General features: G+C 38.2%; 2 long non-coding RNA genes across 4 annotated transcripts; both read left to right on the forward strand.

Annotated features, from left to right (window-relative positions):
• Nucleotides 1-4954: 4954 nt before the first annotated feature.
• On the forward strand, nucleotides 4955-32294 carry LOC134425839 (uncharacterized). 3 transcript variants are annotated; one of them, XR_010029776.1, is made up of 4 exons: nucleotides 4955-5132; nucleotides 17030-17100; nucleotides 24411-25775; nucleotides 28282-32294. It is a non-coding gene; the product is annotated as an uncharacterized LOC134425839 (long non-coding RNA). The 3 variants fall into 3 exon arrangements; XR_010029775.1 differs by having other exon boundaries at nucleotides 28309-32294; XR_010029774.1 differs by lacking the exon at nucleotides 28282-32294 and having other exon boundaries at nucleotides 24411-27238.
• A 2026-nt stretch (nucleotides 32295-34320) lies between these two features.
• Nucleotides 34321-45043, forward strand: LOC134425840 (uncharacterized). The gene is made up of 3 exons (XR_010029777.1): nucleotides 34321-36341; nucleotides 43862-44042; nucleotides 44896-45043. It is a non-coding gene; the product is annotated as an uncharacterized LOC134425840 (long non-coding RNA).
• Nucleotides 45044-72089: the final 27046 nt, after the last annotated feature.

The raw sequence follows: 72089 nt of genomic DNA on the forward strand, positions 1-72089 counted from the left end.
CCGCTGGGTCATAAGCATACAAAGGATTTGAAGTTTAAAACATTCTCCCTTTCAATAATCTTGGTGCAATCTATTCAAATAACTCTGGTTTTGGGGTACATGATGCAATAAAAGAACCATCAACTGAATATCCCCTCATGATTTTTTTTTTTTTTTAATGTATTCAGGAAAATGATGCTAAAATCAGAATTTACATAAGTTTCCAGTTAGAGAATATGAGGGTTATTGTCAATTAATTGTAATTTCCAAATGAATTTTGAGGCAGAATTATAGAACCTGGAAGAGATGCACATTTAAAAATGGACTGTGAACAAGATATTAATATATATATTAATTCTGGATTTCATATTTATACTGCTTCCTTCCACCAGGGTCATATATAAGTACTGGTAAAAAAAGTTAGAGACACCTCCCAATTTGCAATATCAACATTTACTCTCTGTTATTTTTATATCTAATCTTTTGCCTCTATAATCTTTCCTAAAGCATCTAAAAATCCTTACACAACAGTGTAGTAAAAATTGCCTGATTTATTTACAAATTATTCTAATTTAGTTATTCAGAAGCAGTACATTTTTATCCTGTTTATCTGATAGATATTCTGATGTAGTAGTTTAATAGACAAATGTAATTTTACAAAACACTATTAGATTGCATGCTTGTTTTAAAGATTAAAGTGGGTGACAGATTGATTGCTCCTAAATTGTTCATTCAGGGTAACTGTGCACATTTAAAACCACATTTATTTCATCTTCTGTGTACATAAATCCAATGAAACATTAATTTTTCTATTTAAAAACCCTGTGTTATTGGAGGGCAAGAATTATTGTCCACGCTCATGAAATTAGATTAGATTACTTTGGTTTTGATAACTTATATTAGAACAATCAGGTCTTAATTTTGTTATCAAGATCTAAACTGTGGATATACCTTATTTCAAGGGTGATGATATATAAAGATTACTTTTAGGGTCATTTTTTTTCCTAAAGCATTATTCCTAAAATAAGCTATAAAACAAATTACTCCTATATTGAATAAAATATATTTAAATTAATGATTTGCACACTTTATGAGCATACATTGAGAACAGAAGAAACATTAAAAATCATTATAGATTTGTAAGTATTTTATTAGGAAAAAAATGATCAACTCACTCTCCAGTCTGGCTGGCCAATTAGAGTGATTTGTTTCTAAAAGAAAGATAGTTTTGTTTTGGTAAAAAAAGAGGAACCATTTAATGCTGTCATTTATTCCAAGTCAGATTTTGCAAAGGGTTTGATCCCAACAGTTAATTTGTAATTTACCTCTGCATTCAGTTTTGGTCCAACCAAGGTTTCTGTGCGATCAGTACAAGCACAGCCGGGGAAAATGCTCCTTGGAGCAGTGAAAACCTTCAGAGAAGGTGGATGAAATTAAGGAAAAGTTTAAAGACAAAGGGGAAAATGTAAATATAGACCCACTTGAGTTCAGCTCCTGGAATCTGCACTGGGTCCATTTGCAGGACATTTAGGTGGCACCAATAAAACAAATAAATATCAACCTGGGTTTATTTTCAGAATGAATAATTTCAAACCCATTGACTGTTCAACTCTAGTTTTTTTTTGTTTTGTTTTTTAGTGTAGTGACAAGTCTTGGGGATAAGAGAAAACCAGACTATTAGAATTCATCATGACCTCAGTGTTTTACAGCAGCACACAATACTCTCCTGAGTAAACATGAAATAGATTGTTTGGATTAAATTTTCCCCTTGTGGGATGATTATTAATCACAGTCAGTTTGAATGGATGAATAAAATGCAGTTCAGGTATGACTTTGCCAGGAATGACAACTCACTGTTTTGTAATATTGTCATGGATGAGGAAAGGAAAATATTCCAACTTAATTGTCAGCTAATTCAGCTGTGGGGGTAGCACAATTGCAAAGCAAAACCAGAAGTTACTGTGATCCTGGCCAAGAATAATAAATTAATACAGAACCATTGTGAACGAACTTCAGTGATGCAGACTTTGGGAAGACGTGCTAAAGTCAATGTCTTACCTTTGTTTTTTTAATCTCTTCCTTCAGAAAATATCCACAGGGATGAGGAAGTTACTTCTTGTCCTTGCAAGTCCTCTGTAATCTTTGTTTTCAGACACAAGATCAGGCTCATTGCATCTGGTAACGACCCTTCTGCTCTGATCAGATCTGTCAGCTCACACTGGCCAATTATTTTGAAGTGTGCAATCCTGTGACTTGATCTTTCTCAAGAAATATGAAGTCAAAAGAAGAAATATTACTACTTTAACCTTTATGTGGCATAAACTGACAATACTGCACTCTTGTGTCCTTTTCTTACCCATGTTTTCAGCAGACAGTCTAGTACTACTCCATATAATGTAGGAAGTCTAAAATGTGCAAGGATGACTGGATGAGCATGTCTTGAAAAATTTTTTTAAATATTTTTGTCACCCAGTTGAGATTTGGGTGTATTGGCATCTCTGGAATGACCAGGTGAGGTTTGGGTGGCATTGACACCTCTGGAATCAATGTGAGCTGGGACAGCTCAGCCCACAAGGCTGTGCATGAATTGAGCAAAGGGATAACTCAAACTCCAGTGAAGCCACAACTGTATTTTTTTTTCTCCTGAGCTTAGTTTATACTTCCAAAATATCATGAAGAGATTTTTGAATTCATTCTAATCTTTGACTTAGAAGGCTTTCAGCAAACAGATCAGAAAACTTCTTCTATTCCTGTCTAATTCTTAGCACAGAGCAGTTATGCCTCCTTCACCATGAATGCATCTCCTCAGGTTCTCAAGGAACTGGTGTTACTTTGGCTTTTCCCAACATTTCCTGATTCCTTGGTGCTGTTGGACATCATTCTGCAAATCCTGCTCCAAACCCCACCCTGGAGTGCTGCTGGATTAGTGATTATCTATGGAAGAGCACACAGCAGCACAGCGCTCCCTTTTCCCCCCTGCCCAGGGGTTGGTATCAGAATGACTCTCACCCTTCCTTCCTGATGCTGCTGCAGAGCCTCTTCCATCATTTCAGTGCTCATCTCTGAGTAATTCACCTCTGCCACGAGGAGCAGGGAAGGAAAATGACATTTTGCAAATGTGGAGTTAAACACATACTTGAGAACCAACCCAGTGCAGCTGAACTGTAAATTTCCATCACCTTAAATGATGCCAACCTTAGCACAGCAGGTTAAGGTGTTGACACAGCAATGTAATTAACAGTTCTTTATACAAGAAAGTGACAAAAGTTCTGATTTTTGAAGACCACAGGAAAAAAAAAGAATGCCTGATCTTGAAAAACTTGCAAGACATAGGTGGTAAGCACATACAGCAGCAATTAAAATGTTTTGTTTGTTTGGTTTTTTTAAAGAACTAAATTAAATTTTCAAATTCGTTCAAATCTTGAAGAGCAGTATAACTTTTATTACTTATTTCTGTTTTAAGGGAAGCTGAGTGCTTAATTTGCTTTGAGATTCTAGCAAGCATATTCTCAGCTGCTGAAGGAATGAGGACATGCTTGTTAAAACCTGTTCAGCTAATTTGACACGTATTTGCTAGAAGAAAATATATTACCTTACAAGTTGTCTACTTCTATATGATGCCAAAATACATTTGCAATATTTTTCTCTAGTGAACTGAGCTATTAATTTACACAACAGAATTGCAAATCTGAGAAGATTTTCCAGGAACTAAAGTGACTGATGTTAACACATTTCATAATTTACAGAAACAAGAAAAAAGACATTTGCTGGCATGCAAGTAATCGAGTTATAGGATTACAAAGATAAACCTCATCTACATCAGTGTAACACAAACAATCTTGCTTTTAAATTGTTTTCTTACAGCCGGCAAGGATTACAGGAGCACATCAGTAAACTGATCTGTGAGCTCTCCCAGTCCCAGCATCCCTGTTCCACCCAGGGGTAAACACAATAAACTGGAATTCACTGAGACCTGAAGTGCAGGATGTGCCCCACACACTCAGCACCACATTCCAATCTGAACTAAATCCTGTACCTGCTAAAAGATGACTTTTTTACATATGTAACATAGAAAGCCAAACAATTTCGCTTTTAAAGGCACTAATGAGTTTCTGCCTCTTTATTCCGACTCCATTTTTACCATTAGATGTCTGTGGAGCAGCAGTGGTGACTGGATCCTGAGCCTGACCCAGATTAAAAGAGAAGCATTATAAAAATTTGCTATTTATTCTATTTATTTTTGTCTGGCTCTGGCTGACAGCTGGCAGGAGGCAGGCTGCAGCAGGTCAGCACATGCCCCGAGCCCAGGCTGCCACTGAACCCATGGAACTGGAGGCTAACTTGGCTCTCTGTGGTTTACAGCACTGCAGTGAGCCACAGCCTCCCTCCCCCCAAAATGGGTCAGGCATGAGAATGCTCTTATTTAATTACTCAAGGGAAATATTGACACTTTTAATTCATTTTCATTTCCTTTCTTGTCAATATTTCTCCTTTCTTTACTATCCCTTTAGTGTGTGCTTGCAAATCTTCCTTTCAGGAAAAGCACTGCAGAGACTGGAATTTCTCCCCCAATATATATTTAATTCCTTTTTCCTCATTGCCCTTGAACACAAACCTGAGTCTGCTGCTTAAACAAACAATCCTTATGGTAACTGTTGAAAACAACCAGTCTGTAAGAGCCTCCCCTTGCTCAGATGGAAAGTTAAAATTTGGAGATGAAAGAAAAATCTTCTTGTGATCATATCCCTCCCTCCAGAGTTGTCCGGCTAACTGAGAAAAAATATTAGATAAAGTTTTCTTATTTGCTTATGCTAAATATTGACTTTCTATCTAATCCTTCAGCTGTGTGACACTCTACTAATGAGGCATCATGGACAGAGCATCCCTTTGTTTATTTGTACAGCCATGATTACTGGAATGGGCAGTGCCCTGAGGAAACACAAAGCTCAGCTTTGCACTCGTCCAGGACAGAAATTTCTGGCTGCACACACAGAAGGGGGCCCTACATCACAATGCTGCTGACCAGAGATCTGACCTTATCCGTGGATCCAGCTTCTCCTCAGTCAAGTGATAAAAATGGCATCAGATCTGTAAAGAGAAGTATTTTAATTGGCATTGCTGTCTGGAAATGACATTTTGAAAAGGAATGCCAGGTGAGTCTTCAAACTTTTTTCTAGCAGCTGTCACAGTAGTTCTAGCTTTATTTCCTGGTTTATTTTCTTTACTTGTTCAAATGAGAGGGCCAGCTTAGGTAAATATTGTAAATTTTGTCAGGAAAAACAAACACTGTCACACTGCCTCTGCTTCTCCCTCATGGCTGGGATGTGATTTTTACTTGTTACAAGCCAGGTAAGTTCAGTATATTTCAAAGTTGTGTAATTATAAATATGTGAGGTTGTTGAAAGACAATGCCAGGTTTACAGAAGTGCTTTAAATTTGCAATACTCTGCTCTGAATACTCCTGCATCCACTGCAGGAGTGTGTGCTGGCCATCAAAAGAGAATTAGAGGCTGTCCAGGCAGCTGGCAAAGAGATATTACAAGATTATTAAAAGAGTATTCACCTTTTACAGTGGGGAAGGGGAAGCCAGGCCAGGAGGAAAGAATTACATTACAATTCAGTTACAAATATTTACATTGCATTTTGGAATACTGCTCCAGACCCCATGAATCAACAGAAAGCAGGAAGCCTCACCCAAAGTGTGACACAGCCACAGCCACAATGATATCTGTGTGCAACAGCAGCTTTGGCCTCAAATCCACACAAACCGTGATTCTGCGAAGCAAATGAGAATCCATGTAGGTGAACTCTGCCGTTATATGCCACCCTAAAAACAGGCTAAAATTCAATTTCTGTCATTTTTAGACGATTATTATAGCATCAAATATCTGCCTTGGCTTTATTGGATAACAGAGATAAGGATGGTGTGTCTCACAATTGTTTATGGGACTGGATAGACCTATCTTCATGCAGGTGATGACATGTCATGCTGGAAGCATGTACTGTGTGAAATGTGAACAGGCAATTCTCTCATGCAGTTTTTTAGACAGCATTTAAGCTGTAAATTCTGAATTACACATGAAGGGAATGGTTAAATTATATCTATTTATGGAAACCTGGTAACTGGACCAGGAAAAAGACCTTTACAACTGCTGAAGCCACACCAAAGCATTTTGTTGAGCATAGAACAAAATATTTCACTTAACCTTCTGGGCTTTATTGAACCATATCATACCTCTTGCTTTAGTGGAGTTCAATTTTAAGACTAGAACGATCTTTAAATGATTTCACATGTATGTCTATGAAATATGAAAATGGCTCTTAAGGTTCCCGCTAGAATCTTTTCATTTCTTCCAAATTATTTGCACCAAAAAACAAGGAGTTCCTCTGGCCTATCATTAACCTCATGAACAGATAATTTATGCTTCAATACAATTCTACATATTAAAATAAAAATTATTTAAATTTTTGTGTGTATTAAGGTATAAAGTACAATATTAAGAGGAACTTTTCTTGAATTCAGATTCTGAATGCTTCAAAGTGAATATGCCAAGAGAAAGTCCCCACGTTGAAAATCATGGCATTGGAACTCATGCGTGATATATGGAACAATTACCAGGCAGAGAATCCAACAAAAATAAATCTCTCAAATGAACAATATCAAAGTGTCTTAAAAGTGAAATTGGAGGCGCTGCTTGGCAAGCTGCAGCCCAGTAAAGCTGAGCTTTGGAGGGTGTTGTGGCACTGACAATGCAGCCTGTTCTGTAGGGTCTGTGAGACACGGCCGTGGAGGCAGCAGGGGCACTCGCTGAGCTCTGCTTTACCGTGTCAGACACCCAGAAAGCCTGGCTTGGCTTTCCAGCCCAGTAAAGCTGAGCTTTGGAGGGTGGTGTGGCACTGACAATGCAGCCTGTTCTGCAGGGTCTGTGTGACACAGGCTGAGCTCTGCTTTAATCAGCCCCACGACAGCAAGACATGGCTCTGTTCAAGAACAACCAAGACCAAACACTTCAAAGCACTTCTCCTTTCTTTTTCATACCCATTCCCCCTCTCTGATAACTAATCCAACTTAACATATATGGCTTGCAAATACAAACCTGATTTGTGACCTACCCGGATTAAAGCAGAGCCTTTGTTCTTCTCTCAGGATGTCTCACGCACCAAAGGAGAATTATGAGAGGTGCAACCCCTATAATCATCTCTGTGACAAAGCACCTGACTGCAATGGAAAGATTCCAACAGAAATGAAAATAGTGAATGCAGAGAACACAGTCAAAACACTGCCCTCAGGTTTATTTCAATTGCCTTGTTGATGGAAATATAATTTTAATAACCAAAAATATTTCCATGTTATGATATCCTAGTAAACAAAACCATCTTGAAGAGGCAGACAGGGGAATGTTTCTAGATTTCCTTATATATGAAGGAAGTCTATATAAATTTAAGGAAATTATCATATGTCTTTGCAATTTAACAAATTAAATCGAAGACTCTAAGTGGTTATCGAATTTTGAGCTGAAGAAGCCATAAGAAGAAGGAATGGAGGGAAGGAGAAGTTCAAACTACAGAATGGTGCAAGACCACTCAGACCTACTCATCCTGTCACGTTTCTGAAATCACAGCTCTCCTATCTCACCCAGGGTCTCATTTATCACTCATGTTCGCTTTTAAAGGTGAATGTTGAATAAGATCAAACAGGGCAAGAAGGGACCCAAACAAATACCTTGGTGTCACACACTGCAAACACAACACCGTGGAATCACAGCTTCTTTGAGAATCCCATGGCCCTGGATCTCACACAGGACAAGTGAAACCAAGGGAAATACAGTAGGGGGCCATGAGAACTCTGCTGCACAGATGAAAGAATAGAAAGATGAACCCTGAGGGAAACTTGGTTCAGCCAGGAAATTTGGCTAAAAAGCTCCAGCCTGCCAGGCCTGCCCGAGTCAATTAGAGCTGCTCAGTGCCCTGCAGGCCAAGCTGGCCCAGGCTGTGCTTTCTGTGGCTGCACTTTAATCTGCCCAGAGCCAGACCCCCAGAATCTGAGTCCCCTCTTGGAGCTGAGAGAATTGTTCATTAAATCTGTGGCAGTTCCCATACACCTCCAGCTCCTCAAGAGCTGTTAACTGGCTTAAACATTCCTAAAAGTGCATGTAGAGTAAGTTGAATTAAGCTATGTGTGTCACTAATTAAAATCATTGAGATTTGAGTGGGCCTTAAGGGCAAAAATCTGTTCCTTTTAAAAGGAACACACACAAATACTCTGGGAACATTTAAGTATAATTATTATAGCCTTCAGGACTCTGGCCTAAAAGTATCAGAGTGACTGCATTCCTGATGGCAAAGTTTATTAGCACTGTTTATTTTTATTTTCATACAGTTATTACATGAATGCCTGGAAGTGGCACTAGCACGCAAGAACTGTTAATAACACACACGACACTACATAAACACTTCGATTACTTTTGTGCATCTAATTTTTTTCAAGGCAAATTAAAAATCTGAAAACATGACAGTTGAAGAAATTTTAGTTCCTTATTCATAGAAGAGGCAAGAATTGCATTTTTTTGTCAGCAGTTAGGAACCAGCCCAAAGGTACCTGTGTGGGCAAAGCTCTTTAACACTTCACAAAACTGTAAAAAACAAAGAGAAAACAACCTGGACCTCTTGATTTTTCCATCAAGATGCTTCTGGGAAACAATTGTTTGCTCCCTCTTGTTACAAATCTGGCATAAACCTGGATTTAAGTCAACATCTAAGTCTAAACCCAGATCAAGACACTTGACCTGCTCTGTGCTCTGCTCCCAGCAGTAACCAGTATTTTTCTGTGCTGCTGCTGTCAGGCAGTTTTGGTGGCACGTTGATGATCCTGCTGTAACTAATAGATATTAAAAACACACAGTTAGCACACATTTATGGCCATACACATAAATGCATGTTTTAATGGCCTATTACTTTGTGTAGAGAACTATTTAACGACCCCAGGATAAGGATGTATGCATGGCTAGGCTATTTAAAAAGGCTTTATGTTCTTGGCAAGCCAGATCTCAAAAGCTACATAAGGAATTCAGAAGATGTAGAAGAGGTTTCCAAAGAATCCAGCAAAAAATGAGAGGAACAGAGGCTTGAGGGGGGCAAGCACAGATTGCTACCAGAAACCCAGATAATAAACACAGATCACAGCGATTGATGATGATCAATCACTGATCAATAAATAAAGCAGGGTAGAACCACTACAGAGCATAAGTGGAACATGTCCAGAGCTCTGAAATACATTCTGCAGCTTCTGGGGACTGAGAGAATGGACAGAACCATCTTTAACATGGGCAGGGACAACTTTCACCATCCCAGGTTCCTCCAAGCCCTGTCCAGCCTGGCCTGGGTCTTCAGCTGAGTTTATTCCAGATTTTCTCTCTTAAGAAAAAGATGAGAATGTTGAGAATTTTCTCTTACACTGATGTCATTCCATCAAATTAACTATTAATGTGCCTTACTGCAGAACAGGGTAAGAAAGACTGATTATTTTGATAGCCTGTAATATTACAAAGAATTTATTGCCACAAAAATGAAAGCAAAGTCTTGGACTGAGTTATGATAATCCTCTATCGTTGAAGCTGGGAAATCACACAAGAATATATTTATTTCCTTGTCATGTTTCCAAAGCATACTTTACAAAAGTGCCAAACCATTAGGAGAAATGAATTATTATTCTTCTGACCTTTTGAAAGTAGATTACAGGACTGTGATCAAATCTCATTAGAATTATGTATCCACAAAGGCAACTTCAGCACATCCAAAAATCAGAGTAAAGCGCGCTTAAACTATTTTGGTTTTGCTCTGCAAAGAGGTTTAACCATGACTAAGAGGAATTTTGTAGCGATCCTCTCATTAGCTTTGAGACTTGCCATTCATGTGCAGAAGCTTTTAAGGATCAACATATATTTTTAAAGATAAGACAGAGATGAAGCCTTTTATCTTTAAAGACTGGGTAAAGAGGCTAAAGACTGAGGAAAAGGCACAAAAGTGACTCACTCAGAAATGAACTTCCATTTTAAATTAATGGAATCATTAAAAATCACTAATGAAGGAGCTGCTGATCAGACAAGAGCTGGCTGTGTGTTGGGGTCTGTGCAGCCATCCCAGGTGAGCGGAGAGCATTAACAGGCAGAGCTATCGGGGTATTGATGAGCCCAGACTGTGCACACCTGCCCAAAGGATGGGATGGACTCTGCAGGACCCAGGAAAGGAAAGGGATGTGTTAAACATCCACATGCTCAGGATGCAGGGTGAATTTGCTGCTTGTCTCTTCTCCCTGGTGGGGCTGTGCATGCAGCCCCATCTCCTGCACCCCTGGGCTCTGTCCCAGCCCCCCTGGCCCTGCTCTGACAGGAGTGCATCTCCCACCCTGCTGCTGCTCCTCACTAATCAATTTTAGTTTCCCCTACAAACCTTTAAAAAATTGTCTTTATTTTACATTTGTGGTATAAAAATGATGCCTGATGTGAAATTTTCCTTGAGGAATAATTGCTGGAGTTGGACATCTGCCTGTTTGCAGATCTTTAAACTCCCAGCAATGATTACTGCAGCTCCCCTGTCCTACAGGCAGCTCATATTTAATCTGTATGTCCTTTAAATGCAAAGCATGCTATATTTAGTGCTCCAACTGCAGCATTAGTAAACTGAGCCCTCGCTTATGTGTGCATGTGGGTGAATTGGGTGTCTCACAAAGGATTCAAACAGATGCTTTAGCTTTAATGATATTTCTAATCATCTCACTTATGCCCCAAGGATATTTTCTTATGCTTTATTCTCCTGTCATGATTTCTACTCATTACAGTAAAGTGTTATTTTAAATCTACTTTTTATATTTGAATTTGCTTCAGCATCATCTCCTTAACAACTTTTTTTTTTTTTTTAACACACACTTTCCTTGTGCTCTCTAATTATAGGTACTGTCCTCAAAGGCATAGACAGAGCAGACAAGAAAAATCACACAATTCAGTGGTGGCTTGTAATCTTCAGTGGTGACATCAGTGGTGATTCTTATGCTCTTTCCCAAAATGTGGCAGTTCCAGCCTTGGGACTCTCCTTTTTGGGGGGGACAGGGAGAAGTGAAAGTTTTACCAGCCAAGATGACCTTTGGGAGAGGAAAAGTCTCCCAAGATGAATTTTTTTGCCCTTGGGACACACAATGTGCAATGCACACACCAGGCCCAGTACCTGTAAATATTAACTCTGATGCTTTGAAAGCCTCCTGCAGATATCTGATAAATTTCCAGTTCCATACTTTTTGTAAAATTGTCATTTATGAAGTTGATTTATTTTAATTAAGAACATAAGTGATCCTGTGTCTCTCGAGATTTGCTGGAATGACTCATGCACTGATATTTGTCTTATTACCTGGGGATTTAATACAATACTGAATCAAATTTTTCTTCCTACTGAAAGTTTCTGCATCAGAGATCAACTGATTTAATGATTAGAGTACTTAAAGAAAGGATAATACTTTATTTTCTATTTTAACCAGCTGTGAAGACTTGCAGAAGGTGTTCACATTTATTATGTTATGATTTATAGAATCTGTACTTTTTCCCCCTCATAACTGAGCACAAATGGATGAACATCTTGATTTCAGACTTTATTTGAAAATTACTCCAAGCATCCTAAAACTTATTCAGCCAAATTAATCTCTTTATATAATGGATAATTTGTCACTATTCATGAAAGCCCTAAAGAGAAATACTCTTTAATTTGTACAGTAGAAGTTTCTGGTTGTCTATATCAGCAAGAGAGTGAATTCTCAACATTGATAAGAGACTAAAAATTCCAGGGTTTTTAGGAGGAAATAATTATGTATCACTCAAAATTGCACTTAAATTTTTGGGAGAACAAGGCCTGCACCTTATAAGGAGAAGCCATAATATTAAAAATACCTTGTGCAAAAAACTTGTTATGATTAAGGCTCTGTACTTCTAATATCTCAACATTCTAATTAGCTAATTGCATAATTCTAAAGAATAAAATTTTCCACCTGCTAGAAATGGAAGGCCAATTAGAAAAGTTTAAAAAAATACATTCTCTAACAATTCTGTTTTATGGAAATTCTAGCAGAAATATCTTTTATATTTCTTTATACTCACTTTTCCCACTGTGGTAGCCCATTATGTACATGAAGCAGCATCCTAGAATTTGCTAAAATATCATTAAAATTTATATTATTTATTCCATTCTAAAGGGGCAAGAGTTTCCCTGTGGAGCCCTCTGAGTTGTTTGTTATAATAATGCATTTGTGTATATAATAGTGTATTTGCAGATATTCAACAAGGAAATCTCTTATAGGGAAAAAGATTAAAGAAGGAATTACCAGAACATTTTAGAGGTTACCCTCAAAGCTGAAGTTCTTGTGTGACCACGGCTTCTCATTTAACTGGGGAGATCTTCTACAGGCAATGGTTTTCTTTGAGAAAAAACACAAAATTTTGGTTTTTCTCTGTTAAAAACCACCCCAAACACCCCTGAATGGATGAGAAGGGACAACAACCTCCCAGAAAACTCTGCACGAAGGGTTCAGCTTTCCTTGCACGAAGAAATGTCAGCCCATTTTGGCATGGAATCAACTTGAGTTTTTATCATAAGGCATTTTAGGTATTTTCCTGCTAATTGTACATCTGCTGTCTGCAGAAGATAAATAGGCTGTCTCAAGTAAGCATTTAACCAGCCAATTAATATAATTGTTAGACAATGAAGATCAAATTATTGGCAAAAATTAGCTTGTTATGTTCCAATAAGGGAAAAAAGCAAAAATGTTATAGTCTAGTAAGGCAAAAGCCCAATATTTATGTTTCTGCTAAAGGAATTATACAGCATTTTTCAAAGTAAAAACACAAGTTCTGTGGTTTTTTTAATAGAAAGTAGATTTTTTTCCTTCACTTATTTGGCAATAAGATTTTGAATATTATTGTGTTCCCCCAATTATATACCAATCTCTCAAAACCAACTGGTTTCTTTTACACTTCTATGAAACTCCTCAATTATCAAAGTCCAGTGGAAAACATTTAAAATTTTAGAAGTTTAAAATAAATATAAGATATTTCCAAGTTTCTGTGGCTCGGGCAGGGAATTTGAAATTTAATTTAAATTCCCTTCCAACCCAAACAATTCCATTATTTTAGGTAAGGAATCCACACTGTAGGGGCAGCTCACCATGAGTCCTCCTCCTCAGCACGGCTCTTGAAGAAGTTACAGATGGAGAACAAAAAGCCAAATGCAAAATCCTTGTAACAGGGAAAGTAAAAGCAAAGGTTTAGATACAGAAAGACTTAACATCTTTAATCATTCATTTTTATTTTGCAAGACAAACCAGACATAATTTGAAATGGCTCAGTGAGCTGTAAAAAATTGACAGTAGATGTATGTGAGAAGACTGAAAAAGCAATTATCTGAGACTAATTTGAGTTTATCAGGCAGAAATTAGACTTTTATGGGCAAAGTTAGAGTTTTGTATTAAAAATGATGCATTAAAATATATAAAATTTCAAGGGTAATATAGTTAAAACTTCCTTGGCAAAAAACTGATTTTCTGTCTGCACAGCTCCTGCCTTCTCAACAGCTTTTATTCAAGTAGGAAACATTCTAAAATAACAGATCATAAAAAATACTGTAAAACATGAAAAGGAAGAAGAAATTTCTCTTTGGCTTTGTATCTGACTTTTGCAGCATTAAGGATGCCAAACTTTTATTGTCAGTTCCTGAGGAGGTTGGACAGAGTTCACGTTGGAGATGCTGTTCTTGTAAAGCAGTTTTTGGAAAAGGTGCATTAACATGAAGGCAGTACACCTTTCACTGACCCCAGAGAAGACTTTCTAAAGCACTTTGGAGGGTTTTCCACATTTTAAAAAGTGAATAGCTGCTATACCAGGGCAAAAGTCTAATTCTACCATGCAATCATATCAGTTTCTCCTCTTACATGTTAAAAGCATTAAGAAAAATGTACTTTGTTGCTCACATTTCTAAGAGCTCTCCCATTTCCCTAGAAGGGATCAATCCTGCAATATTCCATGCAGTAGTTCCTATTTAGTGGCCAAACTTGTTTATGACATTTTCCAATCAAATAAGGGACTGTTTAGAATACATTCACATCCAACATGAAATAATATCTCTAAGGATGCAAAATGTATGTCCTGAAAGGTAGGAAATAGAAATGAAAGGCTAAACTTTGAGCCTGTGAATAAACTATTGAATAACTGCTTTATTAATCACATTTTATAGTGTTAATTTCACATTTTATAATATTAACTGTACTGTGTGGAGTGTAAAGCATTCCAATAAACACTGGACTGAATTTATTTGTAGAGGTAAACTTAATTCTAGCGTTTCCTCAGTTGTCAGTCATCAGCCATGCTGTCTCTTTCATCATAATTTACCTGGGAACTGTATACATAATGACTCCTATAATTATATTTTTTCCTGCAATAATTCTGAATGCTTCAGAGAGATTGTTTATTGCAGGAGGTAAGGACCAGAATCTTTCTGTAGGATCATTATGAAGTCTTTTGTTTCAAAAAACTGTCTTCATTGCATGACTTAATTTACTTGATTAGATGCAAAAGACAAGTGAGAAAAGGAAACAAGAAGTCAAACATAAGGAGTCTTTCACTAAATGTGGTAGAATTTAGATTCCTGGCAGGAATTCTTTCATTTCAAAGATTCATATCTTAATGAGCCTTGGAGAAGCCTTTATTGTCTCTCTAGTGAAGAACAATCATTCTCCAGCCCACAATTGCAGATTTGGTAGATAACTGTGAACCTTTTCCCTTCCCAGAATCCTGTCAGTGAAAAATATTGGTGCAATTGGTGAGCAAACATGGGCAAACTTCTGGGATCTAATAATAATAAGTTCTGATGACTGAAACAACCAGAAAAAGCAAAATTATTTCTTTGTATTTCAGCAGTCAACACGTGCTAGGAAAAATTCCCACATTCATCAATTCAGTTCAACTGGATAATTCCATTTGGATTGTATTTACTGAATAGACACAATACCCTGAAAGGTTTGTGATGGACATCTTATAAGCCAAATTTACTGCCAAAGAAATAATACTTTACCACATCTGTCCTTCACAACTTCAAGATTTTCTTCTGATCAGATGGTCTAAATTCTTTGTCAGGTGGATTCCTTAAAAACTTTTAAAATTTCCATTGTCATGGAAGAGGAAAGGTCAAGGTTTGTCACAACTCCTCCAGATCAGAGGGTGTGCCTGAAATGACAGCATAAATACCACAAGGATATGCTCCTTAACACAATTTATAATTAACTGGCTTTGGGGAGTGGGGAGGAGACAAAGATAATGGGGAGAAATTCTTCTAAAAATCAATTTTGTGCATGTAAATGTTTTTAATAGCGCAGATGTTTTGATAATGCTGCCCTCCAAAAAGGGTGGCAAGTGCTTCTCCAGGGTGTTTTCCTTCCCTGCCTGAGACATTCCCATAAATAAGAACGGAGGTTATCTTCAGTCCCCCAAATTCTGGGCACATTGCTGCACACAGGCTAAAGGAGGGGCTCTTTCCTAATGTCTGTCCTTGATCATTCCCAGATTTGTCCCTAAAGGCATTTTCCATTTTTTTTTAGCCAAGCCTAATTCATTTTTTTAAATTAAAATGATAATATTCCATCCATATTCCTTTGAGAAGAGCTTAGCCTTTACATTCCCATTATGTGCTATCTTACATGTCTTTACATGATAATGATTTTGCTGTTACTCAATAACTATGCTAATTTCAAACACAGGAGGTAAGATTATCTCCCTCCCAACACTTCCTTTCATACCATTCCACCCTGAAACATGCAGCCCTTCTTCCCCTTTACAAAAACATCATTACCAGGTCCTTCCACTATCACAGCCTCCCATAATCTGTTGGGTTTTATGCACAAAACACTGATCCTTGTTGTCCCTAAGTCTGTGCAACAGCAAGATAATCAGGAGCTCCTGATGAAATCGTTCCATTCCTGTGTTAGTCTCAATTTACATCGAGCACAGCTCTGCAGCTGCAAATCCCATACTTGGCTACACCTCAACAATTACATTTACAGGCCATAGATTTCTTCATTCTTTTCATTTTTCAGACTAACATGAACAAATAAATAAATAGATAAACATTTCAGTATCTGACCAAGCAATGAAAGTTCAAACATTTGAAGGTACAATAACTACAAAGAGCTTCTTTAGTTTATAATTTATTGCTGTATTTCTGTATGAGAGGGGATCTCACCAATCCATACCAACATCTCCAAGGGGTGCCAGAGGGTGGTGCCAGGCTCTGTTCAGTAGTGCCAGGATGAGGAGCCGTGCCCAGAAACTACAACACAAGGAGCTCCACCTCATCATGAGGGAGAACTTCCTTCTGTGGAGAGAGCAGAGCGTGGAACAGCTGCACAGGAGGGTGTGGGGTCTCCCTCTCAGGGGACATCCCAAACCAACCTGAACATGTTCCTTTGTCACCTGCTCCAGGTCACCCTGCCTTGGACAGGGTGACCTCCACAGGTCTCTTCCAACCCTGACTTTTCTGTATCATAAAAATCAGTTTTTACCTTATTTTGAATACGGTTTATGCTAAGTTTAATGAGGCTTGCTAAATCTGACACAGCCTATCTGGATACCACAGTGATAGATACATTAGATATACCAAAATAGACATATTAGGGAGGCAGAATTAGCACTGTATGTGCTAAGGTTGATTGATTACTTGATGAGTATTATATTCCCTTTACTGTTCTCTAAACCCCAGCTTTATTAACTCCAACCAATTTTCTCCAACTCTTCAATTTGTAGAACTAATTGTGCCTTGTTGCAGCTTCCTCCATTTAACTGATGAAGACTTAAGAGACAGAAGACTTCTACAGATAGAAGTTGACTATATACATAAAAAGCAGATTTTTATAAACTGAAACTTGTTTAACCATATTTATATGTTAATTGAAATGTTTATGTACAGGCAAATGCCTGTATATATATCTAATAAATTTAATTCTGAATTTTACTTTTCCTTGCAGAAAAATCTGAATTTTGGCTGAGTACAAGTTCCATAAAACCTTTACATTTTTTCTTTATTAACTATAGAAAGGTAAGGAGATATTTGTGTTGTTGTCATTGTTTCTAAATTAAATTTATAGCACTAAATCCTATATTTGTGATTTATAGAAGAGAGGGTCTTTTCTCCTGCTCAGAACATTGATTTTCTATACCAATTTAAATGAGGCACTGCATCTATAGAACAGGTAATGAATAACATCTTCATAGGCAGAAAGGCACTCTAAACAAACATTTGCAAGAATTGATCTCACCTTTGCTTTGCCCTCTGTCTTGGGAAACGTGTTGTGTAGATTGTTATTAGTATTAATCTAATTTTCATGGCAATACATTTGTTATCTATCCAGCTAAAAAAAAAACATATATTAGAATTAATTTGATATTATATTTAGAATATTGCATAAGTTTATAACTTTAACCACTACTGACCATTTAACACTTGAATCAGAAGTTCTGTTTAGCAACATCAGATGCATTAAACAGTTTGGAACAGGAGCTGGTCTTTGGAAACTAATCATATCATTATTACAGGGGCATAAAATTGACTGCTCAGAGTTATTGTAGCATTGTGTGAAACAATAACTGTTTTCACAATTAAAAAAATATTTGCTGTGGGAATTTAAAGACAAATGTTATTTATTGTGTATTTTAGTTACAGCAAGTCAAAGTGAGCTAGATTGTAAATTCAGCATTTACTACTTATTTATGGTTTAATTTGACACGATAATCAATTTTTTTTTATTTGTTGAGGGCTTTCCTTAGCAGAAAATACGCTGTCATAATTTCACTTTATTTTGTCATGGTAAGTGAGCTTTCTCAAGAAGTGCTCCACTGCTAAACAACCCTCTCAAGCAGCAATGGCAGCATAATTAGGTCTCTGCAGACTTATTCTGAAACCACTTAGTGCAAAGGCGTAATCTCCTGTCATGACATAATAATGTGGTCTCCACGGGCCAGCTCAGAGCTTTGCTTTGACACTGCCATGGCAGGAAAATGTATTGAGACCTGCAGGATTTGTGCTTGAGGAATTCCTGCCCCGCAGTGCCCTCTGGGTGCCTGGCTCTGTGCTCATGGCCAGGCCTACAGGCACCATCCTCTGTGACGCCTTAAGATTTCAGCCTTTATATTTTTCAAATCCTGAACTGCATTAGTGCAGAGCTCTAAACTCTTTATAAGGAGTTAGTTACTGTCTTCACATCTTGGGCAGACAAAGCAATTCCTCTAGGCCTGTAATCTAAGGACACTCTGCAACCTCAGGCGTCAAAATATACAAAAAAAAAGTGAATTGGGCAGGAAAGCAACCTGGGGGTAAATGACTTCATTATCTGAAGCTGTAATTGGAGGATTAACCCCTGATATGTAAATTGACAAAATTTGCAATTGTCTGAAAAACTCACGACCTTGGTCCAGCCTGGGTGTAGCCTCTGGGAGGCTCTGCCTGCCCAAGGTGTATCTATGGAAGGCCTTTAATAAATATTCACTTTATTCTCTCAGCCTCGTCTAGCCTCTGTTCTAGGTGGCCACTCCAAGGCAAGCCAAGGTTTTTGGCTGTAAAACCCCCTGGGAGAGGCTGGGTTTCAGGAGCTTTGCTGCTCACAGAACCCTTTGTTCTAACCAGGGTCACCCTGTAAAAATCCCTCTAGGCCCTAAAACAGCCATGGTAGGACGAAACCCTCAGGTGCTTTCTCCAGCTCCATCAACTCCTGACATTCTACATCTAAGGTTTAGAAGAAAAGAACAAATAGGATATCACAGAATCACAGAATGGTTTGGGTTGGAAGGGATCATAAAGACCACTTGATTCCACCCTCTGCCATGGGCAGGGACACCTTCCACTATCCCAGGTTGCTCCAAGCCCTGACCAACCTGGCCCTAGACAATTCCATGGATGGGGCAACCACAACTCATGAATATCATGAATATCACTCATATTTTTTTCCTCTTGTACTCAAGTCAGATTCATTATTTCCAAGATTAATAACAGAGATTTATTAAAAAAGATTACAAACTTAAGTTATCATTAAAATGGTTCTTATCCCATCTGTGCTAGAAGCAGCTTTTGTTTTACTAGCTCATGTTCAATTTTTCAAGACTTCAGAAAGTATTTAGTGTGAATGTTTTAATTGTTTAGCACAGATGCAAGAAGCTGGGTGGCTTCAAGTCAGCAAAATGGAATGTTGAAGTACCTTGTTGAAAATGGAAACAAATTAATTTTACAACAGCAAACTGAAAAATAAAATCTCTGCAACATAAAGGAAAATTTTATTATCACAAATACCTAACAGCTCCTTCTGATTTACCTTGAACACATTTTTATTACTTTAATTGGAAAACAGCTAAAAACTTGTCTTCCAATAAAGTTATGCAAATATTCAGCTATCTTTAAATTGCCTCCAGAAAGGAAGAAGATATTTTGGAATAAAATCCTTTCTAGGCTATTTCCTATGATAAAATAACAAAGGGGAAACTACAAAAATTACCATGTCATTACCATCAGAGGCCAGAGAATCCCATGGGTTGCAGAATTATTGTCCCATAACATTTGTGAAAACCACAAATGTTAACTGAATGTGTGTCTATTCTGTGATTACTTAAGATGACAGGAAAAAGAATTGAAGATGTCCATAATGGGATACATATCTGACCCTTATCAGCACAAGCCTTGACAAGGGAAATTTAAGGAGACAAATGAGAACCAGCTGCTTCCCTAAGTGATGATGGAACCCCAGAGCCAGATGGACCCTGAACAAAGTGGATCTTAAAGAAATTGTCACTCACCTTTCTCTATGCACAATGAATAAATTGATCTGCAGCTACAAATACAAAATAGATTTTTTCACTCAATAAGTTGTAAGTTATGTTTAAAACATACGGGCTATATTAGAGATGCAAATAAAGCTGTGTGCTAATTATTGTATAAAAAATCAACTACAGAAGTACTGTCAGTTTTTGGGACAAACAAGCGTTATTGTCATGTAATGTGCAGTAAATGTAGGGGATCTTAGACATATCTCATAAAATATTCTATGAACCTTCACCCCAGACATCAGGCATATTTACATTTATAGCTGAATTTTTGTGTGGTTTTAACTACTGTAAGGAAGGCTACACCTATCTGTCACACAAATCCAGCACCATCTCTGACATCTATACTTGGAAGTATTGGAAGTATTTCTTTCTCCAAATGCTCTCACATACCCTAAAAACAGAAATCTGCAGATTGTCTCTTGCTGTCATCAAAGATTTGGTTTTTCCTTTCCAACATTTAGGTGTCCAGTCTGTCAAAATATTGAGCACTGAGCTATCCTCTGCCTTATGCACTAGGAATAATTTCAGGAAGATAAATCTGCAGCCTGTTGCTCTGTTTACATCATTAACCTCTTAGCCTCAGCTTACAATCATTCCTTTTATTTCCCAAAACTATTTTTTGTTTGCTTTCAAGTCCAAGGTCACCTCCCAGTTCTAGCGAACCCTTTGGATGTGCAAATTCCTGACTCACTGATTCACTCCATGGCTGCATTTCCAATCAAGTGCAGTCAGACATTCCCACGTGGAGCCTGCTTGGGGTGGTACTAAGGGACAATTCTGATGATTTTCCCTTTCTTTATTTTTCCCTTTTATTGTGTAAAACACCCAACAACAATTAGGCTGCTGATTTCTACATATTGTTTACATCAACATCTATTTTACTTCTACCCACTGAAAACATGTGGAGAAGACAAAGTTGTGCAGCAACAGGAAGCACTAGGCATGGGAAATTCTGGTTAAATATTGGGATTTTAACTCTTTTTCCCTACCAGAAGTGTTCTCAAACATGTGAACTATGATTCTGAGGAATTGCCAACCCTCAGGACATTCAAACTGTCTGGAGCAACCTGCCCCAGTCTGCCCTGCTGCAAGGTGAGAGGGGCAGAAGGGGCTGGAAGAGGAGACCTTCCAAGCTGGAATTAAAGTAATGTTCTGCTGATGCAGAAAAATAAAATAAAAAAAAAATAATTGAAGTGATGAGTGCCATAAATGGCTCTGTTACAAACTGTAATGAATAAAAAATGATCGGACAAAGCCCCATAATACGATTGCTTTTATACCTCAGTTTTATTTTCACTTCTATACTGCTCACATTATGGGCTGTAACTTACCCCTGCATACTGCCAGCACACAGACTATTTTTTCATAATTTTCTTTTGGATCATCAGTTTTCCCTCACACACAAACTGCAAGCAAATACCTTTACAGCTTTACAACAAAAGGAATTATTCTAGATGTACCAGAAGAGAGCATATCTATTATATCTTTTGTGCCTTTGATTCAGTGCCATACAGTGCACATTTCATGAAAATAAATAGTATTTACTATGATGTAAATTGAGAAGATATTTCCTAGGCATGGTATGAACAAGAGCCAGACATCTTCCACTTTTATGCACCTTTAACATTTCTTTTTATATCAGCACGTTTCTCATTCTGGCCATCTCTGACAGGTTTCAAATTATAATGCTCTTTTTTTTTTTAATATTCTCAACACAGCAATCAAATCTTTAGACCTTGAGGAGAAGGAGGAAATTAAGGCCATTACCATGTTAGAGAATTGTTTGATTTACTCATTATAAATTATTCTGAAGCTGAGCAGCTCATAAGACATGCCCAAAGGGAAGACAAATTTTGATTGGCAGTGTCAAAAAAGTCAAGGACGTAGAGAGGTTTTGTTAATAATTACTAAGGGCCATTAAGAAATGCTGTGTGCTATCTCTCCAAAATCAGGGTGATTCTGATCCAGAATTTCCCAGCTATCAAATATAGTGAGACCTGAATTTGTAATTAAAATACAGATGAAAGTAATAAATGCTGTAAACCTTCTCTTAAAACTTATAAAAGGTGAAAATATTAAAAAAAAACCCCAAACTAGTCAAGTTGGAAAAACTTGAGGATAGCAAAACCACTCAGATACAAGTTCAGAGGTGACTGCAGGGAGGCCTCTTTATCAGGGTTTCCTAAATCTCTTTTTTTTTTTTTTTCCTCAGTATAAACACAACTTTCCATCAATTATCAAAAATACACAACAAATGTCGGCCAACAGGACCTTCACAGAGCCCCTACCCTTACCCTGGAGCCCTTGCTATGGGATTGGTAACAGCACAAATCCACTGTAACCCCAAATCCCTGTGCCAAGCCCCTCAGTCTGGCTGTACCCCTTAAATTTGTGAACTTCCAGAAAAATGTTTCCTTATACAAGCAAATTGTGCGAAACCTCAGTTTTCAGGAAATCAAAGCCACAATATCCTAGGAAAGGAGGGAAGAGCAATTTTGCCATCTCTCTATCTGAACTAAGCCAAAAGCCTTACCTGGAAATACAGGTGACAGACTTTGCAGGCGGAACCATGGACAGTTTTCACTAAAATTTTGGACCTTCCCATGTTGTGGAAGAGGTTCTGTCCTTTCTGTCCCAGGTCCAGGTGAAACAGGAGTCCTGTGCCTCTGGTGTGTGGGGCAATCCTGGATCACAGCCCTGGGGCTGGATTTTCTTCCTGTGTTTAATACACAAATTGTAAACATTACCTGTGATGGAAAACAGGGAAAAAAAGATCATCCAAGCAGCACTTTTCTCACTGCTATTACAAACCTCTTCACTCCAATGAAGAGGGAACACAGATATTTGAATAACATTTTTTTATTACTTGTACAAATTACAGTAGGGCAGCCAGCTAGGAAGTCAGGGCTGGAATTTTTTTCCATGTTGTCCTGTGCTATCTCCCTTGCAGGCAATTTTCCCCTCCAGCAACTTTAAAGCCCTGCTTAGCTTCTGAAGCCACCTTGATGTGTGTATGTCTTTCTTAAATAAATAAGGCAGCCCAGCTGCCCCCTGGGTATGGCACAATGGCTCAGGGACATCCTGGGGACAACTGAGGGCTGCCACAGGGCTCTCTCCTCATTTCCAGCAACAGAAGTTCACTGCTCTGTTAGAATTAAAAGCACTTTGCAGGGGGTTTCCTATGGACAGAAAGTTTTAAAGCCAGGGAAGATCAAAATTTTTATCTGGCACTAAAAAATATCTTTAATTTGTATTAGCAGTGCCATGTTGCTCTTTTACAGCAGGAGCTGTATTATTGCAGACCACTAAAACTACACAGTAGCTGCATCAAGGTTTGTTTCATTTTCACAAGATCACAGATAATTAACATTTTATTTTGAAAGCATTTTTTCTTTAAAAAAAATCCAGTAATCATTAATTATTAATGTACTGAACTAAGGATTTTTCTTTGATATCATTATTACAGACACTGCATGTCTGTAAATCTGAAGTGATAGAACAGCAAATACCTTCAGAAGGACAGACACTGCCTTTGAAGTCAGTATATATATGGTTTAACATAAATGTAATTTCACAGCAAACTGCCTTTTATTGTTCACTCTTGTTTTGTCCTGACACTCAGTGTCTTGTAAAAAACATTCTGAACTTTGATATAAATAAATAATGTAACACTTTCCTTTAAACTCTTTGAAAATAAACTAAATGGAGACAGGCAAGTGGGATAATGAACACATTCCCTTGCACAGACCTGCAGGAATTCCAGCGTCCAGCACTCCCTGAGGAGCTCCAGGTCTGCCACAGTGATGCCTTGTGAGGGCTGACCTGGAACAGAGACTGAAAAGAGCTGAAGAATAAAGCAGGGATTTGTTAAAAGGCCTCAATGGATCCACCTTGGGCAGCACCAGAGCCCAGCCAGGGCTGCACCCAAGATGAACCAAAATGGCCCCAAAATGCACGGCCGGGCACGGGCTCTGTCCCTGGGATCAGCTCTGCTCCATTTGCACCTTGCAGTTCATTGTCCCATTCCAGCTTTAGCCCAGGCAGTCCCACCCTGCTTGTTTTTCTCTCTCCAGCCCACGGGGTTTGTGCTCCTGGGCTGAGATTTGGGTCATTTGTCCTTGGTGCCCAGCTGGAGCAGGAATTGTTTTGTCTCCCTGCTCTGTGCACAGAGCTCACCATCCCCTCATGTGAATCCCAGACCCACACACCAAAGCAGCACAGAATGTGAAAAATATAAAAGCTAAAAGCTGAGGTGTCAACATCTGATGGCCACTCCATTTAAGTAATGGATCAGATTTTCAGCCCTTTTAAGGGCTGCAGTGCAGCAATTTTTCTTTATCTTAACACTTTTTTGTAGGTCGTATTCTGTTCTACCATGAGAAAAAATTGCCATAATGATGGTTTTGAAATGTTGGGATTTTTTTCTTTTCTATCTTTTAGCCCTGTAAAAATATCAATTTTAGCAGTTCATATGGAACAAGAATGATTATATTCTTAACCACTTCAGAATAAGGTTTATTTTTATTCTTTTGACAGAGAGGGACATGTCTGCCTTCAAAGTCTGCCAGCCTGGGAACCAAGGAGGGATCCCACTGTCACAGAAAGGAGAGAAAATCTGGCTAGCAAAAAATTGCAATTAAGATTGAGCTTCCCTAAGGCAAGACAGCCTTTTGTCATCAAAGAAAACACAGACAGCACCATGTAACTGACCTAAGAGTGCTGGCTCATTAAAAACCTGCATATTTATGATATTTGTGATGGAATGATTATGGCAGAAGTGTAAGGAATATAGCATATTTCTATCTGTGTTAAGAACTATATTATTTCTACAGCAGCCATGCATGCAGAAATGCAGTCTGGGACAGCACTGCCAGGATCCAGCCTTCAAGAAAGAAAAACAAAAGGGCTGTGCACACAACCCTCAGTGAGCCCTGAATTCAGGATGAACTTGACCATATGACTGTGAATATTAAACTAAAAGAAATAAATCGGAGTGTAAGAGCAAAACAAGGAGATGGAAGATGGAAGATGAAGCTGTGGATGAGTGGATGAAGTTCCCAGAGCAGCTGTGGCTGCTCCTGGATCCCCAGAAGTGTCTCCAAAGCCAGATTGGATATAGGGGTTTGGAGCAGCCTGGGACAGCTGGTGGAAGGTGTCCCTGCCCATGGCACTGGATGGGATTTAAGGTTCCTCCCAACCCAAAGCAGTCTGGGATTCTGTGGAAGGGAAGAAACATCAGGCTAGAGACACATGATCTGCATGGGGAATGTGACAGAACCTGTCCCTTTGATGCTCAGAAATCCAGGGAAAAGTCGGATTCTTTGGGGTTTTTTTTCATATAAGCAGATCACACTCCTCACACGTACTGAACTTTAGAGTTCCCATCAGGACAAAGGGAGAGGGTACAATTCTTGAAGGAGAAGGAGGGACGAGATCCTCTTGTGCCCCATCACAGTCCTACCCAATTGAAATTCCTGAAAAAAGCAATTTTCCTTTTTGTCATCACTCAGCCTTACCTTCACTGGGAGTTAGCAAACAAACCCCTTCTGACTCCAGCTGTACAACTCCAACAGTAAAAGCTCCCATGAAGAGACCAAAACCCCCAAAATGTGAAAGTTCAGCTTCCTTCTGTTTTACACGAAGCAGCCTCAAAATGGCACCACAAGGGGCCCAATTTCCTTCCCTTTCCTGGTGTTTGGAGTGGCTGGGACAGCTCTGCCTGCAGTGCAGCGACCCCTGAGTCACCCAATGTCACCCACGTGGGGACAGCACCAGAGCAGGGTGCAGCTGATGGAACATGACAAGCATAAAAAATTAAATGAAAGAAAACATTCCCTTTGATTTGATTCGACACAGAGTTGGTTGTCTGAATTTCTGGCTAACTGGAGGGTGGAAATGTTGGTAAGTCAGGAAGATTTCCAAATTTTTGAAGTAGTAGTAGTTCCATTCCAACATATTTCATCGATAAAATAACCAGTAACAAGACACTGCTTGCAAAAATATTTCCCACTTGGGTGTCACAACTGATTACTCATCCTGTTACATTATTTTTATTTTATCCAATAAATTTTCTATCAGATAAGACCAAGGGAAATGCATATTTTCTACCATAACAGCTTTAACTAAAACATTACTTAGCTTCCTTAATGTATTTTATAAACATATTTTCTCAACAGATGCAGAAATTAATTTTCAAGCCTGCAGCAAATCATGTGAATATTGCACCTAACACACCAACTTTAAGTGCAAAATTTTACAAGGATAACAAAGTCAGCAAGGAATATTAAAATTTTATCCCTGTTCTGCTGTGAATCATTTAAATTTCAGAGATTTTGCTAATAGCTTAGATAAATATTTAACACTTCTGATTTTCTGTTTAGACATTCTTCTAAATATAATAGAAAAATGGGAAATAATATAGCATCTACTTCAATTAAAGCCTATTTTACCAAGATAAAGATTCCAAAAAACAAGGTTCTGTCATATTAATTAGTGGAGATAAATATTGGAAGTTTAGACAGAGAAAACTGCAGGACAGAATTAACAACTCCTTATCTCACTCAATTATAGATCTTTATTTATTTGCACTTTTAAACTAAAGGTCAGTAATGGAATACTTCATAGCAAAGGGTTCACTAGAATCTCCCCATCTCCATTTATTGAGGATATTCTGTTTTAAAAATGTTTTTTGAAGAATGGTTATAAGCAGAACTAGGAGTAAAAGGATTTATTGAGGATATTCTCTTTTAAAAGTGCTTGTTGAGTAAAGGTTATGACTAGAAGCAGGAAACTATAAAAGCAGAGAGCTGGGCTTTTAATAAATATATTAATTTGAATTAAATGTTACAATCCCAGAATCTCCCACTGGTCTCAGCTGATGCCACTTCTGATCACCGAAGTTTGATAAACACGTCCAGCTTGTGACCAATCTGACAAGATATAAAATTTCACCTGCTAAGTGCCAGGGATTCCACCAACTGCTGTTGCTGCAGTAAACATTTAACAACTTTCAGAAATATTCCTGTATTTTTGCTCTCATAAAAAGTTCTTGTTCTGCAGAGCCCTGGTTTCATGGGATCTGATAATCAAAGCATCCAATTCATGCCTTTTATACTTCTGTTCCAATGATATGAGAAATTTCTGAAGAGTTATTTTTCCCCTTCTGTAGGAGCACTATTTCCCCTGTATCCAGGTAAATAGTCATAGATCGAAAAAAGGCAATTGAGTTTTTATATCTTAAAAGACTTCTCTGAAAGAGGAATACTCTTTTCAATCTTCAGAACCAGATATAAACCTGCTTTCAAATGTGATGTTTTTATATACTCCACAATTTATTCTTATAAATGATGGATCTACTTCCAAAAAGTGACAGAATTCTGTAGTGTAAAAGATGAGTTTCATTTTAATGAACTGTACTATCCACCATTTATTTAAACAACAGATAAAAAGCCTTCACTGAAAATTATCCTCTTAAAGAATGGAAATAATACCTTAGAATGATGTCATGAGCTTAATTTCAAGCACCTTTGGACTGTCTGAAAAAGCAGAAAAAAATAAATAAAAGCAGAAATATTAAGTATACATAGTAGAGCACAATGCATATATTATACAATGCATAATGAAACCTTTCATCCATGAATTGCAATAAAGATTTTATAGTTTCGGTATCTAATGAAATTTATTTCTGATACATAATTGATATTGACTTTCTCGATGATAATCCCATTTCTAGCTAATAAATTATGGATATTGATACCATTTAGACCCCCAAATAAATAAATAAATAAATAAAGATACAGGATTACAGTAGATCTGAAAGCTTTCACTTGAAAAAAACAACCAAACTTACTCAGGTACAGCAGGGTACGTGATATAAAAATAATATTATTTTAACAGGAAATTTATGTGGAAGAAACTCACATTAGAAATTTAAAAAGTCAAAGCAGTCTCCCAAATCTGTAAAATTTAAGAGATTTAGGTAGTAGATACATGTAAAAACAATTATTATCAGCCAACAAAATCAATCAAATATATTTGACTTGTAGTGAAGTAAATACTGCAGGTGCATATTTTTATGTAAATATTTTTCCAGCTAGAGTTTCTCAACAACAAAATATAATGTTACATATATTAGAGGAGCCTTACACATTAAAATAAACCAAAAAGAGACTATAGAATTTGTTTAAATTTCTATCACTTTTACATTTCTTCTCCTTTCTTTACTCACAGGAACTTAAACAGCAACACAACTGTGTCTGCCCTCAATAAAAGGACCACAGGAGTCTCCAAATCTGGCTCAAATTAAAACCCCTAAAGTTTCTATTTAGCAGATTCACAGTTGTGAGTTCTATTTTAGCTTTACTTTCCATAGAATATTGTGTAATTCTCATTTACTTTCCTTTCCAAGGTGTTTATTCACATTTCCTGTCTGCAGAGCCTCCACACCAAGCTGTGCATTTCAAAGGACATCAGCACTCAGAGGATCCAAGTCCTGCCAGAAGAAAAGGACAAACAATCAGGAGTTCCCTCCCTAAGTTTGGATTTATTGCATTATAAAATAACTCCACATTTTGGAGGAAAGGGGCCCTAATGCAGCTTGAGCTGCTCCAGGGAGACATTGATAAAGTGCAAAGCACCTTAATCAGTGCAACATTATGCTAATTTTTATTAGTCAACACACATATCCTGTGTGTGCAGCTCGGGACTGATGAGGAAAATAAAAGATTTGTTGAAAGCTCCTGCAAGAGCAGGTCACATTTTAATATTTTAATGGGCATCTGCTGCTTAATGTTTCCTCCTATGCTTCTCTTTGTAAACTTTATGCTGACCTTCGAAACTGAAGATGGATCAATACCATTTTATAAGACTATAAAACTGTATGAAACACTAAGTCAATACTGTATTTTTATCACACTTGTGATATAATGCAGTCCAGCACATCAAATAACCCTGAGAGTACCAGAGAAGGCTCGAAATTTTGTTTAAAGAGATTAATTCAGCCAAGTGCTGGCCAACACCAAATTTGCTGAATGCCAAAAATTTTAATCAGCCCAAAGACAACTTATTGTCCAAAAAAGTCTCCAAAATGTGAGCTCAAAGGATCAAGCTGATGCAAACTTAAATTTTCCAAATTCAACTTAATGTGGAACACTTTGTATGCATGCTTTAGTGCTTCTTGGTGATCTAACTCAATTTTCATATGAACAAAAAGCACCTTAATTCCTGACACCTTAGTTTGTACAGAGATTTACCATAAATAGTGTTTTCTTTGCTTTTGCATCACTGTTTTTAATTCACAGAAGCTCACTCTGTTTTTATAAAACATAAATGAACGTTAATAAACAAACATCACTTGAAAAAAACCATAATAGCAAAGCAGAAGAGAAAGGGAAGAGGAACACAAGATTATTTGCCTTATCTTGCAGGAAAAGTAAAGAGGAATAAGTGGCTGTAATTAGAATTTGTAATTATTTCTGAAAAGCTCTTGCATTCCAGGTGCAAGCATGAATAAAGCCCTTTGGATCAGAACACCTCCATGGCCTCTCCATCAGCAGCAAAGCAATTAGGGCAGCTCCTCTCACCTCCCACAACAGCAGATCCCTCCATCTTTATGGTAGAGCCAGGTTTCCTTGGGCCCAGGATCAAATTTGACTCCTGAATCCTTTCCAACATTGGTTTTATCACAGCCTGATACAGAGCAGGGGAGCCTGCCTGACACATCTTTAATCAGAACCGTTTTCCTCTGTGGCCAAGGCATTCATCCTCCCAGCTGAGAGCTGCTCCCCATCCTTTTTGCAATTAACACCCATCCAGCCCTGTGAGTTGGAGGGATAATGCTCAGCTTCAAGGACAAAACTATTTTATTGCCCTCGGCAGGAGGAATCTGTACACATGAAATGTATCCCTTGTAAGAGAAACCCTCACACACCCCATCTCTAAAGAGAAAAGTATTTCTTCTGTTCAAATAAAGCTGCAAAGGCAATCTCCAAACAAACATTCAGCCGGATCAATAGCCAGAAATTGAATAGAACAATGTCTCATGCAGCTTTATAGAATTTTCAAAAGATTTGAACCACACAAACCCAACTTTTCAAGTTCCACCACTGGGATTTATAGTCTTGTTTTCTGAGTCTAGGAAGAACCTAACAAAGAACTGATCCCCATACTAAAACTGAAAAAAAAGGAAAAAAAAAAAGAAAAAAGGAGTTCTATGTGGTCAAGAAATACCAGGGGCCTAAACTTAAGCTTGGAAAGGTAAAGGCATTCCAAGTTAGGCTCAGGTGGTTTGTTTACCTTGGAGAACTTCAGGGCTTAAAAGATATTTTATACAGTTTTTAGTGCCCAAGTGCAACAAATATAATTCTCCTTTACGAAGATCTGATAACTTACCTCTAAAAATGAAAATTAACAGGAATGTATCCATGAAAACAGCCTTTCCTTGAATTTCAGGAGGATTGTGTTAATTATTTAATGACTTTTTTTCCTTGAATAACAATATATAATAACCATTCTCTATATACATGGTATAAATAACTTAATTTTATGCAGCACAAAACCAGAAAATAGGTATTCTCTATATTAACTACTGGCCTACAAGATGTCTTAAACATTACATTTATGGAGAAAGGCAAATTTGCTCCATTACATGGAAAGAAACATCATGAAGACAAAGACATCAAATTTAATTTATACCAAAGAATCCAATCCAAACCAAACGAAGAAAAGACAGGAACACCTCATTTAAGTGTTTGTTCTCCTTTGTGGAAAATAACTTCAGGCCTGAAATTTATCTTCATTTATTTTGCCTGGGAATTCTACAGCCATGTGATCCAGCAGAGCTACCCAGCTCCTGAGGTAAGGGGACAACAGAAGTTGAAGGAGCAATTTCCCACCTGCCCAGGAGCCCAGAGCCCTTCCAGGTGTGATTCAGGTCTGCTGTCACCTGTCTGGTTATGCAGAGCATCCTGCTGCTTTCCAGAGCAAACCCAGATGCTCCAGAGACTGCACAATTCCCACAACGTATCACAAATGAGGAAAACAGATTTTCAGAAGAGGAGGAAGGAACATGAGGCTCCCAGATTTGGTCCCACCACGTCCAGCATTGTGTACCTGTCTAGAATTGTGCTCTATATTATTTTTTTTCATTTTCCTAAGTCACACCAAACATTTTGCCTCCAAAGAACAGCAATCCTGCAGGCTGCTGGATCCACAGTCAGTACAACAGCAGTTTTCCTCTGAAAGACAAAATAATGAAGTTTGTCTTGCTGTGGCTTGGAGATTTATTTCTCACCAGGAAAGATGCAGCTGAAACATTTACTGCTAAAGTACTTCCTTGGTTGAAGAAATAAGTAGGAAAAGACATACTGTTATGAAGAATAAATAGAAGTGACAGGCTGGGATTATTACATTTAATTACTTTAAATGACAATGCCTTTTTCCACCCCGCCCCTTTCCCATATAGTTTTTTTTCTCTTTTTTTTTTCCCTGTTCCTTAAATCTAAATGCAAAGAATGGGAATTAATTTTGTTTCCAGTAACAAAATAAGTTTGTTTTTTGTTTGGCTTCTTTTTCTCACACAGTTTAATTTACACTACATTTGTAATCATTGCAAAGAAGCTCAGAAACACATAATTTCTTGGCTTTAAATATCTCGGGGGAAACTCTACTTTTTTTAGAAGATGTGAACAAATAAGTTATCAGAAAACATGTCAAACTTGAAAGTCTCAGGCACCAACTGTGGAAATAAGTACAACCTACTCTTGTCTCTTATAATTAGGTCTATTGATTTATGTGTTTTGTTTTACTTGCATTTCATACAAGTATAAACAGATGAGAAAGTAGCAAAGGGAAATAAAAAGAAAGCAAATAAAGTGATTTAACAGAAAGGAAATACCTAGAAGAATGAAATTCATTATTGTGGTGTAACGTCATCTAATCTAGTCTTATTTACTTCTAGCTTGTTTTACCTGAGCTGTTACTCTGAAAATTTCCAAGACCATGAGCAGGGATACCTCCCACTGTCCCAGGGTGTTCCAAGCCCTGTCCAACCTGTCCTTGGGCACTGCCAGGGATCCAGGGGCAGCCCCAGCTGCTCTGGGCACCCTGTGCCAGGGCCTGCCCACCTTCACAGGGAGGAATTTCTTGTTAATATTTGATTTTTCCCTGGAGCCTTCTCTTCTCCAGGCTGAACACCCACAGCTCTCCCAGCCTGGCTCCGTGGAAGATGAACTCCAGCCCTTGGGGGATCCTTGTGCTCCTGCTCTCCAACACAAAAAGGATATTCCACATCCTTTTAACGTTGGAGATATGGACTTCCTCCAGCAGCTCCACATCCTTTCTGTGCTGGATGTCTGGACCTGCTCCAGCTGCTCCAAATCCATTTTATTTTGGAGCCCTGGGCCTGCTCCAGCAGCTCCACATCCTTTTTGTGCCCCTGCTTTGGACTTCCTCCAGCAACTCCAAATCCATTTTTTTGCTGGACTTCTGAGCCTGCTCCAGCAGCCCCACATCCATTTTATGTTGGAGCCCAGGGCCTGCTCCAGCAGCCCCACATCCATTTTATGTTGGAGCCCTGGCCCTGCTCCAGCAGCTCCACATCCATTTTATGTTGGTGCCCTGGCCCTGCTCCAGCAGCCCCACATCCATTTTATGTTGGAGCTCTGGACTTGCTCCAGCAGCTCCAAATCCATTTTTTGTTGGAGCTCTGGACTTGCTCCAGCAGCCCCACATCCATTTTTTGTTGGAGCTCTGGACTTGCTCCAGCAGCCCCACATCCATTTTATGTTGGTACCCTGGCCCTGCTCCAGCAGCCCCACATCCTTTCTGTGCTGGATCTCTCGGAGCTGGAGGCTGCCCTGCCTGAGCTGTGACCTCACTGCTGGGTCATGGTGAGCTCCTCACCAATGGACACCCCCAAGTCCTTCTGCCCTCACACCCTGAGACTTTCCAGTTTGAGTTCATTCAAGGATAACTATCGCAAATTCTGATACTTAGGCAAACTTTGGTACATATTTCTCAAAATAATAGATTTTTGTACCGCATGCAAGGAAAAAAACTACAGAGGTATTTAAATGGCCATCAATATTTTGTTCTTAATACCCTTTTAAAATCAAATGTAACATGCTACCTAACTTCTGACTGCTCAAAATATAGCAGAATTATTTGTAAGCTGAATGACAGATAGCTGGAATTGAATTGACTTCCATAACCAGAGCTCTCCTCCCCTGGTAGGTGTATATGAAAATGGAGTGCACTTACCAATGTCAGGCTCTGCTTTCTTCCACAACTACACACTTTTTTCTGGAAGTAAAATCAATACAATAAATCAATGCCTTTCCAAAGTACACACTTGCAACAGCAAGGCGTTATCATCTTCAAGTTGCGGTGCAATGATTTGAAAGTATTCCTAAAGTTTCATTTTAGAATTAAAATATGAGTTTTTTACTGCTATATTTTTTAGAACTCAGGGTCTATGTATATAAGCCTTGCTCCAGCTCATCAAACCTCAGAGGTCTGATAATGTTGGAGTACAGTCACCACAACAATAACAACAATTTTCCATTTCAACTTTCCTCCAGCAAAGTTCCTTACCTTTTAGTCTGGAAACACAGTGTAAAATTTCATTCCTCAGTTCTTAATTTAGGACTGAAAATTTTACTTTTTCTCTCATTCAGTCTCTAATTAACACACTCATTCCATGATGACAGACTTTGAATATTTTTAGTTATTCCTGCTACAAGCTTCTAGGCACTACAGCTGTGTAGAGCATATATTTCCTCATTAAGGCAGTGGTGATACAACTAACATTTAAACGTGTGAATATGTAATTCAGGAGTACAGGGATTAGTTATCTGGCTGAAAACTCATGAATACATATGAAAACAGTGATTACCTAAAAAGATCCTTTGCAGGTTTCTAATGTAAATGTGTACATTCACAAATTACTTGGAATGATATGAAATAGAGCTGGTTCCCTTGAGAGGCAAAGTTCCTGTTCCATAAATTGTTTCAGGACTGTGTTTATTATCACTTTTTTTTAGAAGAGTGGATGATTCTCTATCACAACTTGATAAACATTCATTATAGCTGCATCTATTACTCCAGCAAAAATGTATCCAATATTTCTACATGACATTTCTATTACAGGAGCTTACTGTGTCAAACAAAAAAAAAAAAACAAACCCTTGTTTTACAAAGCAGGTAAACAAATTTTCCAGAGTCTAAATTCCTTATCTTTTAACATGTATAAAATACCTTCCATAGAATACTCCTGCTAACTGTAATTAAAATTTAACTTACAAAATATGTAACCATATGCATAAATGATTATTCAGATTGCATGTTGTGAGTGAGTTATGATGGGGAAATATGAGACCTGACTGAAACACCGAGCCTGAGCTAGAGAGGAGTTGTAAGGAAAAAAACCTGGAACAGAATTCAAGGTGAACCCAACCTAATAACAAGAGATATCCAGAAAGGTTGGATGGCATTTTGGGGGTTAAGTAAGGAGAACAGGTGGAGTATCAATCCCAAAGTGAGATAAGGAAGCAGTCAGAGGTTCATTTATCTCCATGTGAGGAACAAACCTGTGGAGGAGCAGGCAGAGAGCTCCAATTTACAGGGGGAGGTGTTGTGTACGAGCAGCTCATCAGCTCTGGGAGCCAAAGAACCACGGGCCATGGCAAAAGGGATGAGCAGGAGGTGGTTTTGGGGTCTGGGAAGGTGCAGCCACCTCAGCTTTGCTCCTGTGGCTCCATGGGAAGTCACCAAGTGCAGGAGCTCACAGAGAACAAAACGCAACCATGAACAAAAGCACCCCTGCCAAAATACTTAACAGCAGCATTGCCCTAAATGGAACACAAATATATTAAACTCATCAACTTTCATTTATTTTGTGCTCTTCACTGCAAAATTGGCAGCAATTTTGGTTGCATAAATGCAACAATACTTGGTAAGAAAATGGGACTTATATAACATTTCTGCTCTCATAATAATGTAACAGGATATCTGAGGTTGGGAGAATTTTCAACTGTTTAAATTACATATAAATTACCTATTTCCAAACATTTGACAGGAATACACCCTCGAAATGTTTTTGCAGCCAACATCTCAATAACAATTTGAGGTAAAATTGCAGTTGAATGAAATTCTCTCACTGCTTTAAGTGAAAAGAAGAAATTGGACAGAAGTGGTGCTCAGACTCTCAGCCAAAGCCTTCTGCAGGGATATTCATGGGATTACACTTGCATTGAGTCCCCCCAGAGCCTCTGCTTTGTTTGTGACAGCAACCAAAATACTCCCAGAAAGGATTAGAAGTGCTTTTCAAGGTTAGTGCAGAAATTGGAGTTTGTCAGAAGATGGTGCTGTTAGGCTGTTTTTATAAAAGAAAATTACTTTTATTTACAAAAATAAGTTTAATCTGTGTGGAGACCCCAAACTGTTGATTTGTTTGAAACATGAACATTTTAATAAATAAGTGATTTTGCATTTGTCAAGACAGAGCTTTGACCTTGAACTACTTCACTAAGTGTGCACTGATGCACTCGGGAAATCTTTTCTCACTGGGATTGAGTTTTGTTTCTGACAAATTAAATAAAATTCGGGTTCAGAATTATTCTAGCCAAATATGGGATAACATGCATGGCTTCAGAAATCACTTTTTTTTCCAGTTATTGGGTATATCATAGATAGGCTTAATAATTTCCCATTGGCAATGAACTGACTGCATGGGCTGCAAGGCCAAGGTCAGACAGTCCCATTAAACACACAAAGAGCTGAGCATTGTTGAGGGCATCCAGGGGAAAGCAACTCAGGAAAAATTCCAATACCACACCCATACAAACATCAAAAAATGTTCTTATAAGTAATCTACATTTTCTGTTGAAAATGCAATCTTACTGTATCTCCAGCAATTCTCAAGAGATATTCTATGTGAATACTTCTGAAAAAACCTATTATGACCTCCAACCATTTTTTTCTTTATTATATTTCTGATATTTAATTTTTAGTATTTTTCATAGCAGGTTTCAATAAAGGGGAAACTTGATCAGCTGCTGTGGGGTGGATATTTCCAGCTTTTTCTTCTAACCAACCACTTGAAATATATTTCCAGTTTCCTGGCTGATTTAAAGCTTTGTCTTTAAGACCAGATTGGAGAGAAGATCTGCTTAAGAGACTCTTGTCTTGGAGAGTGGGAAGCGGGCACTTGGGGAAGGAAGCCTAAGAACAAAGCAAATAATTCTGGTTCTTTCCATGGCTCCCTGCAGCCTGCAGTTTCCAGGCTAATCTGAACACTTGACTCACTTGTTCTCTGGGCTCAGCTGCTTGGGAAGCTGTGCAGTATTGGAAAAGAAATAAAATCAGAACGAAGAGTTACAGAACCAAGCACTGTCTTCTTTCCTTCCTGTTGGAATAAGAGGCTCTGAAAAGTCAGATTTAAGATGCTACAAAATGCTGGCAAGCAACAAGGTAGGGTATGTTATCTTAAGGTGATGTCTCACTCAAAAATTGTGGTTTGTTTTTTTAAGATTTTCTGATCTCACTGCAACCTGATCTTCCCAACAATTAAAGCATAGACAACAAACCCACACCCCCCCAGAAAAAAGAATTCGATCAATAGCACTTTAAAGTAGGGGTTTTTGTGAACATCTGGGGCTTTGAAACACCTTTAATTTTTGAAAAAATAAAAGTTCAAGCAAGCTGAACAGTAAGAAGACCTGGCAGAACAAGAAGAATGTGAGGGACCATTGCCCAGGGCACCTACACTTCCATCAGGACAGGAATTGTGACCTGACAAGGAAAGAACAATCAAAGATTTGCTCAGAGGTTTTGCCCTAAAACTTTGTCCTTGACATCACCTTATATTTCTGGTTGGAGAACATCCTCTCCCACCCTGTCCTGCCCTCCATAAAATGGCATTTGCCACTTGCTCATTGAGATTCTGAGCTGGTTCCTCTGGTCACTCACCTGCAGAGGGCCTGGGAAGCTGGCACTGGCCTCGGCTGCTCCTTGGGCACTGCTGTGAAGAGCACAATTAATAACATCTATAACATCTCCAGGGCTTTCCTTCACTTGGAAATCACAACCTTCAGAAGTCACTTAGTGGTGTTTTCTAATTGAATGTAATTTCAAGTGAACCCAGATCCCAGGAGACATGGCCACATTAACACAGCACCTCCAATGCTCAGTCACTGACCAAGTGTTGATTTCCCTTCCCAAGGCACTGCAAGCCAGGAATTGTGGCAGTGTAAAATCAGGCTTTTGTTTCTGCTTCTGTCATTTGTTCATCACATATTATTGAGGGAAATAATGTGTGTTTTCCAGGGCTTCTTCACTTGTTCTACAGGAAATAATAACTGTGACCTGCTTGGGAGGACACAACTCAAACGTGGGAAAAATGCTGAGATAAGAGATGTTAAAGGAGCTCAAGTATTTATTAAGAGGAATTGAACAAATGCCATTTTTCAGAATTACTGAAGTTTCTTACTTGGCATACAATTGGCAGAATGATAGAAACAATGTTTTCTATAAATTTGGTCTTTAGTCACACGACACTTTATCCATATTCGTTCTTTGAAACACTTTTCCCATCAACATAATAGATGGAGCTCAGAGATTTTTCATGGTGAGAAATCATTTTTCAGCTTCATTTTGAAGAGTAACTTTAGAGGCCTGTCCTCTTTGTATTAACAGATATAAATAGCAATATCAAAAAGAATATAAAAAATTCAGTTTTTGCAGGCTTTGCACTCTGCCTGCTGTGCAAGCCATGTTCTTGACCTACTGAAAGCTAATGACAGAGTTAGGACTTTATACTCCAGCAATCATGCAGGTGATCTGTCAGACTGAAAGGATGAGCTCTCATATTAAATAAGAAAGTGGGGAGGGAAATAAAAGTCTGCTAACACATCCAGCTGGTTAAATTAACTTTGGCCAAGTCCAAAAATGAAAGGGAACTCATGCTAAAACCAGTGGCCCAGAGCACAGGGAATTTAAGTAACTCAGAAGAGGCCAAGGCTCTCTGCACTTAATGAAAAAGCCACTGACCTTGAAGACTGATCCCAGGGACCTGATTTTGAAAAAATCAGAACCTGATTTTTTCTGGAGAAACAGAAACATTGTGGGGCAAATAACCTATTTCTTCTATAAGAGGACTCTGAATGATGCTGTAGCTGAACATAGCAATTTACACATACTTGCATGTTATATTTTCTAAATTTCAAACATCTGTATAGTTATCTTAGTTAGAATCTAGTACAATTTGCTTTCCCTTAATGCAGAAAGAGGATTCATTCATTTAGCTTAAAGCTCCCTGTGTTTGAGCCCACACCTGATTTTACAAAGGCTAGCTCTGTATCATGAAAATTCAGCGCAGTAACTCAGTTCTGTGAGGTTTTCACATTATTAAGATACTCCATCTGCCATTAGGGGAGAAAAATCATTCTCATCTATAAACAGGCTTTCTCTTACTGCTGCTTATTTCCTTTCTTCTAAGCATTTGGATAAGCAAGGACAGCAGAGAATGAAGTTCAGAGACATAAACCAGAATTGCACTTTCTTTCTGTGATTTTTTTCTCTAACGACCACTGGCAGCAAGGTTGGAGGCAGGATGGGTCCCTTTCCCCTTGCCTTGCTGTCAATTGTTCACACCAGAAAAACAATTTCCCAGAAAAATGTGCAGGATAAACAAACAAACAGAATATTACCACCTTCATACTTTGTTTCCCTAATTTTGATCAGTGGCTGACACCTATGCCAAGTACAAAATGATCAGACAGAGCATGGGGTGATTATAATGTTATAGAAGTTTCTGGGCGTTACTCCCACCCTTCCATTCTCCATCTCATCCACTCATTAAAACCACACAGCCAAACATCTTCCTGCAGCACTTGGGCCACTGGGGGGTACGTGATGGTTCTGATGAGAATTAATTGCAGCTGAAGCCATGAACACAGGCTTGGATTGACTTTCCTTATCTCAGAGCACAGCTCCTTGAGCACGTTAATTACAAGGCTGATCTTCCCGAGCTCGGGAGGCACAACGAGGAGTTGTTCCTTCACCAGTAGAGCCCTTGCTCAGTGTCCATTTAGGGATGAACCACTGACTGCTAATTACCCTGACAGGCAAAGCCAGCTCTGCTCCAGAGAGGTCACATCCCCAAACACGAGCCCACGTTCTGCTTCAGTCGCGCACGAGAAATGATTTCGGAAATATGAAGGCAACCAAATGCAAGAGTGGCAAAGATTAGCAAACACAGCAATTAATAACTGCATTACACTGCAATGACAATAAATCCTTCCACAGAATACAGAACCAATTACAAGCCACACAAATCATTAGCAGACTATTGAGATTTGTGAGGAAAACTGAGAATCTATAAGAAAAAGCAAGCGATGTGCCAAGCAACCTACAAAGCACATTCCCAAATGTTCTTCAGAGGGTTTGGGAACACTGACTTTGACAAAAAACCAATCACAAATCTTGGAGCTCCTGGCAGATGTCATCCCTTGGAATCCCAGTTGTTTATGTGCAACCAACTGGCTTGAATGCTGTTTCATGGCTATGCAATAGAAATATAAAAATGTTTAAAACTCACCTTGAGGAAAAACAACAAAGCCCATGTCTCATAAAGCAAGGTAATAGCACAGAATATCACTGCAAAAATGGGATAGAATAGTGATAGAAGCATAAGTATGAAAACATCACACAAAAATTTGTAATTTTTTTTGCTAGTCTGCATAGCTATTCTGCTGCTTGATTATTGTCTTCAAAAAAGTTGTTGTAGCAAATCCCTGAGATGCAAGGAAAGAATGTGACAAAACAGCAGACCTTCTCAGCCAAAAAAAACCCTCTAAGAAATGAAAACTAATTTTTTTCCACATTTTCCATCAAGACAACCTGGGTTATACACAGAGTTGAGGGGTCTTTACTGACCAGCTGTTTACCCTTTAAAACGTCCAATGGAAGACGTTGCATTTACCAAGACCCCATGCTTCACTTTACTTTGATGAAGAAGGAAAATCCAAAATCCAAACCAAAAGGGTTATAACTGTTTAAGGTATAAGGTAGATCAGCTAAATATGTCAGCTGTGATCATAAAAAATGCAATTAATTTATTTTTCAAATATGTTTCTAGAGATTTCTGACGTGGAAGACAGAGTGTTTTCATTGAGGATGGGTGACCTGCAGGTGAGCTGGTCCTGCCAGACCATGGTTGGGGTGATAATGGGCTCAGCATCCCAGTGATGAACAAACATCCATCACCTACCTGGTTGTTGTCTCTCTAAAGAGATGTCCACCCTCAAAGCATTTTCTTCCTAAATTACACAAAAAAATAATGAACTAAAGAGGAATTTCTGATTTTCAGTCAGGTTCAAACCACACCAACAGCTGAGTGAGAGCTGCCCTGTGCCCCCAAAGGGTGAATCCCCACCTGTTTGATTTCCAGCAGAGCAAACCTTGGTTCTGTGTGTGGTCCTGCAGGAGGGGAAGCTGGGCCAGATGTCCACATCCACTCAGGAACTTTCTTTTCCCAAGTTTTATGTGCTCTAACACGGGAAATGCAGCAAACCAAGGCACAGAGGCCGACTGAGTATTTACCACAGAGAACAAACGCCCAGAGTTCAGTGGGCAAAGCAAGAGCTTTCCACTCTGGGAAAGGAGTGTTTGATCAGAGGTTCCCTACAGAAGCACAGAGCTCTAAAAGGGAGGAGAACATTCTTTTCAAAGCCATTCCTGATTAACTGCAGCTGTGAGACAAATTGTTAAAACTTGGGATAGGGGCAGGACTAGATCTTTCTCAGCTACTGATTACCAAAACTCTGCATATCTAGAAAGGAAAAGGAAAAAATGATTAATTTTTTTGGTTAATATCTTCTATGTGCAGGCCAGCTTTTGAAATAATAATAAAAAAGCATAAATAATATATTAGCAACTAATCTAAAAGCACTGACATGCCATTTAATAAAAAAATTATTACTAAAAAAAATCTCTCACCTGAGGAATTACTACATTCAGGTTCATTTAAGCCTTTTACTCCCATATATAATATCAGGAAAAGACAAAGGATTTTAAAGAAAAAAGCACTAAAGTGACTCATGGTTTGATTAATAGCAAGGGACCTGCTAATTAGTAAGGTATAAAGAAAATATTATCGTCAGAAAAAAAGCAACATCTTTATTGAGATAATTTGTTGATTAAAAAGACATAGATCAAGCGATAATTTAAAACAAGTTTTTAAACTTTTAAACTTGGCAAGGATGAGGAATTTAGTAAAATGTGAGACCTCTTCCTTCAGGCTGTAAATCAACATTTTCTTAGATATTTCCAATATCTGCCCTAGTCTTTAGCATTGCTTCCATCAAAGTCTCCTCTGAGATGTGCCAGGGAACATTTACTGTGCTGAGAATCAAGGGCTGAGATTAAACCATGGACATTTGGTGTTTGCACTCCTTGGCTCATTCTAACTCATTCCCATTCTGCACGAGCCCAATCTTGGATTTTTCCATTGGAAAACAAATTTCCAGATCTCAAGGAATGTATCCCTCGAAATCAGCTTTTGAAAGCCAGCTTGAAAACAATTTTGGCTTCTTAGTTTTACTTCCCAAACTCCCCCATTACTGGCTTTTCATTGAGCAGCCTTTATCTGTCCTAAAAATTCCTGCTGAGATGGACAGCAGCAAGGTAGCCAAGCCTGGAGATCAGAGAGGGTTAAATCAGCTGGCCACAGGGATTTAAAATAAATTAAAAAATGACAGAATCCATTCTTTTTTAACAATTCAGAAACCATTGCTAGAACACCTCAACAGCAAACAAGCTCACTGCTAATTTCCTTAATCCCTTGGATCCCTGCAGGTTCAGCTTTGTCAGTCCTTGGGAGCTGCTCTGTCCCCATTCCAGGTGTGATTCCTCACTGCTGTCTGATGTAGGACAAGGCAATATTGAAATACTTGTCCACTATCATATATAAGATGTCTGGAGAAGAAATCACACAGCAATTTCACTGTTGAAATTACTTGATTACTGCCCTGAGAAGTTTGAGGTAAAATTCAAATAAATAAGGAGCACAGGAGGTAGAACAGGAGAAGATGTTTCTGCACTGAATCTGTAGCTGGTTAAGCAAAAGGATGAGGTTCTGCAGAAGGTCTATAAATAGATTACAACAATTATTATTGCTTAAATATGGCCTTTAGCTGCTTCTACCTGCCAAAAATACCATTTCTTTTAACTCATTTCTGTATCACTGTGTACTCCTTCCTTAGAAAAATATCTCCCAATAATAGGGAGACCTTTTCACAGATCCTGCAAAGTTAATTGAGGCAAGGAAAGTACCAGAGGTAATTGAAGCAAAGAAAGTTCAGCACCAAGGTGAAGTCATCTCCACTTAGGGTTCATATTTAGTAGGCATTCAACCTAACAACACTGCTAAAGGGAATAAAATTTGGTGTGTCAGGTTTAATGATACAGACAGTGGAGAAAGGGGATTAAAATGCAGCACAGGTGCATGGTCTGAGGGAGTTTATGAGCCCTGGGTTTTATTACTCATATTCACCCACAGGATCAGATGCTGTGGATTATAATGCAATGTTCAGGTGGTCAGAGCAAGGTTGGGGCACCCTGTGTAAACCTTGCACTGTAAAAGCATTCAGTCTCCACAGGACAAGTCTTGATACACATTGTTTCAAAGTTTTTATGAGAAACAACCTTTTACATTGAGCAAAATATAAAAACCCCAAAGCTTCTCATTGTCTTTACAGGCTGCTCTGTCTTTTTTCTTCTAATTCTTTAGATTTGTCTGAATATCTACATCTACTCACTCTGTACCCATTTAAAATCCATAAATTCTTCCTGTTCTTATTCCCAAAGTTCTCTTTCCTCTCTGCTTCCACTGTGACATAATTGGTCTTCCCATCTTTCCCCTCTCCATGTTACAAATTAGTTTTTATTAACAGGTTTGTTTTGTATAGATCTCTACCCACTTTTTGCAACCCAAATGTCTGTACTTTAGGCTTTACATACTGCTTTTAATTAAAGAACAATTAATCTGGGCCATCTTGAAATTGCTGTTTTCAGAGTCTATTAAAAGTCCTTAGCTTATTCTAGTTTTAATATCTTTAGCTATTTGATTAAATAGTAAAGAAAGAAATGTCTGTTCTCATTTACTGAAATGATAGAGTGCAGATTACCAAAAGCAAAGAATGCCAAATTTCATCTTCATTATTTTAAAATGTTTAGGAATCTTCTGCGTTTTCTCTGTAACAAAGGTATAATCCACTTGCATTGAAAATGTTGGTATTTTGCACCAGAGTAAACAACATAAACTCAGCATCTCAATGTAAGAAATGACTAAATAACTACATCATAGTATATAAACCAGATTAACCATCATAGATTAATGAGCAAAATCTGAATAAAAGATCAAGAAAAACCAAACTGGAGGACACAGGGCTTTTAACTGCTCTGAATAGAGGAAAAAGCATTAAGCACACACGTAAGGGAAAACACTCTGAGGTTGGTATCTACACTACTCATGCCCAGTTTGCATTAACCTTTGAAAGAATGAAGCATTTAGGTGCTGCACTGAAGCCTAACTGCTCCATAAAATTATTAGAAGCATGTCTGTACTGTGATTATTAATTATTTACTATATTGCTTCTGATCAGCATGGTGTCACAAATTTTATTTGTGATCAAGAAAATTAGAGTACAAGTAATATTTAGATATAGACTTAGGGTGAATCAAAAGTGAAAAAGCACTAATTAATTAATAATTAAATAATAAGCATCCACTGATGATTAAAACATCAGTTTTCAACTTGCAGCAAAGAAACAGGGCAGAGCTGCTTGGTAAAACCCAAATACGCAACTGGGGCACTTTTCCTCATTTTCATGTTTGTCCTACTTATGAAGATGCACCAAACTTCAATTTATTCAATTGAATTCAACACTTCCCTCTTCATTTCTCTGTTCTGCCATCTGCACAAAGCTCAGAAGGAAAACCAGCTGCTGTTTCTCCTCTCCAAGGCACATTCCATGACTCAGCTTCTCCAAGTGCCACCTGTGTGATTCCAAGCCATGACAGAGCAGCATTTACCCACCACACCAATTCCTCATTGTTACAGCATTTTGTTCAGCTCAGAGCAGGATCGCTCAGCTCCACTCCCTCTCACAGGTGAAGTGGTTTTACTTTCTAGTAAAATACAGTATCTTGTTTTAACTGTTACCTTTTACAATGAAAACAGTCCTTATTAAAAAAAAAAATCCACTACCAAAGGCCTTAAGGCCGCTGAAATAAAATAAAAGTAGCTTGTCTGAAATAATAACAAAAATTAAATACTGAAATGATGACATTTCTGTTTAGAAACCAGCTTGACTAGGCTGGCAAAGACATCAAGGAATGGCAGGACAAAACACATGGACTCCAAAACCAAACTGGGAAGGAGAAGAGAAAAAGAGAAGAGGGAGAGGAGAGGGAGAGGGAGAGGGAGAGGGAGAGGGAGAGAAGAGAAGAGAAGAGAAGAGAAGAGAAGAGAAGAGAAGAGAAGAGAAGAGAAGAGAAGAGAAGAGAAGAGAAGAGAAGAGAAGAGAAGAGAAGAGAAGAGAAGAGAAGAGAAGAGAAGAGAAGAGAAGAGAAGAGAAGAGAAGAGAAGAGAAGAGAAGAGAAGAGAAGAGAAGAGAAGAGAAGAGAAGAGAAGAGAAGAGAAGAGAAGAGAAGAGAAGAGAAGAGAAGAGAAGAGAAGAGAAGAGAAGATAACAACCCTCAATGTTTTTTGGTGTTGTTTTTATGTAAAAGAAGTAATTACACAAAAGTCCTTTTCCCCTTCAGTAAGCTCTGCACCAGGCAGAGCCTGCCTTGCTTTTAATAAGTTCTTTTCTGGCTTTGATCAAAGGAAAGAAAAACTGACAGAGCAAATTGGCAGAGAGCTGGCAGAATTATTGATAAGATGAACAGTTTCTTTAAGACAGCACAGTGTGGTTCCGTCATTTTATAGATTTCTGCACATAAATAATTACTGTTTTCACAGAACCACAGAATTGTTAGGGCTGAAGGTGACACAGGAAGGTGCCCAGGGTGTTTGGGATGTCTCCAGAGAAGCAGCTCTTCCAGGGCTCTGCCTCCTCCATGGTAAGAACTTCTTCCTTGTTTTGAGGTGGAACTTGTTGTGTTTTATTTTCTGGCCATTTTTCCTTTTCCAGTCCCTGGGCACAACCCTCTGGGAGATATTTGTAGGGATTGATGAAATCACCTCTCACTCTTGTCCAGACTAACAGCCCCAGCTCCCACCAAAGGGTGACCCTGAGCCACCAGCACATAGAAAGTACATCTATCAGAAGAGGGGGAGTTCTAAAAACATCTAAATTAGGATATTAAAATTATTCAGATAAGAGTGGAAATGCCTTTCACATCCTTTGCTACATTCTTTTCTTCTCAATTGTAATAAATTTAATAATAGGGAGAACAAAGAATGACAGAATCTTCCATGTTTCATTATCACATCAAATGTTTTACCATAGCCACTGGCAAGATCATTTTATGGAGAACAAGTCCTGGAACCATTATTTTTTCCCTTCTCAATTACTGGGGTAATGAATGGCACAGCACAGTTCTAAATCAGAGTGTGGAGACAGCAGAACCCTCACGGGCTGTGAGCACGGCAGAGTGAGACAGTTCCTCTCCAAACACCTCTCATTACAAGGGAGCAGTTACCTGTGAGCATCAGGATGCAAAATCTGGCCAGTTTTGCTCAGTGTTTAATCTACTTTGGGCTGACTGCAGCAGATGCAAACAGAAGTCCCTCTTCCCTTAACAAGCATTCCCTGGGAGCATCTGTCAGAATAGGAAAACAAGTGGTTACTCACTAAGATTTATAGCCAGCACTCAGATAGCACCAACAGGAAATAATCACTTGTGCAGTGCAGCAGCTGAGCAGGGGATTCCAGAGGGGCTGCAGAACTGGCCAGCAGCAATATCTGCACTAACCCTGCTCAGGAGGAGATGAATTTGGGCTGGGGCTGCAGGCTCAGCCCTGCAGGCAGCAGGGAGGGGTTATCTCATACCCCGTTATCTGCAGGTTGGGCTGAGGCTGGTAGGGGATATGGTTGGCCACTACTGGAGGCAGAATATCCAACATTTATCTGCAGCTGTTTGCTTCCTAATGAGGGGGTAATTCAATTTCCCAACAATGGGAGAGTGTGGCAGTGAGTAGGGGATGGGCAGAGGGTCCCTGGGCTGGGGGGTGTTACTGTGACAAAGCTGCTCCCTCAGCAGGATTAGGGTTTGGACACTTCCACAGACTTTGGATGATGCCCTATATATTTATTTCAACACAAATTTCATGTTCTGGCCTCTCTTTCAAAGAGCCAAGGTGGACTGACTGAGTCCCAGTGCAGGATATGAAAGTACTGTTTGCTATTTCCATAATACCCTCATGGTTTGTGCATTTCTGTTTGGATCTCAACCTGTGACTGGTTCAGATAAGCAAAATTTCCTCCCTCTTTGGGGTGATAACCACAACCCTGAAAGTGAAGCTACAAAACACTTTGCTTGCCAGTCTAATACAGGACTGCTGCAAGATTTCATTATTTGGAAATGATGAAACTTGACTAAGAGGACAAGTTTCAGCTGCTGAAATAAATTAAGCTTCATCTAAGCCCCAGTGAATTTTCTAAAAAGCAAGCTGCATTGGACATGTTTCCTACTTGAAAATGAAAACCAAGTATATAAAAACTGAAAATGTGAGCTTTAAATGAGAAAGAAACCTTTCAAAATGGTATGCTAACTTTGGGAGAGAGTTCATGCCTTCATCTGCTATCATCCCATGCACCTGTAAGGAACAATAATTACAAAGATTTTATTCGCAATGAAGCTGAATGTGAAAATAGAATAAATCATAATTTGCTTTAATGACATCTGCTTAATATCTGTTACGTTTTTAGGTAACACTACATGATACCAGTGATTGCCATGTTGTATGCTTGCATTTTAATTTTATATATTATAAAATTAAATAATTGGATTTATATAAAATTTAATATATTTATATATTATATATTATATAATATTATAAATATTATATATTATAAAAGTAGAAATAATTTATACTTTCATTTGTGACAAAAACTTCGCAACAGAAATGCTAACCGCACTTGGGAATGTCATGGAAACTATAAATGAATTTAAAATTTTGTCTAAGAATGTAACTGTGCCATTTTTGATATATTTTAATATCAGTATTAATATTAAGAAGATGTCTCAGCTCATAAATCTGAAGTTTTAGTGGAGCAGATTTTCAAGAAATGCTGCACTGTGCTTCAGAATCAAGTTTTTCAATAGCCACAGCAGTTTCTGCTTTGAAATCATCAGGCCCTCTTGAAAAATCAGAGATAGAACAATGATAAAAGTACTCACAAGTTTTTCACTCTACTTTAAAAAGTAGAGAGAAAGAAAGCATTTCTCCAACATATATTTTGCAGGATTATTTATCCATTTTTGATCTCTACTTTCTATAATTTATTTTCTGGCCCATATTTATTCTGCAGTGCACTGGACACTGCTTCAGGCTCCAGTGCTCTGTAGAGCTTCCTTTATCAGATATAACCAAAATCCAAATCCATTTTTTTTTTAATCAAACACAAGGAGCAAAGATTACTTCAACTGTTTGAACTCTTAATTAGTAACAAGACTGTGTGTTCTCTTCTTGCCAGGTATTTAGAGAAGAAAGTAAATGCATTTACCTACATTTAGTCGTTTTGGATTGATTTCTTTTAGGTTAATTCCAGTTTACTTTCAGTGTGGCCAGAGTAATTGCCAGCCTTCTCTTCATATAGAGTAAATTCAGAGGAATTAAGTTTATTTTCTTTGGCAGTGACCCAGCTCAGAAGTGCAGGCATCTGCTGAGCCATTTTCAATTTGCTACTGGAACCAGTTCCTGCACCTGTACAGGTTCAGGTATGCACTGTCCTGTAATTTAATCAGTGTATTCAGTTGTTTCCTCCAAAAAGGAACCAATACTTCCTGAGAACGGGTTTTCAGCATAGAATGTGCTGAATTTTGAGAAATTTATTTCTCAGTGGACTGAAAATTTTTTGCCATTTTGTTTCTGAAGCCATTTTTGCCTCCTTTGGTCTAGAACTCCAAACAAAGTGATGAATATAAACATTTCCAACATTTCTGTTCTCCCAGAAGAGAATAGCAGCCCTGGTGTACCCTTACCTGCTTTTCCACCACAAAGAATTGAGCATTTTCTTGAACTGGGACCTCCTCCTACTTCCATGATCCTTGGTTTACTTTGCTTCCAGATGGAAATTTCTGTTATCAGCTTTAACTGCTCAAAAAATTGCTTCTCTTCCTGATGTGGGTTCTCTTTCCTGACACAGAGTGAAGCCTGAGCAAGAGGGATAATTTTGGCAAAGGAGTGTGGGAAGAAATAGGAAGAAAAAGAATTACAGCCTATTTCTAAACATGTAGACTTACCTTTTAAATTCTTCCTTTTTCCTTTTCCCAGGATTCCACTAGAGAAAATTCTGTGGGCACAGAATGACCTGCCTGCATTTTTAAAAGATTATTGTGCATTATCCTTAATATCAGCAGTATAATTCATCTCGTTCCACTGGGAAATTGCTGCTCAAAAAGAACTCACTTGTAACAGGATTTTATTCCTCCAGCTCATTGATTACCAGTGATTTTTTACTTGTAACTTCTAAGACTCTTTTGCATAAGGGATATAAAAATTGCCTTTTTCACACTAAAGTGAAGTTGTTAATTTTGTCACCTTTTTTTTTTTTTTTTGAGGTTGTAACATAGTTTTGAAGATCAGTGTGGAAAAAAAAGAAAAAGTAATTATTGTAGGATGACCATTTATATCAAGGAGCTCAATTGGGTGGTGTGAGATGAATGAAAGAAGGATAGCAAAGAATGTGGGCACTGGATTGAAATAATCATTAAAGACATTGATCAACTTTGTTCCCTTGGCATGACTCAATAATTTTCCTGATTTGCATTGGTGGAAGCTGATGCACCATGGATCAAAGGCTGTTCTGCAGCTGGGGCTGCTGAGCTGATCATTATTGAGGGTTTTGTGCTTCAGTGCCTCCTTGGGTTCCTCTGCACATTCCAGATTGAATTCCAGCCCTGCTACTCCCAGTGGGAAGGACAGACAGACAGACAGACGTGCACAATCCAGGCTGGGTCAATTCCTCAGGCTGAGTTGCACAGGGGGAGGAGGGTCCCAAAATCTTCACAGAAACACTCTGATCCAAAAAAATCCCACTCCAATGTTCAATAATTTTCTCAACATTTCAGAACAAAGCCATTCTGCAAAAACAGAAAAATATGAATTAGTTGTAAAGGTTGTATGTAGCATTTGCAATCGTATCAAGCGTGTGAAATCAAAGAAATGAGCAAATCTGCTTTGGATGCAGTGTAAAAGTGATACAGCACCCTTAAAACAATATAAAAATCTTATTAAATAGCTAAATCTGGAAGCATCTTAGCAATCTCATATTGTCTTAGCATTGGAATTAGAATGCCATATAAATTGAGTACCTTAAAACTGCTTTGCAGAAAATGAGGCTTGAGTTCAAACAATACTATGAATACTTGAGGGCTTTTAGAATAGGAGATTTTCCAGTCCAGAATCCCAGACTCTGCACATCCAGACCACTCAAATAAAGTAAATTTACTTTATTCTGTTTTCAGTTTCTGAAAATATAAGTAAATTTGATAATACCTATTTATATAGCATCAAACCAATAAATACGTATCTAACTGTCCTAAAATGAATATGGCCATTCCAAGCCACTACATTTGAACTGGATGTATTTCTAAATTACTGTAAAATGCCCATTATTTGAGGAGGATTTACTGTGTTGAATCACCAGATATTATTTAATGTGTACATGGCATACATATCAAATCTTAATAACATGTCTGCAATAATATGTATTGTATGGCAAAACTTAGTCTGCAAACGGACCTACCTTTCCAAATTCTGGTTTCCCAACTCTTCTGCATTTTTAACATTCATAATTTCAATTTTATTTTCTGTAAATCACTGATTAAAATGTTCTATTTCTTCCTTTGAAGCTTTCTCTTTTTAAGCACCTGCATGCAAGAGAGAAGAGAAAAAGTCTGGCAGTGCCTGCATGAAGATCCTTCAGGAGAGAACCATTGTGGTGCTGGATATATGTTTTGTATCTTTGCACTTTAATGGGTATTCTAAAAGTTATCTATATTAAGCACCATCAAAGTTAACAGCCTCTTTTTATAAGACTTTATCTTTTTCATTTTAAGATGTTATTAGAATAATAAGCTCGGTGCCTGGTGGGCTGAAGGCAGGCTGCCATTTAACATATTTAATGACCATCTGGAGATATTTTTTTTTAATTCAAAGTTTTATTTTGTATTTTCTTTTAAGCACCTCTTACTTTTTTTAGAAAAGAAAAATCTCATTTTTCCATTCCAGTCTGGAAGCAGTAAGAGGTGCTAAACACAAAAACCTTGTCTCCACTTCTTTATCACTTCTTATCTTTTGTCCTTTAGGTTAATATTATCTATCAGATCATGCTCCACCACGCCCAGGGTAACATGAGGGTGGGCACACACCAGGCGTTGGTGGTAAATAAAATTTTTGTGTTAATCCCATGGGGGTGTGCTGTGTTTCAGTCAGGTTCTTTCCAGCCATGAAATATAAAGAATCCTCAGATATGGCCTGGCTTTGGTCCTCTCTGTCAGCAGCCAGTCTGCACTGCAAGTATTGACTGATAATAATGGGATTATTTCCTTCTGCAGGGAAACACAGATGGAAGGGAGGACAACGTGGTCATCTCACTGCACTTGCACTGGAGACTTGCATTAACTCAGAAAACACTGCCCTGTTCCTTGCTGGCTGCTTTAAATGCTGTTTTCATTAATAAAAAATTAAAACTAGATCTTATCATGCACATTACATGGAAATTAAGGGTTAATATCCTTAAATTAGTACTGCTACATTGTTAATATTATTTTTAGAATTTTGTGCTATGCTGTTGCAAAGTGTGAACTGCATAGCCTGGTAAGATTTAAAAGTAGAAAATACAATAATAAATGGTGCTGAAGATGTGCAAAAAAAGCTAAATTAGGACTGGCAAGAGTTTTTTCTGTCTATAAATTTTTCTAAAAATTTCTCATTTCACTCTATATGCTTGGCATGTAAAGCTTATTCAAAAGAAAATTTTTGGCAAACTCTCCTAGGTATATTTCAACATTTTGATTGCTGTTTACCTGGTTATTCTTTGTTGTATTTTGGAGACAATTACAATAACAGGCATCCTTCTGAGAACACCTGCCAGGAAGGGAAGTAGATCTGTGTGCATTAATGGGTGGGGATTTAGCACCATTTCTGCATTGACACATGGCATTTGAGGCAAACAATAGACAGGGAGAAAGAAACTTAAACATCTTGGAAGTAATGCTGTTAGGATAAAACGAACAAACAAACACATTCAAAGTAATCTGGGGCTAAAGTGACATATAAATGACAGAGTGGAATGTCCCAAACAGCTTCCCAGGGATCTGAAAGACAACATTTGACACCCAGCCACCGCATGAATAAAAGATTAAATGCATTTGTACAATTGCTTGTGCAGTCAGGAATGCAGCTTTCTTTTGGAAGAGACAAAGCACTTCCTGAGTTATTCTTGGCAATGTGATGAAGTTAACTCAGCCAGGTGTGGGTGTTCCTATAGCTTATCTCAACTGGTATATCCTGACATCACCTTTGCTTCCAGGGACAAGTCTGTTGGAGTTGCCAACTAAATTATTTATAGCGTTCATTGTTACTGTTTATTATCTACAGAAACACATTTCAGTTCACATTTCAAATGTGAAATGCAAGGAGAAGTGATTCAGGCTCTTAAATGTGAATGAAAGGATTGTTTGGGAAGGTTCACAGATGGAATTTCTCTGCTCATGCTGAGAAGGACGGCAGCAACTGAGCTCTTGCAGAGGCATCAGCACCTTCCCTAATTCTGGCTGAATGCTGTCTGTGGCTCTCATGAAAATATTTGAATAATGTCTAAAGAAACACAGTTTACAAACTGAAAAGGAAGAATCCAAGTCTATTTTTGTGTTGTGTCTTTCCCTCTGAAGCTGTGCCCTCTGTGCTGCATTTAATGAAATCCAGAATGGATCTCCAAACCTTCTTCCCAAGGAAAAGTAATGATTGTAGGATGAGCCCAGTTTTGTGTGATGGTTCCAGCTCCAGCATCAGGGCATCTTAATTTCCACTTGATGTCCTTTAGAGGAACACCTCAGGCTGCTCTTTCCTGCAGGACCAGCACAAGACCCCAAGTGTCAGAAAAGCTTGGTCTAGAAGTGTGACTGTTTTCACAGGGGTCTTTGGATGAGGGAAGAGATGAGGATTTGACTCTATATTTCAGAATGCTTTATTTATTATTTTATGATATATATTACATTAAAACTATACTAAAAGAATAGAAGAAAAAGTTCTCCTCAGAGGGCTAGCTAAGCTAAGAATAGAAAGGAAAGAATAACAAAGGCTTGTGGCTCGGACAGAGAGTCTGAGCCAGCTGACTGTGATTGGCCATTAATTAGAAACAACCACATGAGACCAATCCCAGATGCACCTGTTGCATCCCACAGCAGCAGATAACCATTGTTGGCATTTTGTTCCTGAGGCCTCCCAGCTTCTCAGGAGGAACAATCCCAGGGAAAGGATTTTTAATGAAATTATGTCTGCGACATAGAAGGGCAGTGTGAAAGCAATAGAAAAAACACTCAACACCTTCCCAAAAACCACCACTGGTTAAACCAATGCAGCATCTGCCTCTCTCTCAAATTTCCAACACTAAGGCAAAGTTCAAAAGCCCAAAGTCACTGTTTTTCTATTCATTCTTGGGAAATTACTGTCAAACTGTAAATGGGAGCTGTTCGATAGTTAAAGGCAAACTCTTAGGATTTGAAAACACAAAACAGTTTTGCTAAAGCAAGGCCAACATTTCAGAGTAAAGATTCACAATTTGGACATAAAGTGAAAAGTAACCTGGCATCCTCCTGCCCTGCAGAGCACGTGGACTGATGGGCTGCAGATTCTGCTGTGGCCAGTGAAGGAAACTTCAAGCACAGGAGGATTTCTGGGAGCTGCAAATTGAGGCTGGCTCTCCACCCCAGCTGAAATCTTTTACATCCAGTACTGGGCTGGGGGCTGATCAAAGTGGAACATTCAAAAGGAAGTCCTTGGATTCCAGAGGATATAATTGTGGTTGACATGTGGACTAAAGACAGTCTCTGAAAGGAAAAAATAAGATTCAATTAGTGTAATTTATTTCACATTTTCATATTTCTGAGTCTTCGGCTTTCATCTCTGTAACACTCATTTTTATATTAAAAAAAAAATCTTATAATGTCTAAAGTTAAATGCAAGCTGCATTTCAAACAGAATAGGCATAACTTTTTTCTCTCAAGATTTTTGGTCTTCCAAAGTTTTATTCCTTTTGTGCTGGATTTACAATGAAACAAAAACCACTGCTCAATGTTCCTCTTGAGCTCTGTGAGTGTGTCTGGATGATTCAGACTCTTTCATTTCCTTCAATTTGCAATATTACTCTTCAGAAATGCTCCTCAGCTGCGCTCCCACAGAGAGGAATTCCCAGCTGCATCCTTTCATTTTACTTCTCCCACTCTCACTTTTAACAAATGTGATTTAGGAACAAATTAATGTAAATCCTCTGTCCCAGGCTTAAATATTATTTCAACAAAAAATGAAGTAACACCTTTTGTGTTTTTAAGAACAAACAATGGAAATAAAACCTGGAACTGAAATTGTAGCCAGGGTACAAATTCAATCTGAAGGAAAAAAATATTAAAAATTGGAGCTTGGGTTTAGGCTGCACAACATAATTGCACTAAGAACATATCTAATTATGGTTATTTTAACAACTGCCTTTTCAGCTGAAGTTGTGAGCCTGAGATGGAGAAGATGCCAGCATAGCAAGGTGAAAGCAAAGGCACAACTGCCAACACAACGTGCAATGAAAATCCCCGTGCCCACAGAGCAGCCCTGTTGCACTCACAAGAGATGGCTGTCAAAAACCTACCAGGGTCAGACCCATTCATCATTTCATTTAGCTGATAAGCAGGCAGCTTGCTGACTTAATTACATGTAACAGCACCCTGAAAATTCCTGCACTTGCAGAGATGTTGACAACAGCACAGATTTGTATTTGGGCATTCTTGTTGCTCAAGCGACTTCCGAGCCTAAACATTAATTACACTTCCATAATTATTGCGCTGACAATTAATCTGAAATTCTGTGCTGAACAAGGAATGTTTACTTTTTTATCCAAATTGACATATTTGGTTTATTCCCTGAGTCACAGATGTACAGCCACCCCTTCGTCAATCTGGACTAACTGCATTATGTTAATTAGAAAAGAAACTTTAATTTCTTTTCCCTGTGTGCCCAAAGGAATCAAGGGGACATGGTTGCTAAGACACATTCCTGTGAAAAAAAAAAAAGAATTTCTACATATTCACATCCAGCACATGCTGATTATGTACTGAAAACAAACTTCTGTTAACAGAAACCAGTGAACTAAATTTTAATGATTAAAGGTTATTGTGTAAAGCTGGAAGGACTTTAATAAGTCAGAATTTAAGTTGTGATTAAAACCAGTAGGCTTGGCCATTAAGCTTGGCAGCTGAGGCTGAAATGTGTGCTGCAGTAAAAGAAATTAGGGACAAATACTCAAAATTGGTTATTATTTTCCTAATTATTTCTACCACCTCCTACTATTCTTTTTAACTATTAAAAACTTATAAAATCTACAAACCTTAATTGTTCTATTCCACTGCAGATAGCACACATGAGAGACAATTTCCTTAGGTAAATATTTACTTGCTTATAAATTGCTTAAATTTTGATGAATTTTGTATGTGTAATTCCTTTTTTAATTTGCATAGTAAACAACATATGAAACTTTCTTTAAAAAACCAGCTGTATATTGAAAACATTTCTCACAGAGCACCTCCAAAATGCCCCCAGTTCCTGCAGTTACCCACCATGGCGAGCCCTGTCCTGCTATGAGCTGCAGACTCAGGCAGTAATTTGAGTTTAAAAATGTCTCCTTTTCTCAGTTTTTGGTTCTCTAGCTCATCATTTTCCCCATTAAGTGTGAGCAGTGTCCAGCAAGACCTGTTAAAATCCCACATAACACAGCAGCAAATGAGCAATATAAAAACACCCTGTTCAAAATCATAAGTTATGTGTTACATTAATTACATCATGGAGAACATACAGCACTTGGAAAAAATAAAGAACCAATGCTCTTAGTCTAATAATATCTCTTAAGTTTTATCCATTACTTCAGAATTAAAGCTTTATTAATTTAATCCTCATAAATAATTCAAATTTGACTGTCTTCACATGTCTTTATGTGTATAGTTTTTGCCTTTATGAAATTTGAAAGGATATGTATTTTAATGGGATATTGGTTCCTGGCTTCCTGTGGCTTTTCTGACAGGCTCAACCTAAAAGCATTTTGAATGAATTTATTTTCTGTTCCACAGGCTGAATACTAATACAATGGTTGAAACAATACTTAAGCATACAATTTCTAAATTATTTTTTCCTTGTTAGTCTTTGTCCAGAAAAGTTTAGTTCAAACTCTCTTGTCATTACAGTAAAATTATCCAGTAAAGTTTGTAACAGAAAAGTAGGATTAATGTCAGGCACTCCCCAGGGAAGGTTAAAATGAGGGATGCAGTCACACCTGCAGTGATGCTTTTCCATAGATTGAAACTTCAGATAAAAGAATTAACATAAAAGTTTTGAGCCAGAGAAAAATCTCTGAATTGCAGTGTGGCATCACAGCACGCTTACTGAAGAGTGGCCACTCTAACAATTGGCTTCTTGCATCAGTAAACTTCATAAATTTGTAAAAAATGAAAATACACAAATTTATATATCCATATATAGTTATTTCTATGGTTATTTTAGATGTATTTTTAAATTTATATATTTCTATATTCATTAAAACAAAGGGCGAAACTGTGAAACTAGTCAAAATGGGTTTGACACAAGAATGCCCAACTATGTTCAGTCATGAAATTCTGAGATAACCTGGATTTTATTAATTATTTTATCAGTGGAAGCAAGACCTGGCAAAATAACTCAGTTTTTCTCAAGTTTTTCTCAGTAACTGAGTTATTTTGCTGCTGAGGTAGATGAGCACAGCAGCAGGCCCACGGCTGCTGGCAAACCTTGGGAAGGGTTGGTGGTGACACAGCTGACACTGACAGGCTGACACTGCAAATTAATGTACAATTAAAGGATTTCTGATACCCTGATCATCAAGCCAGACTGCCTGCGATGAGCTGTTTGTGCTGAAGGCACAGAGAGACACAGACAGACACATTTAAACATCTCTTTTTTTGACAGGGACAGGGGATGGAGCCATTGGTGTCAGGGACGGGGGGATGGAGCCATTGGTGACAGGGACAGGGGGATGGAGCCATTGGTGACAGGGACACTGGGATGGAACCATTGGTGTCAGGGACAGTGGGGTGGAGCCATTGGTGACAGGGACAGGGGGTTGGAGCCATTGGTGACAGGGACACTGGGATGAAGCCATTGGTGACAGGGACAGTGGGATGGAGCCATTGGTGACAGGGACACTGGGATGAAGCCATTGGTGACAGGGACAGGGGGTTGGAGCCATTGGTGACAGGGACACTGGGATGAAGCCATTGGTGACAGGGACAGTGGGATGGAGCCATTGGTGACAGGGACACTGGGATGAAGCCATTGGTGACAGGGACAGGGGGATGGAGCCATTGGTGACAGGGACACTGGGATGGAGCCATTGGGGACAGGGACACTGGGATGGAGCCATTGGGGACAGGGACAGGGGGTTGGAGCCATTGGGGACAGGGACAGGGGGTTGGAGCCCTCAGCAGCCCCGGGCTGGGTGGGTGGGCACACCCTGGAGGGAGGGATGGATGCAGAAGGACCTGGACAGGCTGCAGGGGTGGGACTGGGCAAAGCTGGTGCTGTGGAGAAGGCCAAGCTCAGGGTGGGGCTGCCCCATCCCTGGCAGTGCCCAAGGCCAGGCTGGACAGGGCTTGGAGCAGCTGGGACAGTGAAGATGTCCCTGCCATGGCAAGGGTGTCACTGGATGAGCTTTAAGGCCCCTTCATCCCAAACTGTTCTGTGGCTCTGCTTTGCCTCGCTGAAGGCTGGCTGATCAAACAGAGCTATCCAAAAGCCATCAACACAACTGCCAGACCCACTTCCTCTCTTGGATTGTGTGGGCTATTTGCTTTTAGAGCTATTTTTTTTATGGCTATTTGCTGTTTTATTCCACTGAAGTACATCCACTCCATTTGAAAAGCTGAAGCTGTGGCTGCTTTGAAAATTGTCTGCAAATATGAGCAAACATTGTTTTCTTCCTTCCTAAAACTGTGTTTTATAGTTTAGAAACTATGGCTGACAAACAGATAGGACCAAAAGATAGAAGAAAAATTTCTGATTTGAAAGGCATAACTGTAACTTTTCTTGAGCAAAAATAAAATGTGTTTCCTGGAGCTTGATGAAAACCCATCAAATTCACATCTTTTTGTAGACACAAACACTGAATTAATTCCTCTAAAAACACAGCTTAATCAGTGGGTTTTAACCACGTTTCTGTATGCTAAGTAGGAGTACATACTTTAGCGGTTATAAAACAGCTCACTTTAGGCTTGGAATCTTGAAGCGCAAAATCTGTTGGTGCCATTTTTTGGAACAAATTATATTTGATTTTTAATTATTTTCTCTTCCATTTCTTATACCCCAATTTACCATAACTTTGGTGTCACCTGCATAGAAGGACCTTCACATTTGCAGGAAATCAGAGATGCTGGAAGAAGGCATTCATGAAACAGCCACAGGTTTGGACAGGCAGAGGTTGAAGGAGAGATCCACATGCCCAAGCTGGAGTTTTCAGCTCTCTTTCACTAGGGATGAGAAAACAGAAATTTATTTATAAGTAAATTGTCAAAACAAAGCACTTAATACGTTGGCTTACGCTGCAAGTCACTGATGCCCTTGGGCTAGCAGAATTTATAAGAACTCTATTGACTCCCTTCCCTCTCCTGACTCAATGCATATTTTATATAGATTTTTTTTGGCTGCTTAGGCTCTTTTTTCCAGAGTTGTTAATTTTACAGGATAAATAGTGATGAGAGCGTTCCCTTCTGCATATGAAAATAAAAGGCTTCAGTGCTCTGAATTTCAGAGTTAATTAACAGTGAGTAGATCTGTGAAAATTGAGATGAGCCTCATGATGACAACTCCATGGGAAGCAGAAAGATCCAGGGCTGGGTCAGGAGCCTGACCTGGGACTCAATGGAAGCCTTTGAGTGACACAGAGGTGATGATGTCGAGATAAAATACAGAGTGAGATAATGTGGAAAAACAAAATAAAAGTGTTTCCATAAGTATTTAAAAGCTCACAGATCATAGGTTTAACTGGCAAAACCAAGAACAAATAACTGAGGCAGAATGAATGTAAAATGTCTTTTAAAATAAAAACTTCAAGAGACTGAGCTTCCAAAAGAGCATCCAAACCTTTCTCCAAGGCCACTTGCTTTTAAGCAATGTCGCATTTTTAGGAGCTTAAACTCATTTGCTACTTTAGACTGCTGACATTTTTAAACAAATAAACCACAACGTTTTTAAACCAAAAGAAAAATCTTTCAGCCTTTTGTGGCTGTTGGGAAACCAACCCAAAAAGTTCCACAGGACAAAACTGACTCAAAATACAAAAGTAAAGTTGTTACAGAAGAAATTATCTGGTTCAGATTTTTTAAAGAATAGCATGGAAAAAGGGTTTTGTTTCTTACAAGGAAGTTAGGCAATGAGCAGCAGACTAGGAAATAAAATATAGTTTTTCAACTGACAACTAATTTACTTTAAATATGAAAAAACCCTAAAAAAATGAAACTTCTCCAATGTCTAGTATTTATTTCATCAATATTAAGCTACAGTAGCTTCTTATCTTTAATGTCTGAGCTTTTATCTGCCTCCCTATTGCATTTTTCTACCATGTTGCAAAATGCAGTGTTTCTAAAATACATTAAATTATAAAAGTTTCCTTCAGAACTGTTTGAATGGGTTTTAAATATACTCTTGTCTGTATAGAAACAATCATTGCAAAGATCTAGTTAAGATGAGAGAATTTTAGAAGATTTACAAATAAAAAACATGAAAACTATTTCCATTCAAAAGCAAGTTTATCTGGAAAGGAAATAGCATTCTTATTTATTTGATTTATCTAGGTAAGCCTAGCAGATATGAATAGCATTCAGGAAAGTCAGGAAAGATTTAAAATTAGGGCAGAAATGTTTTTGAAGAAAGTTGTTTCATACATAGCCAGGGAGATAAAAGTTACACAATTTTCTTTGACCAAATGAAAAATCAAAGACAATTAATTTTTTTAAAATATACAATCAGATTTAAAGAAGTTACCTGCAGTGATTCTATGATTGGGAAAAACTATATTTCTTTTTTTGACTACTATTATATTTATGATGTATTAACTTTTATTATTACCTGCAGCTCTCTCTTCATGTGCGATATTTTTTCCCAATGAAATCAATGTTTCCAAACACAGTGGTAAGCCAGGTTGAAATGTATTTATATTTTTCCTTCAGAATTTTATATTAAATTATTCTTTAAGTTTGAAACTATCTATTTGAAACTATCTACACACTCCCCAAGTGAGACAAGGCAAAGTACTGCTTTTAACACACTAATACACATTGCTGAAGGAAATCTGAACAGAGTGGAAGACACTGATTTAATTACCTGTTCTTTGACTGAGAGATAAAATAATGTGCAGAGAAGTTAAACTGCTCCTTTTTCTCCTGCAGAAAAACTTATCATTAATGCCTTTGGGTATTTTCTTTTTTTCCTGTGAGTTTGCTTTCTAAGGGGTTATATCTCCTTCCTTTTGTTAATATACTGACTTTAGGTAGATTATTGATAATCTCAGTGCATTCTTTTATTTCAGTTAGAAAGCATGGGAAGTCTAAGATAATTATTTCACTTCTTTCCTGCCTCCTGGCTGTGTTTAATTGGACTTTTAATTTTATCTCCATGAGCAGAACCACGACAGTGGAGCTGATCTGTGTAATGACTTATCTCTCATGGCCACAAACCCAGCACTGGAGAAAGCAGGGAACTTCATGTAAAAACTTTTCCTTTCAGACCGAGAGGGGCTTTTTTAATTAAATTTTCATGGTAACAAAGAGCTCCTCTCTTATCAAGGGCAGGAAGCAGAACTGAGGCTCTCCCATCCAAGCAGAGATCTGTGCTGCTTTGAACGACATGAAACACATCCCCTGCTCTCATCTGCATCTCCTGGTGCTTGCCAGCAGCCCAAACACCCTCATCAGCTCCTTTCCCTTCACTTCCACCTCACAGACAGATTTGGGTGGGATTTGGGTGCCAATCTCAGCCATAAATGGGAGAGTGAGGCACAGATGAACTGGGGGGCATCCCTAAAATCATGTGCCTTCTTCTGAGGAGCCCTGGAATAACAGGGGCTCATCCCTACTTTAAATCATCCCTACTTTAAATACCTTCCTTCACTCATTCTCACCTCACAAATTAACCACAATGGCTTTAATAATCCTCACCAATTTTTGATGAACTCTCCTCTTTTCAAACACCTTATGAGGCTTGTTCCTTCTTTTTTGGAGTCTTTTCTATAGACATAAAGGATACCTGATGGACCTTTCTTCTCAAAAATGTCACAAAAATGAACCTCCATTTCAGTTCATATTTATGCACAAAGACATTTGTAGCTACTTCCATACATGTACTGTAGTGCATAAATTCAAATTAAATCTTTCCTGTAAAACCACTTTAATCTTCATTCTCACCAGCGGGCATCAAAAGGCTGTGTCAAAATTTGTTAGGTGCCTTCTTAGAAAAAACAGGCAGCTTATAAATCCTAAACACAAGCCAGAATTGCTATGAAATAAAGGAAAATTGATGGCAAATGGGATGGAAAATCATCACATTGTATTACTGAAATTCTGTTTTAAGTTTTAATATCCAACTATAATGTTTTAAGCTCAGTGCTGTCTGTTGTTGGGTTATGAGTAATGAGTTTCCTTTAGATATCTCTGAAAGTTGTCTCAGACTGATCTGGAGAGGATTTTTATTGTTTTAGCTGTAGCATGTCCCATATCTGCTTCCCTGTGCTCTGGAGAGAGCATCCAGCCATGACCTGGCAGCACAGCCACAGGCTGATCACAAATTGCAACTGCCAGCATTAAACTAAAATGAAACATAAATTCTACTTAAAGAAAGGCCTACCATGATTTTTTTTTCCTTCCTCTTATTTAACCTTCTAATTTTCATAGGAACATCAGAACATCCCAAACTGTGTTCCACTATTATTGAGTAAATAGCTTTGTGCACAGTCCTGAAAAGGAAGCAGAGAATAAAGGAATAATTTCCCCAAGGCAATTATTTTCATTGTTTTCCTTCTCTGTGAGGCATCCAGAGCTCCCCACCAGGGCAGGACACGTCTCTGATAAATCCTGCACTGCACTCTGTGGAGTCATTAGGAATTAATGGCAAATCAGTGATCTTTGAATTCCCTGATTCTTTTATTCTGAGAAGCACAGGGATTTATTTATTTGCATTCCCAGTAATCTGATGAGATATAAAAAGTGCAGATGTCAAAAGCACACGGTTCTAAACTGGGCTTACATGTGTTAGATTTAGATAAGCCCATGGAGGCACGGCACACTATTCCTCATATTTTTATGCAAATACATTTTATTTAGAGATTTAAAGCCATTTCAACTTCGTTTAATATGATTATTTCAAACTTTGCCTCTGAAATATCTTATTGAGCCTGGCCTTTCATATTTTTTCCAGACAACTCCTTTTCTGATCTGCTGCACATCTCTACCCCAGTCTGTAAATTAAGCAGACACCATGATAACAATTTCCTATTTCTTAGTATTCATGTTCAGATTTTATTCAATTATTTTTAACTCAATTTCACACCTCTGTCAAATCTGTTCTAGTTAGTGACTTCTCTGCCTCATTTCTTTTGTCTTTCATAGAAGAAATTTTGCTGCTACCTGGGGAAGAAGAAGTTTCCCAAAGTTCCTCTCCAAGTCCAAGTTTTGCTCCTTTGCCATCTGGGTTCTGCTGCAACATTGTACTTGTATTTTTTTTTTAAATACAAATCAAATAAAGGAGAGCAGAAATCTCATTGTGACCTCGTGTCACAAAGTTTAGGTCAAGGCTGTCACACCTTGGACAAATCCTTCCCACATTATTTTTCTAGAAGACATAAACACATTACAGTGTGGCGACAGAGCCCATAAATTCATTGGCTATAAACCTATAACAAAAAACAATTTCAGGTGTGAATAGAAATGCTGATTTTCTACTCAAAGGTGAATTTTACATCACAGATTCTCTCTCAATGCAGAGCTGGGTTCCTAGGCTTGATGACAGAGAGATTTGCATAAATATATTTGCATGTAGCACTGGGAGTTGCCAAAAGCTTGGAGTAAAACACACTCAGACTCAGAAATTGTTATTTTATGCAATTATATGACACCTTCAAAGTTTGGGCTTACATTTACATCTGTGCAAAACTACTGGAAAGCAAAATATAAATTATAATATGTGGATAAATAATCCCCATAGAATCTACATGTCATCACTTCCTACACAGGAAATAGACAGTAATAAATATTGGCTTTCATGAGAAAACCCGAGTTTCAAAAATCATTTCATCCCATTTTGAAGTTTAAGGATAGAAGGGAAAAATGTGCCCATAAATTATTTACCTGAGGAGAAATTTGCAAGTGTTTCCAAAACCACGTGAAGAGAATAAAAACAATCACAGAAAAAGTCACTTTTGCTGATGAATGTCAAAAGGCTTGTGGGGTTCATAACCTGTGATGGGGGTACCTTTAAACACACTTCACAAATTGCAGTGCCAGCCAGCAAATGTCAATGTTAATTACAGATTATTTGAAGGGTCAATCATATAATTATATAGTTTAAAAAAAAATAATTGCCTTTACACATTGATGATTTGGTCATTGGTGGGAATTACCAAGGCTGCCAGTTAAGGGATCATTTTGGTAGAACTTACAGAACTGCAGAAAGAGTCCAATCAACTTAGCAGAAATTTATTTCCTTATTGAGATTTTCATTTTGGAGAGACTAGAAGACAGGACACACTGTAAAACTGCTTTCTTCCTTGTTTTCTGCCTTGAGAAGCAAATTGAGAAGGAAAAAATGTAAATAAAAACAAAGAACAAGGAATAAAATCCAAACCACCAGAACATTAGGACTTACACTTATACAGAATCCTCCCCCAAATAGCTTTTTTATGAATAACTAAAATGCCAGTCTAGAAATGGACATGCAGGGAAGTTGTGGAAGTTGCGAATCATTATTCTCCATACTAGTCAAGATCAGAATAGGGATTGAAAGTGAACAGTTCCATTTACCTTCATTATCATTCTTAAATCATGAGACCGTGTACATAACACAGCTCTGCACAAAAAGGATTCATCGGAGGGAGAAGCAAACAGATTTTAAGATTTAAAATAATTGGGGTAATTTTCATTGCCACCAAGAGTTCTACCAGAAGCTCAGTCAAACCCATGAGCGCTGAGCTGAATGTCATCCATCTTCCCCTCCCTGGTTCTCCCTCTCGAATAATGAAGGGAAAATAAATAAATAAATAAGTGAACCAAGCCTCCAGCCCCTCAGTAAACGCTGGGAAAGAATAAAGAAAAAAGACATGCTGCTCTGTATCTCAACTCATTAGCAGCCAATGAAGCAGAGAATAACAGCAGTCCAGAAGGAAATGGTGGATGGTGCAGCTGAGAAAGGGCAGCAAATGAAGACAGATAATGGGTGTAATGAGCCAGCAGGGGAATTTTCAGGTTGTACCTTCGAATTCACACTCAGCTCCAGATGTTTCTTCCCATTTTCTCATCTAATGAAAGACACGGAGAGAATTTTTTTTAAACGCTTGTTTTCCCATTCTTATTTCAAAGAGACAACAGCCTGGATTATCTCTACCACTATGCTTGTCATAATAAATCTTTACAATTATTCAACAATGAATTAAGATCTCTGGCACTTGCAGTAATATTTTCTTCAGAGAATGAACAAATGGATTGACCTTTTCTTCTATGGAAGCTAATGGGAAGCATGTGCAAGGAGAGTTTTTAGAAAACAGACCACATAAAATAGCAAAACTTACATTGAAATGAGTTATAGGCTGTAGGCAGTAATTCAATGCAACCACTACCAACATCAGTGTTATTGTCACAAGATGACATTCAGAATTATAGTTCCATCCCAAATCTTTTTAAGGATTGAATATTCTCCAGTTATACCTGCTGACCACAAAGAAAGGGATACAAAAAGTGGAAATAAGAATCAGGTCATCATGTGTTAAACGAATCATCAGGACAAAGTTTCTGTAAGGTTTTATGTTAATCCTTGGCATATTTCTCTCTCTTCCTCTGATGAAAATATTAAATATCAACTTCTCCCTCATCCTACATATTATTTTGTGAGAAACAGCAATTACTCTTTCTGTAACAGTAAAAGAACTGGCAAAATATTCCTGGCACCAGCCAACATTTCAAGTGGGATTTTTCTCTGTTGGAGGGAGCCATGTTATATGTGACATGCTACAGCTGGCAAGTGATGGGATTTTCAGATTTAAAATCTGTCCGTCTGTTCCCTGCTTTAAGTATAACTCTTAGACAAAATTAATTATATGCCTTTGCCTTTCTATTGTAACTTTTCTCTCCCATTCCTAAGCAGTAGCCTCAAGACCATTCTCAGTGTAAAAATCCCAAATTGTGTGTTCAATTGCAAGTGCAACATAAACCTTAAAGGCAGCCATATAATTATTGCCATAAGCTCATCTTTATGTCAGCTTAGCATTTGCCAGGGAACAACTTGAGAGTTATTTTTAGGCATTTAAACAGGGACACATCTGGCATGGGGTGTTCATTAATGAAGTGTGTTAAAACTGGGAAGACATTGCTGATATCAACAGAGGAAAACTGGAGGATCTGGAACATTTGGCCTGGTGTTTTTATGTGCTGCTTTGAGTGCTAAGTGTTAATAACAATGAATCAAAACCTGGCAGAACATTCTTTTTGATGTACCAGCCATAATGTAACAAACTTTTAAGGTGTCAACACAAATTTCTGGCTTCAAATTCAGTAAATTCAAGCATTTAGAAATAATTCTATGCTGGCACCTCATGCATATACTTTCTTTGGTGTCATGTACTGTTAGAGAGATGGTCTGGAAATAATTAATTGCTAGAAAAGCTATTTTTAAACCTATCACCTATTTATACCAATCCTGGTATATGATATGATTTTACAATAATAATTCTCTAAAATATTATTGTAGATAACATACAGCTTCAACCAGCATCCCTTGTTTTAAATTGGCTGTAGAATATTTATGTACATAGTACTTTGGATCACTCTAACTTGGAAGAAATCTTGTTTGTAAAATACTTCCAGAGAAAGCCTTTGAAGACACATAATCCAGCAGAATGTGCCCCAGACAGTGCTTTATATGCAAATTGCTCTTCCTCTTTTGCCCTTTATTTCTTACCTCAGTAAAATCAAGTGTTTTATGTACAGAAACTCGCACAGAAAAAAAAAAAAAAATCAAAAGTAGTTCAATAAATATGCAACAATTCAGGGGCATAAAGGATGCTGGATTTAGGGAAGATAAGAGAATGCTGAACAATTAGATATTGGGTAAGCAAAAGAGATTTTTTTGAAACTATGCTTCTAATATACTTCTTAATATTTTCTCTTTGATATTTCCCATCTATCTTGAATAGCACAAGAAGGTGAGCACAATGAGCACTCTTCCCTCACTGTTCATAATTTGAAATGAGAGTTTTTTCCACAGCTTTCCATGATGTGCAGAGAGAAAATGATGCATCAGAAGCTTAAGGCTGATTGGGGCGGGGTGATGATTAAACATGACAGTCCAATAAATACAACTTTATCTCCTCCCCATTTCCTACAGTTTCTTCTAAAGAACCCAATGTGAAATCCCCTGACAGAAAGCGGATCAAATGCAACACTGCCCTAGAACTTATAAATTTCTGAAATTATTTAAACCTCTGGACACTCAGCACCACCCAGGAAAACAGAACACAAAGGGTCATGTTCTAGAATTCTTGAGAAAAAGGGGGAGACAACACCTGCCTCAATCCTGGCTGATGGAGGTGTTAGAGGTTGCAGGACTTTCCATCTCTGGGGACATTTAAAAGCAAGTGAGATGCTCCTTTCATTGCTGAACAGTTTGGACCACAGCAGGGAGGTACCTGCAAAGCTACGAGACCCCTTTCAGGAATGCCAAGATAAAGAAGTAAGGAAAGCCTCATTTTGATGCACTTGAAGCAAAATTCACTGTCTACAGGAGACTGAATCCCCACTCATTTCACCTTAGATATATCCACTAACCTCATCCTCAGATCATGTTTAAAATTCTACAGAAAGTCACGATTTACTTTCTTCCAAAGCTAAAATTACAGCAAACATCTGCATGCTATGAGAAGGAAAAGTAAATACTGAATAAATGTTGAGAGGAAGAAGGTCTGAGACACCAGAACAGCAGATGTGATCTTTTTAATTTGCTGAGGTCCACCAGAGGATGTTCCTTGAAATTCCTTAGTAGCAAAAGGAAGTTATTTCAGGTCTCTGGAGGAAATTGCTTAATTCATTTTCATGACATTTAGTGTCATACTCCTGCTGAGAAATACACATTTTGTTGGAAGGAAATAATTCACTAAAGCAAAGTGTAAAATGTAATTCTCACCTTCCAGAGTTTTGTACAGAGACAAATCCAAATTCTGGTGCTTCTCAGGCAAAATAATATATATAGATTTGTGTTTTGGCTAACAGCAACAGAGACATTGGCTGTGCCTGGTACTTCTGCACCCAGTCTTGCAATTTTCCAACTGGAATTGGTACTGACTCGTGCTTGGCTGTAGTGTGGACAACATAATCTCAAGAAGGCCTGGAAGAGAGAAACAAGGCTCAATGCCAGCAGCAGGAGAGGTTCATATCCAGGGAAAGACTTCCCTAAGGAACAAAATCCAGAGCCTTCATTAGTAAAACCATCAGGATCAGTTTAACCATGTGATCAGCACTGCTCCTGGCACAGAATCCAGGGCAGTGTGACAAAAAGTGACAAATCTCAGTACTGCCAACTGCAGAACCAAGATACTTGAGTTAAAATTTTGCAGCATATGCCAGAATAGAGTTTAAAACTGCCTTTCTTATAGAGTCTAAATTCCATTGCATCAGCACAAGAGCAGAAAAGCTAACCACAATATGATGCATGAAGAAGAATTAATATTCTCTTTTTTAGCAGTCTGAGAGTCTTCTCCAGGGTAAAGCCACCCATAAATAGTTTTCACCCAATATCTACTTTTGAAACTCTGTGAACTCTTGAGTACCTGGTCTTTATGAAAACTCCACCACCCTCTTTGAGCCCCCAAACAGCAAGGCAGCACTTTCTCAGGAATTAGTCAGATACTTGAAAGGTTTGAACATGAGTGAAAAGCGAGATGGAAGTGATGCTGCAGGGCAGTCCCCAGCACTGAGAGAGCTTGTTAGGACAGTCTGCTCCAAAGGGTGTGTGCCTTGATGATAAATAAACCTGTCTGGTGGTTAGCTGCCACTGACAGCAGAGCTTCAGCCCTGCTCTTGAATCCCTGGCCCTGTGCTGGAAGTGACAATTGACTGACTCTGCAGTTAATTGGTTAAAGATGGCAAACTGCAAGGAGCTGTTGTTTGTGTCCCTCAGGGCTTTTGATCCCATGGCTTTATCACAGCAATTCCTCCTGCAGCCTGCAAAATAGGCCTCCAGTGCCTTCCCCTGCAGCTGATATTGTTAAGATCCAAGAAGTCCTGTTCAGACAGTGAAACAAAGACACTTTGCACTTCCAAACTCTGTATGAGTTTTCTGAGGATGCACAAAACCAGAGGGACAAAATCAGGTTTAAGGAAAAATAAGCTTTAGAAACTCCCTACAGTAGATCAAGTAAATTGAGGCTGCTGTGAGTTCAAATGCTACTAATAGAATTGTTTATGTTTCTTCCCTACATTTTGAAAACAGTATAGTGAAAATTTTAAAAAATAAGTTAATAAAAGACAGAGCTTTCCAACTCCTTACCAAGATTTTTAGCTACTCACTTTCTGCCCATGGAGACAAAACCAATCTTGTAAACAACTGGACTAAAATCCAAAGCCAGAAATCAAGAGTCATTTTATTACATTTCTTTCCCTCAAAATTTTGAAAGAATGTTTGTCTCAGTGTGATTCAGAGATGAACATTTTGGTGTTTTTTTTCCCCTAGGAAAGGGGCTTGCTTTTCCCAAGAAGCCCAGACCATCAGCAGTGTCTTTGGCAACCTTGTCTTTTCCTTCACAAGCTTCCCCACACTGGCTGGAGCTGCTTTTGTGTGGATAATCTCCTAAAAACAATGATGGTAACAGTGTATATATAATTCAAACAATTAAGCCACTGCAATGAGGGCAGAATAATGTCTGTGTGTGTTAAATCATATTTGCAGTTTGGGTACTGTCCTGCATAATCTATCTGGATGGTGCAGTGTTTTGCCTGCCATAAATAGCAGCTTTTACTTTCTTTGCAATTCCACTATATCAGCCCTGCACTAGGATAAACAACACACCATAAAAGAGCAGAAGGCACAGTTAAGATAGAATCATTATGCAAATAGGTTATGGCATGCTTTATATGAGAACAGCTTCCCTAAAGAGACCTAATGGGATGACTGACCTATAAAGCATTTAATTTGTTGTTAGCATTTCATTTAATTGTCTTTCAGTTCCTCTAGGAATAAAACTTTTAATTGTAAAAACTTCCAAATGACATAATGGTTGATTTCTCTTTCTGTAACTAACAGGTTCCTCTCATAGTAAAAATAGCTTGCTGTGATTTCCAACTGTAATTTTTAAATTCTGGCATAATTCTGGTGCAAAAGTTTGGATCTTAAACTTTAGCTGACAAAACTCTGTTAGAAGAATGTTATTCTAGAAATGTTAATGAGAGGCATCTTGAAGAAAGACCATGTATCTTGATATACAGGTATAAAACAGATGATCAATTTTTCTCACTTTTGACCTTTGAGTGGTAGACTCAGGATCCATAGTCCTAACAGGATTGATTATTGTGTGAAGGTTACATACAATAGGGGGTAAATAGACTATATCAATAAATCTTCATTTTCTTTGGCCAACTACTAAAGCAGATTTCAAATCCTCACCAAAAAAAAAAAAAAATCCAATGGCATGTAGTATTAATTATCAAGTGTAAGTAAAGGAGACTGTATAAATACCATATTCTGAGATGTATTGCTTTTTTTCAATTAAAGCCTTCCGGTGGGTTTACAAAGATAAATTGGATTTTTTTCGTAGAGAAGAAAAGGTCTCCAAAGGCAGGCCTGGAGGCACCTTGTAGGATATGAGAAAGGAAGATGTCATTGCTGTTGGAAATTTGGGTTTAGTTTGGGATTTTTTTGAATGATAAACATGACCAGAAACACACCCTGTCAGGCAGGGTTTTTCACAGCACCCTGGGTTACATCAGCCAGAGAAAAGCCCCAAAGATCAGGGAATGTGATCATTCCAACCCATTTGAACTTGCCAGGCCACACCTGGAATGCTTTGTCCAGCTCTGATCCCCCAGTCTCAATAAACCATGACAATGGTTTATTGAGACAATAAACCATGGGAAAGGTGCAGCAGATACATACCAAGACAATCAGACTTTAGGAGGGCTTGGCAGGTGAAAGGAGTATGAAGGAAATTTTGTTCATCCAAAGCAGAGAATGCCCAGGGAGAAACCAATCCCAAACTCCCAGTGCCTAAGAGGGAACTCCAGAAGTGATGGAGGACAGGAGGGAATGGACTTCAGCTGCTTCAGGGGAAATATTGGTCTGGAATAAGAAACCAGTTCATTACAAGTATCAACAGCAATCCTGGAATGAGCTACAGAGGAGTTGTGGAGTGCTCCTTGCTGGAATTATCCCTGCCTCAGCTTGACAGGGATAACCTTTCAACAGAAGGTTGGACCAGATGGGCTCCAGAGATGCCTCCCAACCTAGATTTTCCTCTCTTTCTAAAAATGCCTGGTGTTCTGCTGTGACATTTCTTCCTACCCAGCCTTTTTAAAAAAAACAAATTCTTGTCTGAAATTCATACTCAATTTCACAATCTTATGTTGTTAATTTGATTATTAAAAGAAACCACCTTTCTACGAATTGAACAAATGAAAGCTCTTCAATCCTCAAACATTTTATAAGCTAATTCTAATGATTAAGATATGACAAAGACAAGAAGAACTAATGAGGTGTGGATTTTGATGAATAGATTTTAGATGAATGGATATATTTTAGTTATTGCTCGAGAGAATATGAAATTTAAACAGAAACATAAAGAGAAACATATTTTAAAAGGTCAAAGCAAAAGATTCCAATCCTAACCTCAAGCAAGAAAAAAACCCCAGTGGTATTTTTATGAAGGTTTTTCCCAATTCTAAACTAATGATATAAAATTGGATAGAAATACACACAATCTTTAAAAAGAAATTTAAAAGGAAGCGTTTAGTATTCTGTTGGCATTCTTTTCCAGGAAGCTGTGGAACTCATGCATTTTCATTTAGATGCTTCCATCGTAACCTTTCCTCTTGTCATTGCACCCCTAAGCAAAAGTGTTGAATGGATATTATTTTAGCCATTAATTTCCCATTTCTAGTGTTACTATACCTCAAAACGACTCACTGTAGCCAATTCTTAAATAATTTTTGCAGAATAATACCATGCTCAACAAGTAATTCAATCAACCCACTCTTTTCTACTTATGTGGAAAGTATTGGAACAAAGCAAAAATAACACAAAACCAAATGGCACCTTTTTTAAATCTACAAATCATATCCCCATTTTGGAATTAAAACACATTTCTGAAAGCAAGGCTAAAATACACATATTGCTTTTTATAATCTAATTTAAAAGACTAAATTAAGGAAGAGAAGCTAACTTAAATGAAAAGGAGGAGACACTGAACTGATGATGCTGAGAATAAATATAGAATTCTCAACAATGGCTGAAAAGAACAGTAAAATTTCTTGGAGATGCTACCAAAAACACTAACAGGCCTCAAAATATACCAGATGCAAGTGCAAATTTTTGTCCCACTTCTGGACTTCGAGTGCTTTGAGGACAGTAACACTCGTAGTTTTTTTGTTAGAAACTAAAATAGAAAGCAGAGTGAAAGAAGACAACAGGTAGGGTTTGTAACACGGCTGAAGAGTGAAAAAATAGAAATGCATAATTTCTTTTTTTATATATGACTTTCAGAATTTAACAATGGAGATAATTTTACCTAAAATTGTTGTTTCTCTACAATTTTATAATAAGTGGGTTTGAGGGGTGTTAATATTTAATGGAAAACCTCTGAAATTGCACTTGTGGCCCTGTGAACTTAGAGTTTTCTGAGGCAGTGAAGGGTCACAATTGCTGATGTGATGTCAATCATCACATTAAAATATATTTCTATTTCTTACATTCACAGAAAGGGAAACTTTTGGCTGATTAAGCAAATAATGAAGAATAAGAGGTGTTTACAAAAACTAGTTGTATCCAGTTGGAAAGTACTGAATCAATGCCATCCACACACAGATATAGTGATAACAAAGATAACTTCCTCCTGGAACTGTTCCTGTTATAAAATCTCATGCAACTCGCAGTGGAATGAGTGGAAAATCACATTTGTTTAACTTCTCTAATTCAGAAGTTTTTCTTCAGAATAAAACCACTCTCAGCTCTGCACAGATTAATGCTCCTACACTGATTTACATTCCAGTCCCTCAGTGAAGCATCTGTTACATTTCTCCATATCATATGTGTGCTAGGCAGAGAGCCTTAGGGCTTTTAACTATAACAAATCCAAAGTTGATTTTCCAAGCCTCTTGCTACTGAGGCAGTTTCCCATTTCACAGCAACTTCCTCTTAGATTTATGTCCTTTATAATGTATTTGCCCTCTACTAATCAAGGATGTTTGGAAATCTCGCTGATTGCTTTCCCCACGATCATCATCTCGACTGTC

The sequence above is a fragment of the Melospiza melodia genome, chromosome 16 (assembly GCF_035770615.1).
Source record: "Melospiza melodia melodia isolate bMelMel2 chromosome 16, bMelMel2.pri, whole genome shotgun sequence".
NCBI classification, from domain to species: Eukaryota; Metazoa; Chordata; class Aves; order Passeriformes; family Passerellidae; genus Melospiza; species Melospiza melodia.